Raw genomic sequence first — 71,648 nt, 5'->3', positions numbered from 1 at the left:
AGAAGGAACGGTAGGCACGAGGAAGAGGTTGAGATTTGCTAGTCTCTGAAACCCTAGAAGCATTAGAAGTCTCCTTCTTCGGTTGTAAGTCCAAGAACGCCAATGTAAGTGTTACTCACCTGCAGTAAGAGTAGTTCCGAGATTAGATTTCTTTCTTTTGTTTCCATTGTAGCATGTTTGAAGATTTTGATGCTCTATGAAAACCCTAGGATCGGTGGGTATAAAGAAGGGTGTTTTGTGTACAGAATTAGGATTTGTTAGAGGTTAAGAGTAGCATGCGTGCTTTGATTTCTTTCTTCTTATTTCAGTTTTAGCATCTTAGCTGTAGCATCTCATTGTTACTGATATGTATATGTAATCGGCATTCCGAATTCTCAGTTTTAGATCCGCAACATCTCAGTTGTAGCATCTCAGTTGTAGCATCTTATTGTTACTGTAATTGGCCTTGTAGTTTTGGTTTAAATTTGGAGCATGAAATGGTTTAATTCGGAACATGCAGTTTAGTTGCATTGTGTTTGTTTCACTGCCGTGAGTCTCAAAGAAGGAGAACGTAGGGGTTGAGCATGATGAGCATTCTGTTCCTTATGGTTTCCCATTAGCTATTAGTTGAGCATGTGTAATTTCCTTTGTTGTAGATGTGCACAAGCAGATATACATGATGAAGTAGTTCCTCTTTGTTTGTGAGCACGTGCAGCTTTCAATTGCCATGAGTTGAGCATGACCAATTTTCCTTGCTATTAGATATACATGAGCAGATGCTCTAGTTTCCATTTGCTATTAGATAAGCAGATTTTTCATGTTGCTATTAGTACAGCACGAGCAGTATTTTTCTAGCTTTCCCTATTGCTGTTATTTGAGCATGAGCAGATTTTTAGTTTGCATTTAGTTTCTAGATTTCTTTATGTAGCAGTAGGCGTGCACAACAAAAGAAAGAATGCAGTTTTATTTAGCATCTCAGCGCAGTTTTATTAAGCATTTTAGTGCAGATTTTTGTTAAGTGTAATAGCGCAGATTTTGTTAAGTAATATAGTGCAGATCTTGTTAAGTATTACAGTATCTTGAGTTTAAGAAAAGTATAATAAATATAAAGAAAATAAAGAAAAAAAAAGGCCAAGGCCTTAAGTAGATCCCAAAGTCAAGACTTTAGGGATTTTGGCACACAAGGTGTTTGTTAAAATGCCGAGACATTATATATTAGAAGTAATAAAAGATAATAAGTATTTTATGTTTTAGGAGGCTAGTACCCGACTTCCGAGATTGTCGTTAAACAAATCCAGGTGACCAATTCCGAGGTCTTGGCCCTGTTAAGACCGAGGTCTTTACCCTCGTAGGACTGGTGGGTCGCTACCCCAGTTTCTATTAGGGAGCGCGCTTTGGTACTAAGCCTGGGCCCAAGAAGAAAGTTTATTATTATTATTTTGAAGTATTAAAGTATAAGTTTTTAAACAAGTAAAAGAAATAAGCTTCACATAAGTTTAAAATTCAGCAAGTTTAGTTTTCTTGTATGCTGACATGTTGTTTAGATTTGCTTACATGTTTAGTATTTCAGTATGCTATGTTTCTTTTGCTGTTAGACGAGCATGAGTAGTATCTTCTTTTGAGCATTCAGTTCCTAGATTTCTTCCAGTCACATGCATATTCGAGTTTTGTGAGTTAGATAGCGCTTACTAAGCAATTTTGCTTATAGTTGCATTTTCCTCTTACTGCAAATAAAGGAAAGGAAAAGCTATAGCAAAGGAAGGCGACAAGGAGGTGCAGATGGATGTGTGATGCCTGGACTATAGAAGCCTTGGGAATTAGCTTAAAGTTCATTAAGATTTTGTAATGAAGATTTTATGTTTTAGAACACTTCATTTTATTTGTTATGAACATTAGTTTCATTATTTGAGTGGTATGATTGTTGCACGCATGATCAGATTTATATATATTTTGTTTAGCATGTTCAGATTGATGTATAGATTTAGTTGTGAACATAAGTCTGAGTAGTATGTATAGATGAGTCATTTAGTCTTCCGCTGCCAGTTAATTGCATGTTTTGAGTGTTTAGAGAGTTTTAAGTATAGATATTTTCATGTGAGCAACATTAGTTAAGATAAGTTAGTAGTCCAGTAGTGCTCCGCCCTCTCAGACTAGTAGCGAGGAGGGTGGTCGTTACAAAGACCTAATGCCTCGCCACGTTTTACCTGGAAGCCGATCTTTGAAATAAATATTTAATCAACTTTGTAACATGGGTAGATTTGGATTAATAATGTTAAGCATCGTTTGCGATCCAAGTCTAAACCTCTAAGAACAGATAAATTGAATTTGGAATCAATAATGTTAAGTTCTGTTTGCGATTCCAAATTTAATTTCTAAAGAACACAATAGGTTGTTAAGAATGGTTTGGGACTTGTACAAAATTTTTATACAAGGAAACTAGTACAATATTCCGAGTAGCAACCAACAATTGGTATCAGAGCTAGGGTTTGCCTCTGTGTATTTGGTTTTCAGTTTAATTATGCACATGTCATACATAATTTAGGCAAGATAATAGTAGGATATGCTAACTCTGTGATTGCAGGCTCCAACTATTATGGCTTATTGTGATTATGTGTGATTGGACCCTTGGACATGTCAAGGGCATTTTATGATGTGTGCATGATTGTATTTATTAAATACAGCAGGAGCTGTATTAGCCCTAGGATTTTACTTTTTGTTCGATCTAGACTTCATGTACATTCCCTTGTAGAATATAGGATCGATATATGTAAAATTCTATTTTTGTCATGGATCGTATCCTTTCAAGGCGTGGTACTATTGGAGGACTAGAGGCGCAGTAGAAAAGGAAGCTCGATGGACCCGACGACATGAACCCTAGGGTTGGCAGCACACGGAGAACAGTGATGGAAGAAGTCATAATAGTTGGAAAATTAATTTTCATATTTATTGATTTTATTTACTGCGATGTGTGTGTGCATGTGATGTGTGTTTGCATAGTTAAAATTCCTCATCTTAAATAACTAAGTGGGAGAGGGATTTATAAATAAATTCCACGGTCTCCATTACTGGTTTGAAAGTGATGCAAACAAACTTGTGTATTGGCTCTGAGTGCCTTCCTCCATAACGGATGAGCTTGTTTGCGGGTCACTAGATCAAACTTCCTTTTATGGATGATTATAGGAAATTATTTAGGAATGTGTGATCTTCTCCAACTGAAGGGGCACAATCCTATTTAATGGACTAAGTATCAAGTAATGGTATACACTTAAACGCATTCAATAGTATCCTCCCCAATGGAGTCACTGCTATTTTTTTCGTGACTGAAGAAAAACCAACTATTAATTTGTCATAAAGTTAGGTTGACAAGATAATAAAATTAAATGGGTAAAACCCTCCTCTTACATATGTTTGAATTTGTATACGTCCACACTAACATGACATACATAATTCACGGTGTTTGAGATAATTTTATTTGTCATAATGTTAGGTTGACAAGATAATTAATGGGTAAGACCCTCCTCTTACAAATATTTGAATTTGTATACGTCCACACTAACGTGGCATACAAAATTCACGGTGTTTGAGGTGTTGGTGAATTTAAATGATATTGTTTTGAGGAATCAATATTATTTTAAATTCTAAAGTTTCGACCAAATATTTAATCGAAGACAGATCAACTATTAATTTTATTTGTCATAAAGATAGGTTGGCGAGACGATAAAATTAATGGATAAAATCTCCTCTTACAAATGTTTGAATTTGTATACGTCCACACTAACATGGCATACAAAATTAACGGGGATTTTGAGGTGTTGGTCTTGACCAAATATTTTTGTGATTCTTAGGATTTCAAATATTTTTTCAATCCCCTAGATGTTAGAGAATACATTTACTAGTCTTAATTATAATGATTGGAAACAAAATTTGGACACTAAGGTGGACTGTCCTCTCATAAATGAGAACAATAAAGGTGTATTTTATTCATTAGTTGTTGAAACATGTTTAGTGGTATTATCTACTGGTACCTGGTGTGTAGATATGGGAGCCACTGATCATGTCTGCAATTCATTGCAGGGGTTCCAGGAAACCCGACAACTATATGAAGGGGAAAACACCGTCTACATGGACACTGTTGCAAAAGTAGCAGCTGTTGTTGCAGTAGGAGATGTTTATCCTTTGACAGGAATAAAACATTGATTGTCTTTATGTACAAAGTTTTAGAAAGAACTCAATTTCAGTTTCTAAAACTATTTAAGGATGGATATTCTCTCTCTTTTGATGACAAAGTTGTTATCAAGAAAAAGAGAGAAGTTATCTGTTCTGGAATGCAATACTCCCACGATGCAACAAATGAAAATTAATAATACATCTTCTAATTCTAATAAGAGAAAGCAACATTTGGAAATGAACCAATCATATCTTTGGCATCTAAGACTAGGTCATATTAACTTGAGTAGGATTTAAAGGATAATAGTTGATGGACTTTAGGGTTCATTGGTAGTGGAAAACTTTCCAACCTACGAGTCTTGCTTGGAAGGAAAAATGACCAAGAGACCTTTTAAGGGGTATAGAGCCAAAGATATGTTGGAATTGGTTCATAATGATTTGTGTAGACCTATGACTATCCAAGCAAGAGGTGGTTTCGAATATTTCATTTCTTTTAGACGACTATTCTAGATACGGGTACATTTACATGATGTGCCGCAAGTCTGAGTGCTTTGATAAGTTCAAAGAGTACAAGGCTGATGTGGAGAAACGTCATGATAAAAGTATCAAAAGACTATGGTCTGATCGTAGTGGCGAGTACCTCTTAGGAGAGTTTAGGAGTTACTTATGAGAAGTCGGGATTTAATCCCAACTGTCTGCACCTAGTACACCCCAACAGAATGGTGTGAAAGAACGAAGGTATAGGACTCTTATGGAAATGGTTAGATCAATGATGAGTTATTCAGAATTACCAAAATTATTTTAGGGATATGCTCTGGAAACGACAGTAAACATTCTAAACATGGTACCTTCTAAATCAGTACCCTCTACTCCCATAGAATTGTGGAATGGGTGTAAGCCTAGTTTGAAGCATATTCGGATTTGGGATAGTCCAGCACATGTGCTGAAGGGAGACACTGATAAGTTGGAATCACAAACAGAAGTTTGCTTGTGGGCTATCCTAAAGGAACGAAAGGTGGTTTATAATCCTAAAGATCAGAAGGTCATTATTGGCACCAATGCTCGATTTTTAGAAGAGAACTATGTAATGAACCATAAGCTCATAAGAAAAATTATTCTTAAGGAAATAAGAGAAGACACGTTTAAACTAGTACCAACTGTGCAAGATGTGATACCACAAGAAACTGCAACACGTGTCACAAATAATGCACAATTACATACAGTGTCTTGTCGTAGTGGGAGGGTTGTTAGACAACCTAAAAGATTCATGTTTTGGGAGAGTCTTTGGACTTGATCCCTGGTGAACATGAACCTAATCCCCGGACATATGACGAAGCGCTCCAAGATAAAGATGCATCATTTTGGCAAAGAGCAATGAATACAAAAATAGAATCTATGTATTCTAATAAAGTCTGGGAGCTTGTAGAACCACCAAATTGTGTAAAAGTCATTGGGTGTAAATAGGTCTACAATAGAAAAAGAGGGACAGACGGGAAGGTGGAAACTTTCAAAGCAAGGCATGTTGAAAAAGGGTATCCATTATGTGGAAACCTTTTCACCGGTAGTCATGCTTAAGTCTATCCAGATTATTTTATCTATTGCTGCTCATATGGATTATGAGATTTGGAAAATGGATATCAAGACAGCTTTCCTTAATGGAAGTCTTGAAGAAAATATCCATATGAAGCAACCAGAGAGATTCATTGCGAAGGGCAAAGAGCATCTTGTATGTAAGTTCAATCAATCTATTTATGGACTGAATCAAGCTTCAAGATCTTGGAATATCTGGTTTCATCTAGTCTTATGGATTTATACAATGTCCGGATAAGTCTTGTGTATATAAAAAAATGTGATGGAAACATTGTGGTATTTCTTGTACTATATGTAGATGACATTTCAATAGTTGGAAACAATATCAAAGTGTTGTCGGAAGTAAGAGTATGGTTGTCCAAGCAAATTCGATATAAAGGACTTGGGAGAATGCGCACATATTCTAGGGATCAAAGTAATGTTGTGTTTATCCCAAGCTTCATATATCGATACAATCCTAGCTCGTTTTAGCATGCATGACTCCAAGGAAGGTTTTCTACCTTTTCGGCATAAAGTATCTTTATCTAAAGAGATGTCTCCCAAGACATCAAAAGAGATAGAAGAAATGAAGGCAGTTCCTTATGCTTCAGCTGTAGGAAGTCTAATGTATGTTATGCACAAGACCGGATATCTATTTTACCGTGGGCATGGTTAGCAAATATCAAAGTAATCCAGGACCGGGACACTGGACTGCCGTAAAGCATATATTAAAGTACCTAAGAGAAACTAGAGATTATATGCTAGCTTACAAGGTAGATGATTTGCTCCCTGTGGGTTACACGGATTCGGACTTCCAATCTTATAGGGACAATAATAAGTAAACCTCGAGGTTTTGTGTTTACTTTAGGAGGTGAAGTCATAACTATGGAGGAGTGTTAAGCATAGATGCTTTTTCGGTCTCCACCATGGAAGCTGAGTATGTGGCAGCCTCTGAGGCAGCCATAGAAGCTGAATGGCTCAGTAACTTCATGATGGACTTATATGTGATTCCTGGTTTGCCCAAAATTATTTGGTGCAGTAGCAATCTCGAAGGAACCACAAGCTCATAAGGTAAGTAAACACATAGAGTGCAAGTACCACCCAATACGAGATATCGTATAAACGAGGAGAAGTTGTTGTCACCTAGATTGCATCAGATGATAACCTGGAAGATCATTTCACTAAGGCCCTTAAGGCAAGAGCTTTTGATGGGCATGTTGAGGGGTTGGGAATCAGATGTATGGTAGGGTATATGGCAACATAGTCTTTTAGTATAAGTGGGAGATTGTTGGAATGTATACTAAAAGCCTAGCTTTATGTATAAATATTTATTTAGAAATAAGAACCACATTGGTTAAATGTCTACATTTATGCTAAGTGTAGATATCCATTTAATTTATATTGTTGATAACATGGTGTGAGGAGACACACAGAAGATCATGTTATCAGATCTTTATAAATTATAAATAGTAGCTCACAACCAAGATGGAATGGACAAACCATTGGAGTGGTTGTAGTGTAATTTGGTATTAGTTTATCTAAACTATAAAATTACACTAGTACACTATGAGTGTATTGAGCAGGACCATTTGAGGTAGTTTCTTTTTATACTGACTATATAAAAGAACAAACCTCTGTTATTATGGAAGTGCGTACTCTTAATCATGATATAATAGCAAGCACGTATATTTAATATTTATTTCTTTAATTTATCAAAGGGTGTGATTTAGCTCGTTAAATCAATAGACCCGATAAGTTGGGAAATTATATTATTTATATGGTATGTTGTTGATTATAGAATGAAACTGTGTCCTAGTAATCTAGGTTGATGATGTCCCCAAGAGGAGCTCATAAGGATTGTCATGTAAACCCTGCAGGTGGACTTAGTCCGACATGACAATAAGGTTGAGTGGTACTACTTTTGGAGCAAGATATTAATTATGTGAGTTGTCAGTAACTCATTTAATTAGTGGGCATTCAATATCTTAAACATAGGGAGATTAACGCACTCATGATAAGAAGGAGCCCATATAGTAATATGGGATTGGTGCGGTAGTTCAATAATAACTCTTTAGTGGTATGAGTTATTATTGATGAACTCGAGTTGAGTGTTCGGGGCGAACACGGGAAGCTCAAGTTCATCGGGAGACCAAAACCAATTCCTCCTCTCGGTCCCTGTCGTAGCCTCTTATTAATAAAGTCTTATATCCACCTAAACTCAACTTCTTACCCACCTTAAGGTGGTCGGCCAAGCCTAGCTTGGACCCCAAGCTAGGGCCGACCAAACCAAGATTAGATGGGATCAAGTGGTGGTCGGCCCTAGCTTAGAACCCAAGCTTAGGTGGCCGGCCACAATAAAAATAAAAGGGATTTTAATTTTAAAATCTTTCCTTATGTGGAAGCCATGGTTTTAAAAAAGAGTTTTTAAAAATTGTAAATCTTTCCTTTTATAGCTTTCTACACAGGATTAAGAGAAAGGTTTGATATCTTTCCTTATTTGTAGTTAAAAGGAAGATTTTAATTTTTTATAAAACTTTCTTTTTTTGTAACCATTCTCATGGTTTTAAAAGAGAGTTTTAAAAATTATAAATCTTTCCTTTTATAGCTTTCTACAAAAATTAAAAGAAAGGTTTGATATCTTTCCTTATTTATAGTTAAAAGGAAGATTTAAATTTTTGATAAAACTTTCCTTTTTTGTAACCATCCTCATGGTTTTAAAAGAGAGTTTTAAAAATTATAAATCTTTCTTTTTATAGCTTTCTACAAAAGATTTAAAAAAAAGATTTGATATCTTTCCTTATTTGTAGTTAAAAGAAAAATTTTAATTTTGGAGAAAACTTTCCATTTTTGTAATCATCCACATGTTTTAAAAGAGAGATTTTAATTTATAAAAGTTTCTTTTTATAATCAATCATGAAGGGAATTTTAAAAAAGAAATTTTTATTTTAAAAATTTCCGGAAACAAATAAGGAAGTTTTAATTTTGTGTTTAAAACTTTCCTTATTTGGAGGACTTGTAGTGGTCGGCCACAAGATGGGTTAAGAGGAAATTTTAATTAAATTTTCCTTTCATTGGCAAGGAAAACAAGGAAGTTTTAATTAAAACTTTCCTTATTTGCCAAGACCAAGGAATATAAAAGAGATGGTAGAGGTGCCTCACCTCACAACAACACATCTATTATTCCTCTCTTCTCTTCCTTGGTGGTGGTTGGTTCTCATCCTTCCTCTCCTCCTTTTCTTCTTCTTTGGTGGTCGGTTCTCATCCTTCCTCTCCTCCTTTTCTTCTTCTTTGGTGGCTGGCGGCATCAACTCTTGGGGAGATTTTGGTGGCCGGATTTAGCTTGAAGAAGAAATAGAGAAAGGAGGCTTTGTTTCTTAGCATCCCTTGGAGCTTGGTTGGTGGCCGAAGTTCTTCATCTCTAGAAATTGTTGGTGGCCAAAACTTGCAAGGAGAAGAAGGAGGCTTAGGTGGATTCTTGTCTCGGTAGGCTTAGGTGGATTCTCGTCTCGGTAGATCGTCACCCACAGGACGTCTGATATAAGAAGAGGAATACGGCAGAAGATCGTGAGATTTATAAGCTACAAAAGGTATAACTAGTTATTAGTTTCCGCATCATAATTAGTTCATCCTTTTGTTTCGATCTTGAAATACCAAACACAAGAGACTAATGATTTTAGGCTATCGAATTTATGTTTTGATTTTGTGTTTCGTTTGTTTTTCGATCTTGTGATTCGATTGTTCTTAATGGTTAAACTTAGGGTTTCTATAAGGAGATTAAATATTGAATTTCGTTGAAAGGCTTTGTCTAGGTAGTGGTGGATGATCTCATACCCAAGAAGGTCTAGTGTCTCACCACGTTTGACCTGGAAGCCGATCTTTGAAATAATATTTAATCAACTTTGTAACATGGGTAGATTTAGATTAATAATGTTAAGCATCGTTTGCGATCCAAGTCTAAACCTCTAAAAACAGATAAATTGAATTTGGAATCAATAATGTTAAGTTCTATTTGCGATTCCAAATTTAATTTCTAAAGAACACAATAGATTGTTAGGAACGGTTCGGGACTTGTACAAAATTTTTGTACAGGAGAACCAGTACGATATTCCGAGTAGCAACCAACAAAAGACCGAGCGTCCGCCTCGCTCGGTTGAACAGTGGACACAATCCCGACCAAGCAAGCACGGCTCCCTCGCTCGATAGGACGGAGCCGGGCAGCAGATCACTGGCCGAGCGGACACTCGGCCCGGCCATGGTATCACCCGATCGACAGACTAGCCGAGCGGCCCTCCCGCTCGACCCAATAACGGACAAAATGAGCAGTTGAGAATATCTTTCTTGGGACCAGTGTCGCCGACAGTCGGCATGGTTAGCGGTAGGGTCAGATAGAGAATCGTACGGTGAAAGATTCCACTGTCATGTCTGGAATATACTCGAGCTATTACGGTATGGCGCTAGACACGCTTTCCTGATACATCCTTTCCATGTATGCTCTGAGAAGCGTGCATGACTTGGGAAGCATGCACGCGCCCCTCAGGGGCCCTATATAAGGATTCCCAGACTTCGACAGAGGTATGCTCACAACTACTATAGCTACAGTTACGCCGCTCTTCTCTTTTCTACTTCATTCGCTTGTCGCCGGTAACTGACTTGAGCGTCGGAAGGCCATCATCGGGAAACCCCTCCCTGGCTCAGCACTAACAACTTGTGGTTACAGGTCTAGCTCGTCGGAGGCCCACGTCATCTTTAGTCTACATCCAGTCAACGCGAGCGCCACCTCCCAGCGTCCGTCGACTCGACTCTCGGACAGAATCAAGATATATTATACTTTATTTGAGATATATGTCTTGATATTCACCTTTGTTTTGTTGTTGGATTGAATTTGATACTTGATTATTGGATTTGATTGTATCATTTTTATGAATGTAAAATGTGGATTGTATCATTTGTGCAATGTTATAAAGTGTAATGTGAATGTTATGTTTGAGAATGTGTTATGTTGTTTGTGAATATGTAATGTGTGTTTGTGAATGTATAATGTGAATGTGTTTGAAAGTCATCCTTTGTGATTGTGATATATCGTTTGTAAATAGGGAAAATTTTGAATATGGGGAGATGACGTTGGATTTTTCACGACATATTAAAAATCTATTGCTAATTAACGATGACATATTAAAAATCCATCGCTATGATCGTTAATAAATTTAGTGATGAAATTAAATATTCTAATATCTATTTCTAATTTTAACGACGGATATTAAATTTTTCTCTAATTTTAATGACATAATATTTAATCTCACCACTAATTTAGAGACTATTAACGAATAAATAAACCCATTGTATAGTAATGACATTAAACGACGAGAGCAAGGAGGTTCCGCCTCTGCAGGTGGGTCATGGGTGCAGTTAGTATTTATCTCATTATGGTAAAAAGAGAATACGTTTGTCCCTCAGCATCTTCGTCAATTCATCTTAGAGTCAATAAGAAGGAAGTAAATCATTGATGATTACTAACTTTTGAAATAATAACTAATATATAAAAATCTCATTATGTACTAGCCACTAGATTCATTCAAGAAAACTCTTAGTATTTATGTCATGCCAAGTGCTCATATAGATTTTGGGAGCGGATGTAAAATATCTTCTCAGTCAAACTCCGTACACAATATGTTTATATTTTGTAAATATATATAAATGATTTTATGCAATAGAGAAACAAAATGTTTTTTTTGCAAAAGAGGATATTAAAATAAACGTCGTGGTCGGCAGGATTCGAATCTGCCCGGACAAAGCCCACATGATTTTTAATCATGCCCGATAACCACTCCTGCACGACCACTCGATCTTTACATGACTAACCATTATAATTTATTGTGAATATTGTTTTTAAATTCTTAAAAGATGAAAATTAACGGGCTTATTTTTTGAGTGAAAGCTAAGTGCTAAGAGATTAGGGGAGCTATAACTTAAAATGTTCTAAATAAATAAATATTGCATCTTTTTTTTATACTATTTATGTTTTTTTTTTTTTTGCACTATTTATGTTTTACAAATTGTCTTTTCTTTTTCGAGTTATGTTTTACTTAACTTTAAATTTTGTTATCATAATAAAAAAAAAAAAAAAGATTGTTAGTGCAGGAAGCATCAGACGATCGAACCTGGGTTTTGATAATGGCAAAAAGTTCAAAGTTAAAGTTATTTGTGATCTAACAAGTTTAAATAAGCTTACAGGAAAAGTCCTAAGTGCTCTTAGGCAAAAGTCCTAGTGGATTCTAGACAGGTGGAAAACCCTAAGGAGTGGTAATCCTAGGTCCTATGGGGCGGTAACCTTAGGTGGTGGAAAGTCCTAACTACGGTTAGGCAGGTGAAAAACCCTAGGGGGTGGTAAGCCTAGGTCCTAGGGGTGGTAACCTTAGGCAGAAAGTCCAGTCGATCTGGAGGACCGATCTGGCAACAGGTAAACTCTCCTGAGATGAGTAGGTGAGGACGTGTTCCCCGGTGAGGGAACAGTAGGCGTCGGTTCGACCTAAGGTTTTCGGAGAAAATCTGAAGTCAGAAACGGACAGTCCGATGACTGTCAAATACTTATATTTATCTTATTTTATTGTGCTAACTTTGTTTTGCAAGGTATACTTTATTTGTGGACTAATATGTCTTGTAGGAAGAGAGTTGCACAAGAGAAGTCTCGGATGAATAGTGCCTGAGGCACCCACCATGGAGCTTGGAGGCGCCTCGTGTTGGAAATGGGGATAGTGGGGAACGTGGTCCATGTTCCCCACTACACATAATGGAAAAGTCCATTATGCCCCTAGTATATTTCCCTATATAAAGGGGGTCCACCCAAGGCTCAGGGTGTGTGAAATTGGGTGTTGGAGACGAGAGTAAGAGGAGAACATCCAAGGCGGCGGGATTTGGTTTGTGGAATTGCGGAGGGCTTTCCGATCTTGTGATCGCTCTTCCGATAGCGAGTTTCGCCATTGCCGATTGCGGATCTGCGGGAGATCGCTGTAAGTTTTTATCGCATTTAATTAATTCGTCTATCATGCATTTAGAACATATTTTGAAATTGCGATTTGAATGTTTCCTCGTTTTGTCATTTCCCGGCGCTGTTTTGCACGACTAATGTGTCGTAGCATACACGTTGTGTCAAATTTACAAAATCAAGACCGCTGGATTTATCGACGACGACAGTCTGTGGTCGATCTCGTCAGGCCTGAAAGGACCAGCTGCCACCGGCAGAAGGCTGGCATGGCCGACGATTGTGTTTGTCACAGTTGCGGTGTGGGCAGCGTGATCGAACTGGGCGGCTTGGTGGCGTGCACAACATACACGGCGTGCACAGTGTGCGTGGCGTGCATGCATGGGATCGTGGTGGCGAATAAAACGGAAAAAGCTAAACATGAAGTTTTCTGTTTTGAATTTTTCTCAAAACAAAAGCGAAAATAATTGCTGCATGTTTTAAAAAAAATGAAACTTTTGTGTTTCGGATTTTTTTTTTACAGAAACGTGTTTAATAAAAAAAAATTGCATGCGTACTCTGCATGTTAATGTATGCCTACCGTAACAGTATTTTTAATTTTGGTGCATGCAATAATTAATTGAATATTAGTTTCAATTAATTCCCATTTATAATAAATGGTCTAGAGTAATTTTGGTCCATTTAGATCCGGTTCAGGTTTAAATCATTAGTTGGTTTAATTGAACCAATTTGATCCAAACCCGAAATTAATTTGGGTTAAGTAATTGGACTTGGACCAAATATGATCAAATGACTAGATTTGTTCTAATGGGTCAAATTTGATCAAAACAATTAGATTTGTTCTAATTAGTCGGACTTAAACCAATGGGCATTGGTTTGATCAAACGGATTTGAGTTTGATCAATAAGTCTGAAATTGATAGAAATGGACTTAGAGAAAAAGTAACAGAACATAGGCACAAAATCCCTGTCCAATTAGATTAGTTCTAATTAAGGACAATAGATTGAGCTTAGGATCTGGATCCCTAATCAACCGATCTGATGGATCTAACCAATTAGATTAGTTCTAATTGTCGACTTAACTCCTAAAATCGAGAAGATTTGTTTTTCTCGATTTATTATGTTGGTACTATGCCTGTATAAATTGAAATAAGTCGGTTTTGTACTGGTTAGTCGGTTTTGTACTGACTTATTTTATTTTCAATTTTTCAGATGGCTAGTCGTGATTTACGACAACATGAGCTTTAGGAGGAGATTAAGGAGCTTGATTTCGACCCTGTTCAAGGACTCGGATGGCTTATTGGTCGGCTCGATCGGTTGTTCTGGAAACTCGAGCGAGAAGAATTTCCAGTCGAAGACACACACAGAAGATTCGCTCTAGTCTATTCACTGCCAGTAAGACAGATAGCATTCCAACTTTGGGATGATTATGATGGACACATCTCGTACTCGAGATGTGCGGGCATTCTTCATCTCTATTGGGGTCACGAAGACCCGGAGGAGGATCGAGATGAATCAAGAGGATTGAAGATCACGAAGATCCTCGAGAGGAGGATCGAAGAATCAAGAGCATTGAAGAGCACGAAGATCGGATGAATCAAGAGGATGCAGGAGAGTGTGTGAGATCCAATTGAAAATCTTGAAGCTATCTTGCGGGATTACCCCAAATGAGTCCAGAGGGATTATATTAGCCACTGCACTAGTGTCTGTCCTAGTGGGAGTGGTAGTTGCCTATCTAGTTTATTAGAGTTCTGTTATTTTTATTGTCATTTTGTATGAACAATAGTTAGTCTATTTCATTCATGTCAGTTGGTTATATGTTAACAATTTGCAACATAATTTTATATTAATGATATGTTCATTTATTTATGGTGTTTGCTTGACATGATGCATGATTAGTTCATGATATATTAAATGATTAGTTCATTTAATTAAAAAAAAACATGATATATTAAATGATTAGTTCATTTAATTAATGAATTCATGATATTATAAATGATTAGTTCATTTGTTGGGATGTATGTAATAGAATTGATTAATATTAATTTGATTGGTCATACGGATGATGAGTGAAAACATAGTTTTCACTTGATTTTGTAAACCAATTCAAAGTAATATTAAGTCAATCAAAAATTGCATACATATGATTTACACTGAATACTAAATAATGTGTTTATTTATGATAGATTATGGCAACCAAAAACATAATAGCTGAACTCAACAAAGGTGAGAAACTTAATGGGGATAACTACAAGATCTGGCACCTCAAGATACAATATGTACTTGAGGAACAAGAAATTCTAGAGGCTATAAATCAGGTTATGGAAGTACCTGTAGATGGTCCCACTGCACAACACAGACGAGATCTTGATGCCTATAAGGCATGGAAGAAAAAGGACTTCACTGCAAAGGGTATATTGATTAGTTCAATGGTAGACGACCTAGCTTTTGAATATAAGTCATATCTTACGGCTCATGAAGTCTGGGTTGCCCTTAAAGAAAAATAAAGTGGAGTAAGTCTGAGCAAGCTTCGACAGCTGACAATTAAATTTGACAGCTACAAAAAGCGTCCGAACGTATCAATGGTTCAACACCTCAGGGAGATGTCGAACATGATTCGGGAGCTTAAAACTGCTGGTCATGAGTTGACTGATGAACAACAGGTTCAAGCAGTTATACGTTCACTTCCAGATTCTTGGGAAACCATGAAGCAGACCTTAACTCACAGTGAGGGTATCAAGACTTTCACTGACGTCTCACGCCATGTAGAATTGGAGGCGGAGAGAGTTGAATCCGCAAGGATTTCTGGACAAGCTTATGTGGCTGTAGGTTTTGCAGGATCATATGGATCTAAGAAGAAATGGTTCAAGAAAGGGAAGGGAAAGAAGAGGGAAGCAGCTGTTGTGGGACAAGGCCCAATCAAGAAGATAGTCAAGAAGACTGAAAAGAAACCTAAAAACAAGTTGACTTGTTTTAACTGTGGCAAAAAGGGCCACTTTGCTCGGGAGTGCACTGAGCAGAAAAAGGTAAATCCAAGTGTGTCTTCTTTTCAAGAGTATTTTGTTGCTAGTTCAGTGTTGTTAGCTGATTCTTATCCTTTGTGGATTATAGATTCGGGAGCAACCAACCATGTAGCTCGGGAACGAGTTACATTTGTTGAGTACCGTCGGGTACCAGCTGGCAACAAGTGGATCTATGTGAAAATAATGCAAGAGTTGAAGTCAAAGGAGTCGGCACTTGCAAACTCAACCTACGTGGTGGTAGAGTTTTATTTCTACATGATGTCCTGTATGCTCCTGAAATTCGACGGAATCTTGTTTCCGTTACGTGTCTTCTTGATTTAGGGTATTGTATTAATTTGTACAGTCGGTCTGTTGAACTTAAGATTGACTCAATGTCAATCGGATATGGTTTTTTAACAAATGGTTTTATGGTTCTTGACGTAGAACCAGATGTCAATTATGCTATTGATGGTTGTTTTTCAAACATTGCTTTAACTAGTGATGCAGATATAACTGATGAAGTTTGGCATGCTAGATTAGGGCACATAGGACAAGAACGTATGAATCAGTTAGCTAGAGAGGGTCTATTGGGCACTCGAGCTAAGATTCAATTGTCTATATGTGAGCATTGTCTTGCTGGAAAAGCAACTAGGAAACCATTTGGTAAGGCTATTAGATCTAAATCAACATTGCAGTTAATTCATTCGGACATTTGTGGTCCAATGAATGTGAAGGCTAGACATGGAGCTTCTTATTTCATTACATTTATTGATGATTTCTCTAGGTTCGGTCATGTGTATTTGATTTCTCACAAATCCGAAGCATTAGATTGCTTCATTCGTTATATGAACGAAGTTGAAAATCAAACGGAACGTAAAGTTAAGACTTTACGCACTGACCGTGGAGGGGAGTATTTGTCTGATATGTATGTAATGATAGAGGGATTATTAGACAGCTGACAATCCCTGGAACTCCACAACAAAATGGGGTAGCTGAAAGAAGAAATAGGACTCTTCTTGAAATGGTTAGGTCTATGATGGCGCAAGCTAATTTGTCAATCTCCTATTGGGGAGATGCATTATTAACTGCAGCCTATATACTTAACAAAGTGCCTTCAAAGTCAGTTCCATCTACCCCATATGAACGTTGGACAGGCAGAAAACCAGATTTGAGTAATCTGAGACCTTGGGGGTCAGCTGCTTATGTTCATGATAGTTCTCACAAGTATGGAAAACTAGGGCCTAGAGGTAAGAAATGTATCTTTATAAGATATCATGAGACCTCCAAAGGTTATGTTTTCATAGGTGAGCAACTAGATGGAACCATCTCCGAAATAGACTCGAGAGATGCGACTTTTCTCGAAACAGAGTTCCCAATCAGAGGTGATGTTGATAAAAATGTTCCTCTATTTGAGGAGGATGAGATATTATCAACAAGAGAGGTGTCAAAAGGGATACCTGAGTCTAGTCAACCGAGTGAGAGTGATATGCTGAGTCATGAGTTGACTTCTCAACAGTCCAACTTACGGAGAAGTGTTCGTAAGATCAAACCTAAGAAGAGGTTTGATATTGAGAATGAGGCATTGGTTATACTTCCAATTGACGACGACGAGCCTCAATCCATTGAGGAAGCATTGGGATGTAGAGTTAGAGAAAAATGGAAAGCTGCAATGGTTGAAGAGATGGAGTCCATGATTCAAAATCATGTTTGGGACTTAGTCGATCTTCCTCCGGGCCGAAGGGCTATTGGGAATAAATGGATTCTCAAAATAAAGAGGAAAGCAGATGGATCGATTAACAGATACAAAGCTCGTTTAGTTGCAAAAGGATATACCCAAATGGAGGGTATTGACTTTGAAGAGACATTTTCTCCCGTAGTGAAATTTGTATCAATAAGAGTTATTTTGGCCTTTGTGGCACATTATGGCTTAGAATTACATCAAATGGATGTAAAAACCGCTTTCCTTAACGGTGATCTTGACGAAGAAATCTATATGGTTCAACCAGAAGGTTTCATTACTGAAGGCCAAAAGCAAAAAGTATGTAGACTTGGAAAGTCTATATATGGGCTAAAGCAAACGTCAAGACAATGGAACATAAGATTTAACGAAGTCGTTTTATCTTATGGTTTTGAAATGATCAATGAGGATCATTGTGTTTTCCTGAAACAGGAAAAAGGAAAGTATGTCATTTTATCATTATATGTTGATGATATCTTGAGAAGGAAATGACATAGGATATGTGAATGAAGTCAAGAAGTGGTCATCACAATTTGATACAATAGATATGGAAGGAATACATCCTAGGGGTGAAGATCATAAGAGATCGTCCTAAAAGACTTTTGGGTCTATCACAAGAGTCTTATATAAATAAGATGTTACATCATTTGATGTCTAATTGTAACATAGAACATACACCTATTGTGAAAGTATTGTGTTGAGCAAGAGTATGTGTCCTAAAACTCCGGAGGAAATAGCTGAGATGAATAAAAACCATATGCGGTGCTATTGGTAGTTTGATGTACACTATGTTATGTAACGTCCCGATATCGGCTATGTTGTGGGCTTGGTCAGCTTCCAGTCAAACCCAGGACCGAGACACTGGAAGGCGGTAAAAGGATATTCGGATATCTGAAGGCGGCAGATTATTGTCTCGTTTTCAGGATCGATATGAATCGAAAGGTTATTCGAGATCTGATTGGGAGACACGGATGATAGAAAATCCACATCGGGCTATGCATTCTTGTTGAATGGTGGCGTCATCTCCTGGAACAGCAAAACAAGCTTGTAGCTTTGTCGACTATGGAAGAATATGTGGCATGTTCAGTGCAAGCGATCTGGTTGAGAAGATTTCAAGCATCCGAAAATTCTTGAGGATAGTGGGAGTTCGATGGCATCTCTTGTGATGATCAAGTAATAGCTTTTTCCAAGGATCCCAAATATCATAGCAAAGGCAAGCATATAGAAATTAAATATAATTTTGTAAGGGATATTGTGGCTAAAAGAAAAGTCATTCTTGAGTATGTCCCTACACGTGTTATGCTTGCAGATCCTTTTACTGAGCCAATGACTAAAGAGTCATTTAAAGAACATGTAAAGTCTTTGGGACTTCGTACAATGTAACAATATTGAAATAACAATCAAACTTTGTGTTATGATTGTGTAATTTGTCATAATTTATTCAGTGTATATGTTGTATTTGTTACATTCATGTAAGATCTCGGTGAGCATGTTGGCAGGTGGAGATTGGTCCACTCACATGGACAATCATCTCTGTTTGTTAAGTACAAATAGAGGTAAAACCGTTACTTATGAAACAGCTTACGTAGCTGAAATTATGAAATTAGAGACAGATTCATAAGTTGAGGTCGCCTTGATAATTGTGTCAAGATGAGATCATTTATGTGTAAATAATGATCGAAGTAAATGAACCCACCATTTACTGAACCTGTTGAAAGCCAGATTAGAATTCATATGTTGAATTCAGGATTAGACGTTAGGTATGTCTAGATCAAAATCTGTACGATGTTAAATTTGAAGACAACATGCACTCTTTTTAGTAAAGAGAATAACATCGTAGCATGTGATTCATACCACATGTGCTATTGCGACAATAAAGGTAGTAGGAGAATGAATCCCTGTTTCTCTACTATGTGAGACCTTTGAGATTATATGTTAATCTCAATTTTTGCCTTAGTAACTATTTAGCTGTTTACTTGAAGTTTTAATCAGTGTCTGCTACTTTAGCGTGTATCCTATGGCTATGGTTGATTCGGTCTATGGAGCATAACTAGGAAAGCGACTGATTAAAATGAATTGATTCTAGCTAAAAAGAAAGATTAAATGTATTTACATCTTTTGTTGTTATTCACTGGTCGACCCATTTCTGTTATGTACGGAAATGAATGTGAATATTGGATATGGAACATGCTCATGACATAATGGTCATTATAAGGGATTAGAGATGTTCATATCGATGTAAATGAAAATTATTTAATCTGAGTAAATAGCAAGACATGGATATCTTCAAGATAATGATTGTGTGTCATTTGAAGATTGGATGGATCCTGGATAAAGGCTATGTGCCACTAGGAAAGTGGCTATGTGCCATGAAGAGTGTGTCTCTAATTTATTTGAGCAGCTAAGCAAAGTGTAACAACTTTATTAGCATTAATTGCTCAACGAGCGGCTAAGTCAAGGTGTAACAATATTCTTAGCAACTATCGCTCAGTGTGCTTGCTGTCGCACGAACCATTTTCTCTAAGTATGGATTGGATGTTTTCATATGGTCTATGTGACCAAACTCTCTAATAGTCTATGTGACTTATTAAGTCTTTGTGACTTACCTGAATGAACTAGTCTTTGTGACTTACCTGAATGAACTAGTCTTAGTGACTTACCTTGGACGAGTGGGAGATGTTGGAAATGGGGATAGTGGGGAATGTGGCCCATGTTCCCCACTACACATAATGGAAGAGTCCATTATGCCCCTAGTATATTTCCCTATATAAAAGGGGTCCGTCCAAGGCTCAGGGTGTGTGAAATTGGGCGTTGGAGACGAGAGTAAGAGGAGAACATCCAAGGTGGCGGGATTTGGTTTGTGGAATTGCGGAGGGCTTTCCGATCTTGTGATCGCTCTTCCGATAGCGAGTTTCGCCATTGCCGATTGCGGATCTGCGGGAGATCGCTATAAGTTTTTATCGCATTTAATTAATTCGTCTATCATGCATTTAGAACATATTTTCTACACCTCGGGTGCATTAGTCGAAACCACGCGCAGCAAGGCGCGAAAGCACCTTTCGAGGAGATGGAAGGCGCCTTGAACACTGATGGAGGGCGCCCTCCATGGAGTTTGGAGGCACCTTCGGGTGGATAAGCAGCGAAGACACAAGAGCTTATTGATGCTGCGGATTCGACGAGCTAGAGGCGCCTCCTATGGCTACTGGAGGCACCCTCAACAGCCTATTTAAGGCCGGTTCGTGCAGCAGCTAACAACAATAAAAGACTTGCAATGCTTTCTTCCGTGTGCTGTTAACAAATCGATCCGACAAAGTCCTAACTCTGCTCCGACGACCAGAAGCTTTCAAATTCAGATTTCCTTGTTGTCGGTATAACATTTGGTAGTGCTTTAATTGTTGTATTCTTTTGTAATATTTTGAACCTATAGTGATTGCCCATCGAAAGCACTCTTACGTGCGCGTCTTGGAGTAGGAGTCGTCACAGGCTCCGAACCAAGTAAATCCTTGGTGTTTGTGTTTTGTTTATCTCTCTTTTATTTTTGCTTCGTATTTACTTTGAGTTTACTCGAAACGAAAGTGAAAGTTACGAGCGTTATTCACCCCCACCCCCCCTAGCGCTTTTCGAACCTACAGTATGTACCAAAGGATATTTGAGATGCATGGTGAGTCATTTGGACTACAAAGAGATAGAAGGTAAATTGAATGACAGCTCAAGCCAACAGAAACACTGAGCTAGTTGGCCTTAGTATCATATCCACAAAGCATACAACTAAATCTCGATCAATCATCGAGCATGCTATAGACTTGGTGAGTTTATAATTAATAAATTTATATAAGAGTTCTTTAATTATCAATGAATTTATTTTGATTTAATTGCATTATTTAATATTCGATGAACTACAACGACCTCCTACTTGTTGGGAGGTATTTAGCAAGACATACAAGTCAAAGGATGACACATTTGTTGATCATCAATCGAAGGCAATAGACGTAAGAATATAAACTTGAATATAAAATACTTTTATTATTAATGATTAGCTATTCTAATTGTATATCTACTAGAGTTGCAAAGATGTCTCAACATACTAAAGAGGGAAATGAGCCACAGACTCTATCCATCGACTAGTTAAATGAGATTTATTATAATATGGTCATTGGAAGGAAAAACACCTTCATCCTCTACAATCTTGGATCTCAGGCAAGAGTCGTATATGATCGTGTGATGACTCCTAGGGCCAGGATTATCCCTACGAATCATCTACTCAAGTACAAACCTAGGGAAGAAAATCAAAATTTAAAGAATCAACTATTGACATTATAGCAATAATTTGAAGAGTCTCGGCAAGCTCCGTTGATATATGAGAAAATTTGATGGAAAATGCAGGAATTCATGGTTCAGGTAAGTCAAATAATGCATGGCCGAGTTTGCCTCTCAAGAGATTCAAGACCCTTAGAATTCTCACAATACTAATTAGTAGTTGACTGAAAGATGTGTTGACCTTTTACTTTTCTTTTTTTATTTATCATTCATGAAACGTACAAAATAAATCTATGTATTTGATATATTCTATATATCATCATCAGCAGATATTGAAACTAGCATTCAGTTATTTTTTTTAAAAAAATTATCTAGTTACATTTTTTTTATTATACCTTATTTAGTTTAAATTCAATTCCTTAGTTATAATTCTAATGATGTTTTATACTTCTGTAGGATTTGATACTACTAGTTAGTTTTGGAGTGAGTTTGATTGTCTTCACTAGGAAGTGGATTAAGATATATTATACTTTATTTGAGATGTCTGGATATTCATCTTTGCTTTGTTGTTGGATTGAATTTGATACTTGATTATATTGGGATTGATTGTATCATTTTTGTGAATGTGAAATGTGGATTGTATCGTTTGTGCAATGTTATAAAGTGTAATGTGAATGTTACATTTGAGAATGTGTTATGTTGTTTGTAAATATGTAATGTGTGTTTGTGAATGTATCATGTGAATGTGTTTGAAAATCATCATTTGTGGTTGTGATATATCGTTTGTAAACGGGGAAAATTTTGAATACGGAGAGGTGATGTTAGATTTTTCACGATAATTAGCGATGAAATATTAAAAATCTGTCGCTAATTAGCGACGATATATTAAAAATCCGTGGCTAATTAGAGATGAAATTTTAATATTTCGTCTCTAATTACTGATGGATTATTAATATTTCGTCTCTAACAGGAGATAACATTTTAAAATTTTATCTCTAAACCTAGCGATGAATTTTTAATATTCCGTCTCTAATTAGCGACGGAATTTTAATATTTCATCGTAAAATTTGGCTAAAACTATAATCGTTAATAAATTTAGTGATGAAATTAAATATTCTAATACCTATTTCTAAATTTAGCAACAGAATTAAATATCCGTCTCTAATTGTAATGACATTGTAATGATGAATATTAAATTTTTCTTTAATTTTAATGACGTAATATTTAATTTCACCACTAATTTAGAGACTATTAACGAATAAATATTTAATTACATTATTAAATAATGTCAACGACCCATTGTATAGTAATGATATTAAACGACGAGAGTAAGGAGGTTCTACCTCCATAGGTGGGTCATGGGTGCAGTTAGTATTTGTCTCATGCCAAGTGCTTATATAGACTTTGGGAGCGGATGTAAAATATCTCTCTCAGGTAAAATCCGTACACAATCTGTTTATATTTTGTAAATATATATAAATGATTTTATGCCCAAGAGAAACAAAATGTTTTTTTGAAAAGAGGAAATTAAAAATAAAACGTCGTGGTCGGCAGGATTCGAACCTGCGCGGGCAGAGCCCACATGATTTCTAGTCATGCCCGATAACCACTCCGGCACGACCACTTGATGCTTATGCAACTAACAATAATATCTTACTGTAAATATTGTTTTTAAATTCGCGAAAATTAACGGGCTGATTTTTACAGTTTGCAGACGTGTAGCTATTCTTAATACGCGTAAAACACTCGTTAAATTTATATTAATTATTAGAGAATAATGGACGAGAAGTGGCAACATAAGAATGGAAGAATTACATTCGAACTAATCGTTGTCAATCACCGGCTGAAAATTACATAAGCGAAAAAGTAGTAACATATCTTTGAAAGCAAGCGCATGAACTTACAGCATCCATAACTTTTCATTCCACAAAATTTATACTCTTATCAGATAAGATTCACACCGGATCGGAGTTACGTTCAAGCTCAGGATACATAATTATACTACAAGTCAAATCAACTCAAGCTTTGTAATTATATCTAGTTTTTTTTTCCCTTTAATTTTCACAACAGTGTAAAAAATATCATGAAACATATTCTTCTCAGTAAGATCAGCAACCCTGTCATAGAAAAACATGAAAAGGGAGAAGACTTTCCTCATATATCTATCGCCGACGGCGACCAAAGATATGATCGACGATACCAATTCACGTGCCCTTCTTCCACTCGCATTGCCTTAATATTTTAAAGGGTTCAATGCCCTGAATGAGTGAGTTCAAAGGTCAATGGTCAAACATTTCAAAGCAGATCGACACGGAAGACCATGGGAATTAAGTGAGATTAACAGTTGATAGTTAGACTCCGAGTGGAATTTTACTTGACAGAATTTACTGATCCATCGCTAGCTTCGGGAGTTGGGATCGAACTTCCGTAGATAGCTCTGCAGGAGAACAACTTGCTCCCTCGGCCCGATGACCAATGAGAGATGAATCTTACCTTACGCATCCTTCTCCGGAACTTTTTCTAACTCTTAGGGTGCGTTTGGTTGGAGGTTATCCTTGATAACCTTGATTATCCATCCAAGGTTATTAACAAAAATCATGTTTGGTTTAGGTAATCTATGATTCCCGAGTAATGTCTCATGCCCGACACGTCAGCAAAAGGGGCATGCAACCAGGAATCGGAAAACCTCGGAAAACTGAGGTTTTTCTTGATTCCGGGGTTATTGATTTTTTTTACCCAAAATACCCTTGGATAAAAGAAAAATGTGAAAAAAAGTAAAATGTAAAGGAAAAAATGAAAAAAAATTAAAAATGGTAAAAAAACTTTTTAAAAATTTAAAAAATAGAAAAAACATTAAATTTTTTTTAAAAAAAATAGAAAACCCATTAAATTTTTTTTTTAAAATACAAAAAAAACATAAAAAAAATTAAAAAATAGAAAATAGAAAAAAACATTAAAAATTAAAAAAATACAAAAAAAACATTAAAAAATAGGAAAAAAACATTAAAAAATTTTAAAACAAAAACAAAAAAACATAAAAAAAAAAAAGAAAAAACGTAAAAAAATTAAAAAGCAAAAAATAATAAAAAAATTAAAAAATTAAAAAAATTAAAAAATAGAAAAATGTAAAAAATCCTAAAAAAATTAAAAAATAAAAAGTAAAAAAATAAAAAAACTTAAAAAAATATAAAAAACTTTATAAAATAAATAAAATTAAAAAACATAAAAAAAAACAAAATAAAAAAAATAAATATAGATATATATAAATTAAAAAAACATGAAAATATAATAATATAGAATAGAGTTTAAATAATAATAATAATAATAATAATAAATATTATTATTATTATTATTATTATTATTATAGTTGGTTTTGTAATTAAGGGTAATCTAGTAAAATACTAAATTAGGTTGTTCATTAAAACCTTCAAACAAACATGTTTTTGTTACATTACCTAGATTGAACCAAACAAGATTTGGTTATGTTTTATTCCCCATAACCTTGATTATGTGATTATCTGGTAATCACATAACCAAGGTTATACATGATAACTTGAACCAAACGCACCCTTAATCGTCAAGTAAGCCTTTGCCCGAAACGGAAACCATACAAGCTCTGCACCTTGACTTGGGGCGAGATGGACATGATTAGCTTCTAGTTGTAGACTCGGAGAAGTTATCGTTTCGTACGTAGAAGTGCACATATACGCACGAATTTATACAGGAAAAGACAGGTAAAATTAAGCCCTTTTAAAAAAATTAAAAAAAAAAACAAAAAAAAAAACAATACGAGGGAGGGCTATAAATTAAAGCTAGAGACGACGGTGCGGGAGGTAATTACAAAAGCAGCAGGAGAAGTTGAGTGGTAGGAGGCGATGGATCCGGGCGAGGCCTTCTCGGAGAACGTTTACAAGTGGGACCCGCGCGGCGCGCCGCCGCACCCATGCCGCCTCGTCGAGCCCCTCCCTCTGCCACCGCTGCCGCCGCCGCAGCCGATGGTTCCGCAGCCGGCTGCCGAGGCAGAGGATCAGCGACCTAGGGAGCTGGGCGAGGTGTTCTCGGGATACGGCGTACGGTACGCGACGGTGGCGCGGATCGGTGAGTTGGGATTCACTGCGTCGACGCTGGTGGGCATGACGGAGGCGGAAGTCGACGATATGATGGCCACCCTCGCTCACCTCTTCCGGTGGGACCTCCTCCTCGGCGAGCGCTACGGCATCAAGGCCGCTCTCCGCGCAGAGCGCCGCCGCCTGGTAAACTCCCGCCTTATGCTCCAGAACCGCGGCCACCAACGACTGGACGACGAAGGTCGCCGTCTCCTTTTACTGAACGACCATCAACTCCAAGGCAATAGCATCGCCCTCGACGCTCTTTCTCAAGAAGGTCAACTTATACCAGTCCAATCGATTAATTGTCTTCACTCCGCTTCTAATATCAACTTCCTTATTAATGGCGACCCTGCTTTTGGCAGGACTATCAGAGGAGCCGGTGCAGCTCGAGAAAGAAGCAGCAGGGAGCGGAGGAGACACCGCCACGGCCGTTGCCAAGAAGGACGTCAAGGGCAAGGACAAGAAGAGAAGTAGTGGACGAAAGAAAATTAAGAAAAAGAGATCCTTTCAAGAAGGGGAGGAAGAAGAGGAAGAGGAGGTGGAGGAGGAAGAAGAAGAGGAGGAGTGGGGATCGGGGTCGGAGACGTCGGGTAAGAGCCTGCGAGCGGAGCGACAGAGGGAGCACCCGTTCATCGTGACGGAGCCGGGGGAGGTTGCTCGGGCGAAGAAGAACGGCCTCGACTATCTTTTCCACCTCTACGACCAGTGCCGCCACTTCCTCCTCCAAGTGCAGGCCCTCGCCCGCCAGCACGGCCACAAGTGCCCCACCAAGGTCTGTACTTCCCTTCTCTCTCTCTCTCTCGCTCTATAGCCTCTAGTCTACCCCTGCCTCCACGTAGCAATGTAGCAGAGCTGTGGCCCGAGCTGTGGCCCGCTCTCGGCTCCCCAACCGTACCAGTGTCAGGAGCACCTTGGTTGTTATGAATAGCGAGAGGAGTTGTCTTGTCGAGAGTGGCGCGGGACGATTTGACCACTTTATGAAACCGCGCCGACTGACACCAAACATCAAACGGGAACCCTGCTTTCGTGACACGTCACGTACTAGCCCACCTCATAAACGCCGCAAGTACGGAAACCTCTTTAGCTCGTCGACATTCGTGCTTAAAGCTTCGAGTCGTAATAACACATCTTAATTAAGCCTGTCATTGGCGTTAAGTGTCAGATCACTTTTCCTGAAATATCATTATTTGAACACAGAATTCGTATTCGTATTTTGTTTGGTGAATCGAAGAGCATGAACTAACTATATATATACGTACGATTGTAATAAATGCAGGTTACAAACCAAGTGTTCCGATACGCGAAGAAGGTGGGGGCGAGCTACATCAACAAGCCCAAGATGCGGCACTACGTGCACTGCTACGCGCTGCACTGCCTGGACGAGGAGGCGTCGAACGCGCTGCGGCGGTCGTTCAAGGAGCGGGGGGAGAACGTGGGGGCGTGGCGGCAGGCGTGTTACAAGCCGCTGGTGGCGATTTCGGCGAGGCACGGCTGGGATATCGACGCCGTCTTCAGCGCCCACCCTCGCCTCTCCGTCTGGTACGTCCCCACCAAGCTCCGCCAGCTCTGCCATCTCGCCCGCAGCAACGCCGACGCCTCCACCAGCTCCGTCAACGGGCTTCCTGCGCCGCCACCGATCATGTTCTAGGTCCCTTGGATTGTATTCAACATCCTTGGATTTGTTTATCGTATTCGACATCCATATGGCCTTTGATCTATCCGACTCGACCAACTCACTTGAATTGAACGACTCGTTTGGATCGATCCTAACGTATGCATCTAGCTCGTCCAACCAAACCAACTAACACAGCTTGTTTTAAAAAAAAAAACTCAATAGAACATTGAGTTCAAAATTCATGCCAAAAGTTTAGGCACAGAGAGTATAACTCAAGATGTCTAGCCAGGCACAGTTTGTCAAGACCCAAATCTATGGAAGTGCCTCAAAATGAACAAAATCCAGAGAAGAGAAAGGCCTTGAACCACAATCAGATTACAGCATCCTGTCAAACTGGAGCTTGTGTGCATTGTTGTATTTCTCTTATAGTCAGCCAAACTCTTTAAGCTCTTCCTGCGCCTACGCCTTTTTCTGGGTTTTGTGGCACAAAACTAGTTGGTGAACATTGGCAAACTACCAAAATGGAGAAATCAAAGCTGCGGATTTTCTGTTTAAAATCAAGTCTTGTAACATGTCTGCTCGCACGTCTCAGAGTTAGTCGGCCAATCTGATGGAGAAGAGCCAGCAGCTGCGTCAGGAGAAGCTTCCACATTTGCAAAGGTAGTAGGACTACCATGATGTTGCTCTTCGATACCATTTACAGTTCTTGACCTGCTCGACCGGGACCTGATAGCAAGCCCCATAGGAAAGGGTTCCTGTATACAAAAATCCACTTAATGTCTCAAAGGCTGTCTCACAAAATTCTCCAGTTTGAAGGAAGAATAATGAGCAGGGTATAAACAGTGGATGTTTATAGTAGGAGGAATTAAGCAAAACAAGAACCTACTGGACAAATCATAACTTTGAAGTATGTATGTCAAACAATTCCATAAGCAGTGGTTAATTCAGAATATATATGCCTCAAGTACTTCACCTTACAAAACAAATATATCTATTGAAAGATGGGAAAACTTTGTTGAACAAAGGTGAAATATAAAATTTGAAGTGCTGTGAATAACCCAAAAGAAATTCTTGTGGGAAAATTTGAAATTAGCAGGACACATTGATACTCAATTCACTATAAGCAGAAGCCTTGGAAAAGTGAAATTTGAACAAAATGGGGAATAAAAATTCAATATCACAGTACCTGATCCCCTGCATTTGGACCATCTGAATGGAAAATGATAGGACGACAACGTTTATCTTCATTCATTAGACTAGAATTCTGGAAATGAGTAATAAGAGCAGATTTCCCTTGAATTCTGGCGTATGCAAGTGAAGCGACTTTTTCACTGTTAAATTTTTCCCATTTCTTGCCATTGAATGACTGCACAGAGTGAAATACCTTTCTTTAACATATTTTCATATGATAAAGGAAAACAATTTTGACCAACTGATCTTTCATTAGCTGAGACACTCAACCATATCTCTTTTTTCCCCCCTAGGAAAAGACTAATGCAAAAATTAAATTCATTTCAATAGAAAGTACTCGACCAACCTGATAAAATGGAATGATGTGCTGAGGTTTGGTCATGTTTATAAATGCATATCCAACATTGCACTTGTTCTGACAAGATAATTGGAACATTACAAATTTGATAACTAAATCATTGAGAGCCAAGTGCATCAAGGTTGTGTACTTTACCTTAAAATCAATTGGTAAATAGAAAAAGTCATAAGTGCCGCGATGATTTTCATCAATTGCAGCCAACAGCATCTTGGAAGTATACCTGCAAAACAGTTTATAACACTTCATTTTAGTTATGGATTCCTATTGGCAATGAAAACAAATGGTTAGGGAAATTTTGAAGTGAAATACAAGAATATATACTTATTAGGAATGTTTTTTAGCATAAGTGTTGTACGGGAGTCTTCACCACGTATAATAAGTTCAATATCAAGTTCATACTGCTTTTTGCTATCAGCCTGATTAGAATTTGCATCATTTCTTCGACTCTTAATACGATCAATTGGACCATCAAGTGAACTAGGTGTAAGAATCATAGCACTCCTACCATGGAAGATCTGGCCCCTTTGTTGAGATGAAGAGATCCCCACAAGTGAAGGGTTAGGATCGATACAATTTCCAATAGCATGAACGGGGAGGCCACAAGAAGCAATGTCCATTGGATGCAGCTTAGGCATGTCAGAAAACCTCATGTTTCCAAGAGATCCAGGAAGCAAAGCATGTGAATCAGTGGCAGCCCCGCCATAGCCATGTCGTCTGTCCCAAAGTGGAGTGACTTGAGGTGCTGAACCAGCATGGTGCAAATGTGGAACTGTATTCAGCATATGAGATGACCTTGGATCCCCATGCATCTGAGATTGATCATGAGTGGGGGGGACGTTGTTCGCAAATGATGATAAATTTGACCATGATATGGGGTTAGGGGGTTGGTGATGATATGCATTTGAATTATCCCAAACATATGGTCGCCCATTAAGAGGGAAACTTCCAATTCCAGAAACTCCAATAGCTGTTGAAAAATCGTCGAATGAACAAGGAAATAGATGACGAAAAAAGTAAGATAAGGAAATCACATTGATAAAACTCAATATACTTCACATTTGCAACTGAGGAAAATAAGGAGTACATAAAGTTTAAGTGCTCACCATTATTGTATTGATTAAGGGTACCAGAGCCCACTTTCTGGAGAAATCTGTTGTTGGTTTCTTCAGCAGATCTCATGTTGACATTAAAGCTCATAGGTGACATCAGGTTTGAGGATTCACATGGAGTGCCATTTGTTGTTCCATTATGAAAATCTGGAAGTGAATGAGGATGGAAACTAGTTATGCCTTGCCCTTGAACTCCAAAATTGAACTGGTTTAATGAATGGCTAAGATCTGCATGAGCAGCTTGATTGTATTGACCACTCATGGATGCAAATCTCAAAGTAGTTGATAAATTCTGGGATACAGTGGAAGACATAGCATGAGATGTGGCGTCTGTGAATGGGCTAATTGGTGCACAAACTGTAGAGTGAAGTCTATCGAAAGATCCATTTTCAAGACCATTAGATGCAATTATTCCATGAGGCACAGATCCTGAAAACCCAATAGAACATAAATAAAATTTTGGCATTCAATGAACATAAACTATCCTGAAAAATGCATATGATGGATCTTCATAGGTAATAAAAGGCATTATAAGGGTACCAAAGCATCCTGATTTAGAGTGGTCATCACTACCCGACTTCCATCCATTTGATGCTTCCTGCTCCAACTCTGGAGATTGCATCAAGCTGCTCATTCAAGAAATAGGTCACTCATGCATGATCCATAAGGGAGGAAATAAACAACAAATGAGAATAACAAGGAAAGTGCCTGACATGGAAAAGAATTAATAGCATAAAAATGGAAAACACAGATATGTGATCTGTGTATAATAATAGTTATTGAGAAAGATTTTACAAAAAAGAAATTATATGTTATATATCACTGTGATTGGTCAAACCAAGATAAAAATCACATATGAAAACCAACAAAATCAACCAGACAGAGAAAAAAACTAAATTTAAACCTAAAAAATACTAAACCAACTCGAATATCAAGCCAAGTTCACTTTGATTGCCACAAGACAAACAATATAATATTCCAGGAAACTTGTCCTCCAAGTGAACATGCAAATATTGAAGTTTCAAGACATTGAGTTCCAAGAATGCATAACCAACGTGAAATTTCACATTTGATAGAATGCACACACTTAATTTACACATCAGAAAAGGAATATGTTAACTCATCTTTGTGTATTCTTTTTTTAACACTGTATACCGACATACGATAAGTTAACAAAAATCTTTTAACAGCTAGAGGAGGTATATTTTCTTCTTCAGTGAGAAAAAATATGTATCAACTAGCTTACTTAAGGGACACTTTGTCTATATTTACTCTCTTCTCTTCTTTCTTCTACTTTTATCTATTATTCTGAAAGCTCTTCTGTAGTTAACTTTTCCTCTCTAATTTTGGTTGAAGATCCATATGCATGGTAAAATATTTATTTAAAACTTCGTAAATCAATCGGTGCCTGCCAAAGAAAATCTGAGGGTGGCCTCTTCATCAATGGTCTTGCTATCAATAACCCCACTTCTCATCTAATAGTGGCTGAGGTAGCAAAACATCTTATCCATGGTCATGATCTATGATTGACTAGATCTCAGACAATCCTTATCCTAGTTTTCTATCAACAAAGTAATCACTCCCTTTGTTGTCTTGCATGCATGTCAATTGGGCATAAGGATAGAATCATCTTCAAGCATCACAATATCAAACTACTAAGACTCTTTTTTCTTAACATATACCACAATGTATATTCCTCTATCTCACCCATCGAATGCCTCACAACTTTTCTCACTCTACTTATCTCTTTTCAACTTCAAAACATCATCCTCCAAAAATCTTGTCACTCAGGGCATCTCACCTAGCAGCCTCTAGTTCATCAACGCCACTTACAAGGTCATGTCACTGTGGTTTTTGTTTCTCATTGTCTTCCTCTATATGACCTACTTGGGCCCTCCTCAAGTTAAATCTGTGGATGGATTCATAATTGCAAGACTTATATGATTCATAATTTGTATTGCCAACTAAAATTTAAACTCAAACACTCAAAAATTAGACATAACCCATTTTAAAAATGGGGATGATTTTATTGTTACATAACATAGATGAAGAGTTAAGGAAGGGAGGAAACTGATTTGGGAAAAGAAATCATGACGCATAGAGCCTCAAGGTCAATAGCAAGGATGATATCACTCTTATCGTGTCTTGTCAAGTAGAGACTCAAGATTGATAGCGAGGGTGATGTCATTCCTTGATGCAGGAGGATCCGAGATTTTGTCTTTTCTGTTAGGATTATTTTAGTTTTTTGCACCTTAGGGTTTTAAGTACAATTCTTGTCATTGTGTTAGAGTTGCCTCTTAGGGTTTTGGATCTATTTAAACAATTGGTTAGTTGATGTTAGGGATTATCTTTTTATTTTGAATCAATTTTTCGGCTAAACCTAGAGACGGCGGCGATTTCTTGTCTTCTCTTAAATTCCTCTCTGAAATTCCACCTCCAAAATAATCGCTATTCTACCCGTGTCACTCTTGTTATCTCCTCTTATTGCAAAGATCTCTTTGGTTGTGCCTTCATGAAAAATTAATGAGCTAAATTTGGCCCACATTCTTCTAAGATTGTCTGACGATATACTTGTATACAACTCCTTAATATCCTTGCCTAATTAGGACAAATAAGTACAATGAGGCTTAGATGAGCAAAGATGATCACGACCACCACAATTAATCAAGAACTTAAGAAAGCTATTTTTAATTGGCCAATCCATTCAAGTTTTACTTGGTTGTCATATGAAGCTTGCCGGTGCTTCTTTGGCTATTCATCTTTTATTTTCCTACCTTTCTTCTTTGGGTCCTTGGGAACATGCCATAAATGTAAACCTATTTCAAACATTTATATAGATGGGGATTTAGCCTTCCTTTTCCCTCAACAAAACAACTTGCTGAATCAGCGACTCCAACTGCAATTAAATTAACATAAATGGTCTAGCCGTCTAGGAATAAAAAATATTCAAAAACAAGAAAGCCTATGGCATGCTAGTAAACTGGAAGGAGAAAGGGTACAACAATGAGTGGCATGCATCAAAGTGTTCAAAGGACTCCAGTTAAGATACCAATATATCTTACTCCAATCCTGGATCACAAAAATGAATCATCTTTCATAAATAGAATACAAACTATAGGCAAGCGCATAATTCAATATTTGCCCATCGTCCTTTGAACACTCAACTAATGATGAAACACAAAATCTATTGCGCATTGGTCAATATTGATGTCAACAACATTCTCTTAAAAACACATCCTGCATAGGGAATACAATGTTAGCTATTCTCTATGCTAAGCAGTTAGTTCTTAGTAGTTTATCAGGTGTTCGTTCTCAACATTCAGCATGTTGTAGCAAAGGTCTTAAAAGCTTATGTGAATAATTTCACATTAGTGTGACACATAGGCCTAGTTTCTATGAGGGAAGGTACACCTAGAGAAAGAGAGAAGGTAGAGGAAATAATTAATAAAAAAGGTTAAGAACTTTTTTTTTAGATTTGGTGATAGAAGCAAAGAATTAGAGTTTCCCTTCTAACCATTTTTTTTGGAGGCGAGAAAAGATGGAGGGAAACTTAAATTTGAAAATTTTAGAAAAATTTGGGACAAACTAAGAAAAATTTTGCCTAGTTCTTTTCTTCCCTCTCCATTTTCACCAAAATAAATAAGGAGACAGGTTGTGAGTGAAATTTTTTTGCTACCATATTTCCTTATCTTGTAAGAAACGTGGTCTTAAGGTTTAGACACTGGGACATTAGTGATCTCAACTAATTTTCAACCAAAACGATGGAGCACAATCTTCCACAACTTCACCATCCAGATCAAATAGATGAATCTGACCCACAAATAGCAACAAAGATTCCTCACCCTTCTTGATTGTTCAGAAGAAAAGCCATCTATATATCAACCTTGAACTCCCTATGATGGACTAAAAAGCTTTAAATCATTCAACAATTAGCATGTGTTCACAATTGAGTTATACATTAGACATTTTGGTATTGTTTCCCTTCTTTCCTCTGTACAATTAGATGATGTCAGATCAATTTAGAATCATACATCTTCCACTTGCTTTAAAACACCACCAATTAGAAAGGAAAACATAGATATAGTTTCAATACAAGGAACTATCTAACTCAAGTTATTGTGATTGCTAGATATATTTTATGAGTCTTTGAGTTCTACATAAATATCATTTTCAGTAATTAATACATTAAGTCAACTTTAACATTCCATGAAGAAAATCATATTATAAATAGTAGATAAAATTAGAAATATGTCCTAAAATCCTAATTTAGTTTTATATTGATTATTGACAAAGAATAGAAAATTAAGGGGGAAATGCATGGTTTGAAATCTCATACTATGATAGGTGAAACAATAGAAATGTATCATTTTAATAAATTAATGAAACTTGATATTGCCCAGCATCAAGACAATGTCTCCTAAGTCATTATATCAATCATGTCCACGAGTTCATGTCAACATTAGTCACCTCTGGTATGCTAAAATTGACATAATGTATTCATTTATTTTATTTTGTAGTTTGACTATAATTTCAAAATAGTAGCATTCCAAATAGAAAGCAAATATGAATTATCTTTTTCTTTATCTCTTTCCTCCTTCCACCTCCAATTTACTGCACCATATATCGGAATGTCAATACGATACCGAAATAGTATGGTTTCAATCAAAGACTAACATGGCAAGGCTTAAGTTTCCTAACCTTGATCTATCCATTTTATTTCTGACGGACTAAGTAGTTCTTAAAAGGTAAGAGTCCAACATAAATTGTCAATTTTTTATTATGCAAAGAATAATATTTATTGTCATCCCATGAATTACTGTGATAACATTGATCTTCAACCGAATGAACGAAATAGATAAAACCCTTGGCAAAAAACATAAACGGCGAGCTCTGACCAAGGTATACTGTGCAAGTTCTGAGAGCCTAATAATTCAGGGTGGTTTATGCATCAAACATAGAACTTAGATTCAGTTCAACTCTTTGCTCAAGACAAATTAACAATGATAATGAAACATAAACACATTATTATGTTGCCACCAGATAAGCATGATAGTCATTGGCCATCATTAGATTTCAAAATTCAGAATATAATAGGAAACGATAGTCCATTATTATTATTATTCACTACAAGATATTATATAAAATGAACTGCTATAGATGAATTGTAAAAATATCAATATATGACTGAGTTCGTTTGGATAATACTACCATCTTGCACCTCCAGGACGGCTAGACTCAAGTTTGATTTTCTTGCCTGCAATATCACTCCTGTTTAAAGAATGAAGTGCAGCTTCGGCAGCTCTCACATCATAAAATTCTATAAATTTATGATTATGCTTATGAGGTGTTTCCCGTATCTGGAGGCCAAATTTCTATTTTCAGCATCCATACCATTTCTGTATATGAGCAAAAATTAAAAGCAACAATCAGAATACTTATCACCTCTTTGATTTCGCCATAAGCCCCAAATATGTGACGAAGATCATCATTTGAAACAGATGCATCAAGGTTGAATACCACAAGTGTTCCCTGGTTAATGTCTTTCTCTGATGGATTGTCCTGACAATTAGAAATGAATTAACAAACAACGAGGTAAAAGTCTCTGGATACATTACCCACAATGGATGAACAACTTTCTATGAAATAAGGAACCAGCATGAAGGAATCAGTATGATAGGATATTTCACAGTTTAGGCCTAACCAGAGAAATCCAGCTTACATTTACCCAATTACCCTAGATACCATTTCATTTTAATGAAAGTCACAAAGCATGTTGAATTATTTCAGAAGGCTATAATAGACTCTGAACCATGGTTTAAAGTGCCGTGCCGAAACGGTCGAAACGTCTCATTCCGCTCGGCAACCGGCACCGGCACGCCTCCGGCACCAGACCCATGGCAAGTGCGACGTGTTGCGTGACCCCGTGGTTATAGCAGAGGGGTCACTCGACCTTGCAACAGTAGCGGAGAGGTCGCATAACCCTTCCACTGTCGTCGTAGAGGCATCGTGCGACCCTGCGATCACTGCAGAGGGGTCGCACGACCAACGTGGTAGCCCCGAAGGAGTCATGCAATCCCCGCAGCCATGGCTAGTTGCGCAACCTTGCGACAAAGTCGTGCAGGCTCGCGAGTAGTGTCGGATTTCAGATTTTTTTTAATTAAACTTAGGTTAATTTTTTTAATCAACTCCTAGTTATGGTGGAAATAATCTAAAGAGACTTTATTAAATCCTAACAAAATTATCTAATTAATTTTATATTTCATTTATTTTAATTTAAAAATTATAATAAATTTTTATTTATTTATTTATCTATTTTCATATCTTTTCCATTTTTAAAAGATTATTTTTTATCTTGTTTATTTTTTTAAATATTTATGTTAAATATTTTAGTTTTTAATTAATATATTTTATATTTTAAAAATATCGAAACTATATCGGCACGGCACGATACGGTACCGAAACCGTATCGTTCCGGTCCAGGACCGAAACCGTATCGTTCCGGTCGAGGACCGAAACCGTATCGTTCCGGTCGAGGACCAAAACCTCGGCACGGGTCAAAATTTTAAACCTTGCTATGAACTTTTAATTAATACCAGTTCCACTAAAACAAATAGAGTAGCATGTCTGAACATGTGATGTAGTTTACCTTTGGAATTGAAAAATGGATATCAAGCCTCCTCCGCCTCAATGGCTTACTTTGAAGTGATTTCATTGCATTTCGGGCTGCTCTTATGTCATAGTAAGAAATCATAACAAAACCTCGATGTTTACAGGCAGTATAGATTGTCCGTATCTCACCATATTGCTGCAAAATTTCAGTATATCCAATCAATACTAGCTAACTCTGTGGCATCTAATATTCAACCCTAACAAACAGCTGTTGTGCAACAATATAAGGAAAATAACAATGACAAAAAAAACCAACAGTTGAGTACCTCAGTAATGTCAGCGAAAAACAAAAACATTATTACAAGAATAAGTACCTCAAAAAGAGATTTTAACTCAGCATCTTCAACATTGCTATTAATGTTTCGAACAAAAAGAGTTCTTGAAGGGTGTTCACCGAAAGGGTGTTCACCAGAAAATAAGCCATTTAGTCCACTTAGCTGCTCATTAGCTGCTTCTACAACAAGTTCAGAGGCTTTATTGGCATCAATGGTATCATCAATTTCTAGTTCGATACCTCCACCACTGTAGAATATGTCATCATCAATATCACCTCTATTATTGACCCGACCAACAAATCCAATATCATCATTAACACCAGAAAGTAAATCATCATCATCAGGAAGAAGGTTTCCTATTGTTCGAGCTTCTAGTTCTTCCATTGATTGAAAAGGCTCGTCTTCATCTAAGTTATTTTCATCTCTGGACTGACAGAAAGTGACATTGCTTGATGACAATTGCACTGCCTCATCAAAATGATAGAGATGATAGTCAAGATTACATTTGGAAATCTACTAAAGCATGTAATAGACCATTGTAAAAGGAAACAATCATAGCAGAACATTGTCAAAAAAAATAACAGCATATTAACTCCACAAAGATGAAAAGGAACATACATTTTTTTACAAATATATCTGATAAAGAACTTGAGAAAAATCTGTCATAAAGGGGTCCACTCTGATGTTTGGGTTCCCTGATCGCAGAAGTAGTAGATAGACTGGAAAGATCAGATTGGAGAGATGAATACTGATCAACATCTTTCCAGGAATTTGATATGCCAACCATCTGCTCCCTGAGCATACAAAGTCCACTCTGCCCTAGATTTCTCTGGGGGTGAGCTCCTGCCATAGGAAATTTAATTAGTGGAGATGAAACTGACTAATTTCTAGACGTCAATGTCACTTCTTGTACTCCTGCAGTAGACAATCACTAACACACTTGAAGACATGGTAGTGCAGGAAGAAAAAGTAGAGAAAACAAAAGCCTCCAATAAGGATTCACAAAATTCAGAAACAATAAACTAATCTATAGGCAACATACCAAAATTCAGTTACTTTTCAAGCCCCTGCCAACCTCATCGAAATCTACTTCATCTTATGCCCTTACTCAATTTGAAAAACTTACTAAATGAGTTGCAAGACAGACTAGACAGAACCCAAACTTAAATCCCACTAATAGTTCTCACATCAATCTTTGAAATGGAAGGTTTTAAAAACTTCCCATTTATGTCTCACACAGCGATCTTTAAAATGGAAGGTAGTAAAACCTCCCATTGATAGTTAACACAACAATCTTAAAATGGAAGGCTGCAAAAATCTTCCAAATGATAACGCTCAGAAAAAATATTTTAAATGGAAAGCTGTAGACTTTCCAAAATGAACGACCATATGTGCATATCTTCAATGAGCTGTGCAGGAGATTGGTGCATTCCCAAAGGAGTTATTTAAAAATAGCCCTTGAACGCGAAGAAATAACACTTCAGACTTTCTTTTGCAGTATCTCTTAACAAGTTCCCATAATTAATTTATCATTGGAGCCAGTAAAGTGGAACATGAGACCCATTCGCATAGGGTTACAGATAGATCCCAATATTCAGAAAGGTAAGCATCATTAACAGTTAATACAAACGTTAAAGAAAGTTGTATTGCTCACCATGATGATCAATCTCTGAGCCTGATTTCTTCAATCCAACTTGCCTCTGCAATAATAGATATTTCAAAAAGGCAAACACAGAAAATTAAGGTGTCGTGTGATAAAAATAATATCAATGTTTCTCAATGAAAAAAAAAAAGAGAGGGAGAGAAGAAAGCCGAACAACTAGAGGGAGATGTAATCAGGAAAGAGAGCACATGGCCACTTATTTATTCTTGTAAACCTAGGTAATTACCTCTGTCAGAAAGACTAGCTCCTCGAAGAAGAGGGAAGAGTCCTCAGAATTCCGAACAAATGGAGACAGGCCATTATGTTCCATGATTCTAGTCGGCATCTCGTGGCAACAGAGGAGAAATGAGGCCAATATCCTTTTTGGATAATGTCAGTTGTCCTCAGTCAAAGGTCACTCTCTGCCGCAGATCCAAGCGAAAAGACAGAATCAGATCAAGCAACCACTATATCCTCATCAATGAAACAGTCGAGAAGACGATTAATCTCTTTAAACGAGCCGAAAGGAGGAGGAGAAGCAAAGATAGAAGGAACAAACTGCTTGACAAGAAAATGGCGAGGCTTCAAATTTTTTCCCAAAAAAAAAAAATGAGTAACATTTGGTCTCAAAAATTGCTTCTTTTGTCAGCGAAAGAAACGGAACCAACAATTGAAAATGCCTCCACCAGAGCTCTGACCGATCTGACAAGACAAAAACAAAAGCAAGCAGAAAGATTAGAGGAATTCGATTTTTTTAAGCACAGGAAAATCATGCCTCCATCAGAGCTCTGACTTCAAAACCCAATCTTTCCTCGCTTAAATTATGTATTGCAGATAAAACCAGAAGTCCCATCCAGTAAAATAAATCGGAGAAGAAAAAAAAACTCACCGGATTGCTCTCTCTTCCATCAAACCACAGACTGCGTGAAAAAATACGAACGGAGCTGAAGCGGGCGGTAATTTAAAACAAGTTACTCGCGGAAATATAGATTACAACGACTCAACGAGCTAGGAAGGTAATTCCACGGATGGTTCGTCTGGCATTCATGCCGTGCCGGAACGTCCAAACCACGTCCTTCAAAGTCACTTCCTTCTTTTCCCCTCCAACGCTATCAGGACGAGAGCCCCGCCTCACCTCCGCCGCATTCCAATATCAATTTTGATTATTTTTTTTTTTGCCCCTACTCCCACACTTCCTTCCTCTTCTTAGTATTTGTCGTTTTCTCGAGATTTGGTCCGGCGACACAGAGTCCGGCGAGAAGCTCAACGCCACCAAACCTTAAACGGTTCACAGCATGAATCACGGCGCGCAGTCCACCTCTGCCGAAAAGAAGCAGAGAAGAGCAGAGCTAGGATAGAAGGGGAGGCTGGAGGCGAAGATCGAGGAAGGCAGAAAGCGCGCGGAGGACCAGACCACCGCGGCAGTGGCAAACGGGGGGATTGGGAGCTGGAGGGAGTTAAAAAATTGATTATATTGCGACAAACGGGGGGAGGAAGAGGAAGACGAAGAGGAAGAGGAAGACGGAAAGTGCCGTTATGTTGGCTATGTTCTGTTGCGGAGTTACATAACGCTTCGGGACACCATCGGCCACGTTCCGTTCCGATCTAAAGTAGAGTCCCAACGTTCGAATCACGCAACAGAATCTCTCACTCACTGTGAGTAAATATCTCAGTCGTCCATTGACACTATCACCCTCGACATTTCCTACTATTTACTCGCATTTATTCCATTTAGTTTCAGCAGACTCAATTCTTAGTCGATAAATCTGTGACAATATTTACATTTTAATTTTGCCTAAGTCTTCTCTACCAACAAATTACTCTTTCTTAAAATGCTTGTTTCTTAAATAGATGGATGTTTTTAAATAAGACATTATATAAAAATTCTAATATTATAATTATAAATCACATCTTTAATCAAGACTCATTAGTCTCCGCTCCTATTTAAATTTGCTCTTCGTATTATTTTTAAAGTATATTCTCTTCATTTCAACTTCAATATTTATTAAATTTATATTAAAATAAATTGGATAGAAGAGTCCGCCAACAATCGGAAGTGACACGTTACACTTGCGAATGGGAGAGGAGGCTTCGCGCCTTTCCACTTTTGCACGCATGCTGCCACGTGTCTACATCGCGCATGGTAACTCGAAGAGATTGGAATCCCGTCGCGTTTTCCAGTTTTCCCCACGCAGCCACCCGCGGTACCGCGCTACGGTGGGACCAACGGAAGCCTGTCCAATGATGTCCCGGTAAGAAATGCTTCAATTGTAGGGCGAATTCGATTCGAATTAACTATCATGATCAGGATCAGATTTAAATCACCTTCACGAAACAGTCGGGTCCCACTCTGAGCGCGGATTACGTCATGGCGCGGACGCGAATCCTGAATTATACGCAATCAAATTATGTCACGGAGACGGGGTGGGGCCCAGGTGCGGTCCCAGCGGTTGATCTGCTGGCTACTGTCCGCGAAGAACAGCAGAAGGGCATGGCCGTGCGCCGTCCAAGGGAGGGAGGAAAATTGAATTGTTGACAAATTACTAAACCGTTGTGGAATAGCTAAGTCACGTTATATATGAATTTTGAAACTATCCTATTACATATTCAATTCTATGTTTTTTTCCCTCCGATTATTCTAGTGTAGCAAACAATTCACACCATTATAACCTCTGAATCGATTAATTGCTATAATATAATCATCAATTAAAAAATTTAACTTATGTCCATAAAATTACTATTAATATGATATATAAAAATAATATTTGAGATATGAATATAATTAAAAAAATTAAAATGAACACATAGAATTTGGTTTCATATCATTTTAATTTTTTTTTAGATTCAGCCAACTTAGATTAGTCACAATTGACAATAGACTTATAGAGCTCGAAGTGACAAGGAACTATATCATATGTATTAGCTCTCAAATATATCAACGTTATTTTCATACTCATATATAAGACATAATTCCATATCATTTCGAACTCTTTATGTTCATTTATCGATTTATTGATCTCTTGATTATATTTATGACCTAAAATATTATTTATTTACATTAACAGTAATTTTTTAACACAAATTGAATATTATAACAATCAATTTAGAATATTACTATAATAAATAGTGTCATTACTATAATTTACACTATAACAATCGATTGGAATAGGCATGGAAGGATAAAACAAAATTAGGTAGGTGATTTATGATAATTTAGATATTAGATATTTTAATTACATGATTAAGTAATTTCTCGAATTGAATTTTTTTCAATATTTGCTGCAATTAACTAACTTTTACCTTTAACAGGTAGCGAGTAATGAATTCCGCCCGGTCACAAATGTTACTGACGTCACTTGCCATTTTAAGAGGCATATATATATATAATACTATAATTTAACTTCTAAATCTTGATTAAGATAAAATTATATACTCATAAATTAAAAGAAATAAAAAATATAAAAGAGGATTGGGACGCTGCCCTAAATTGAACGAACCCTGTCCCAGATGTTGCCGTGGTCGAGATATGCAAGCCTTAAATACCTGTTCTCTGGTTTGGTTTGCGTGCACAATTTTTTTCTTTTTTTTTTTTAAAAAAAAACTATATCACTCATGATTTTCCCTTTTTCATTAATACTGAAAAGACATTGGTTTAAGAGTAGTTGCTCAATCACTATTCTTCACTTCTCTGTTGTCACATGTGGATGTTTCTTTGTTGTTCTACACTCTTTCTCAGTTAACCAATAACAATTTTCTTCTTCGGCTAAACCTTGCTAAAGATTTCAGGTAACAAGAGCTTTCATCACAAAGACACATGCATCCAAACAGTTCTCATTAAGAATCAATCTCCATTTACTTTTTTTTTTTTTCTCTTCTAAAGTCTCTCCTTTCCCTTGCATGTGTTTGAACAATAAACAATGTTGATGGGCAGGGACAAGATTCCTTCACCATCATAATCCTGCTTTCAGTAATCATTTAAGGCACCCAAAAACCAAGTTTCTCACTTAAATCCAAGCACCTACACCTGCACAGTACCTACCCTATCTTCCCCTGTGATGTCAGAAAAAAAAAACTTACAGCAGAATGATCGAGGAACTAGTTGGCCATCAGGCATGAATGTTTTGCTGAAGTAATGAGTTTTGGATTATCTGTCACAGAGTGGTCCAGAGTGGGGGCGGAGCCAACTGAAGAACAGCAAGAACAGTGGCTGTGATTTATTACCATCAGGCACGAATGCTACAATTGTAACCGAGCGTCAGATTGGCCTTGCATGAACTGCAGCATCCAAGTGATTGCTAGAATCATGCGTGGCTCTGGTGAACTGCTACTGTTCATCATGTCAGATTTTGTACCGGTTGACAACGAGGTGATCTTAGAGAGCCAAATTACTTCAGAAAATTAAAAGAAAATTGAGTTTGCAAACTAAGAGATGAACTGAGAGGAGCCTTTTGCCAACAAGAGGGACCCAGATACCCAATGCAGAGAATATGATAGTAAACAAAACAAAGGAAAGGGAGGGAGGCAAGGAAATGCGGTTGGACACTGAAAATCCTTCTTATCCACTCTAGGAAGTGTAACATCAAATCACATCGAGATTGCCACTGTCCTCCCTTTGCTGTCAATTATATCATCCAACAGGAAACTGCAACTTCTGTCAATTTCTGCTCATGTACTATTTACTCTTCTTTTTCTTCTACCTTCATGAACTTGGTTCGAGCACTTGACGAAACATGGGCCAATAGAAGAACAATCTTTTGAATTGATGGGCAAAAAAACAAAAAAACTCTGAAGGCAAGCAAGGACCAGCGTAAAACTCTCTTCTTCCTTTTTTATGTAGAGTTCTTAATGGCTCGACCTACACTGGGTGTAGCGTGTAGGCCAGGCAGATACAAATAATATAAGATAGTGTGAAATGCTTTGAGCCCTGAAAACCCAAGTTCCTTTATGATTTTCATTATCAACTGACAGCCTAAAGCATCCACTGGCACCAGTAGTTTAGTCCTTAAACAATGATTGATTCGTTGCAGATTGATTGGTGGCGTGGTTTTGTCATGATAACAGGAATCTCCCTATAGAAATTAGCTGTTCTTCACATTTCAAGCGTCTTTGTGCAATCAAGAATAAGCAAAAATAAAAGAAGACTTTTTTATTTTAAAAAAAAACTAACAAGATCATATTTTTTTTCTGAAGTCCGAAAAAAAGTATTCTATTCAAAGTGTTCTGCCAACACTATCACATTCTTTTTTTGTTGCTTCCTTATAAACACATGAATTTTTATAGAAAGATATGTGAACAAAGTTCAACTTGAGCCCACAATAGTTCCTAACCCAAAATCACCAGTCAAAGCCTTTGGATTGGATTCCAAGCAAATAAAATTGCTGAGTGTTGCTGTTGGAGTTGATTGGAACTAGATCAAATCGATATATAAGTTGTTTTAGTCATGGCAAAAACTAGCCTCATAGTCATTAAAGTAGAAGTAGACTAGATTATATCTGGTCAGTTGAACATTTCAGTAGTCTAGCTAGCGCAAATGTTTGTAGTAGAAACTATATATTGGAAGGCAAATGATGAATTTGTAGCAAATCAATCATGAAATTCATGATAGAAGCTATTCATTCTTACCTAGATACTAGTTTACTGGTGTTATTCTTTGACAAAAGCTTACACTAGTGACTAAATCTTATGGATATTGACATTCGATTCCTCCTACGATTTCCAATCAACTCGTCGGATGTAAATTTATCTAGCTAGCATTTCTAACCAACTAAAGATTTGCCTAAACTTTTGGATGCATGATCTGTATAAGAAGATTAAGTACCTTGTCTTCCATCTATGTTTAAAGTGGTTGATATGGTTCTCTCTTAAAGTCGAAAGAGATCCTCAAAGAAATCAATAAGTCATTGTCCATCAAGATTACAATGGGGTGCTAGCTTGACCCACCCCCAACCATCCCTTGCACATTTGACACCTTGGCACCATTAGCAAGGCATATTGGCACCATAGGAGATAATCTCCACTGACTTTTGCAAGATTTTCTGTCAAAAAATTGTTTTCCAAAGAATCATATCTTTTAGGTTATTGCTTGTAGCACAGATGGCATTTGTAGGAGTGTGTTGAGAACAATGGCTTGTCCCCACTCATGCTCCTGTCCAGTGATGAAGCACGCCAAAAGGTCAACCACTCCTTTAAGGGAAATCTTAAGCAATCTACCTTAATTATAATTATAATTATATATATATATATATATATATATATATATATATATATATATATATATATATATATATATATATATATATATATATATATATATATATATATATATATATATATATTTTGATGTAACAATAAAATTATTATCGTGTGTCTTGAAGATCATGAATTTGAGTCATGAATATAGTCTCTTGAATATAAGATATATAAAAATTGGACATGACATAATGTACATAGCAGATTAAACGGGCAAACAATCAGTGGTGTTGGGGCAATGAACAAGGCAAGAATATTAGGCAGTAAATGACCTAGGAATTCTTAAAAGACAGCACTTAATTTTTAAATTTTCTAAAGGACATATTTGTTTCCATTTTATCCCTTCCACCTAGGGATGCCAATTTAGATGGGTTCGGATTAGATTTAAGCAAGAATTTTATATATAAAAAAAATCCAATCCGAACTTATCATAATCCGACCACAATCTGAACATCCTAAACTTGAATTCAGATAACTCAATCAATCCGAATATCCCGATTAATCTTTTTTTTTTTACTTTCCCTCTAATTTTCTACTTTTCTCTCAATAATTTATCATTATCATACTAATCTTGATATTATATGCATAAAAGCATCTTAATTTTTAAAATAAAATTTAATTTAACCCTAAAAAATCTACTAAACCTTAAATTCAGGTCAACCCGATCAACATGAACCCAACCTGATCCGAACACAACCTGAAAACCCCCAACCTGAATCCGATATTTTTTATGTTGACTCGAGTCGGGTTGACGCACGAGTTAGGTTTATTTTTGACACACTTACTTCCACCAACTACAGTGATAATGATACTGGATTTTAAAGAACAACACTACTGTGGTGCTATATTTCAAAAATCAACATCATGATGATGCTAATTTGTGAAATGCAACACCAAAGTGGATGCAACATCATTGTGGTGCTGATTTTTAAAAAATCAACATCAAGTGATGATAATCTTTGAAATCAAACATCACAATGATATTATTTTTCGAATACAATAATACAATGGTTGACGAAAGAAGTAAAATGAGAAACTAGTATGTTCTTTAATAAATCTAAAAGTTAAATGTGCTTTTATAAGAATTTTACAAAAGGTCATCCATTGACCTCGGTCATCCCATGTGATTGGCTCCACAACCATCTATATATAGAGAGGTAAATAAAAAAACCAAGCAAGCCACTACGCGGGAGGATATTTTTTTTCAGACTTTATCGGGAATCAACTGTTATCTATTTTTACAAATCTATCACGTAGTGACTAGCTCGGCTATGTCCTGATGCAACCAATTGAGTTAATATTTCTGTAAAAAAATGTCATACGCTGACCCCGAGCACCGTACACGGTTGCCCTCACAGTTATCTACAAAGATATAAATCAGGAAATCGAGCAGGTCACCACATGGGAGGGTATTTTCCGTCGATTTCATTGGGAATCGACCCTTAACTATTTCTACAAAACTAGCATGTGATTACTAACTCAGCTATGTCTTTAGAGTAAAAAATAATAATAGAAGGTATGTATAGTTGGCCAAATGATTTTGATGGACAAAAGAATCAAATAGATTTGAAATAGTCAATTGAGCTTAGAGAAATTGGATGGACCAAATCAAGTCGGAGAAATAGTATTCTCTCGAAGGGTAGTGGTCCTAGGGCGGCGAAAGAAGCAACTTAAATTGGGCACTTAGGTCACACCCTACATTAAACTATGCAACATAAGCCAAGTTCTAATTAAGCCAACTAATGAATTAAATTAATCCCACACATGTATGCACACATCAGTGACACAATACCTACAACTTGTCACATTGCAATTATATAAATTCGGATACTTAAACAAACCACAAAAGAAATTAAAAAAGAGGAAATAATGTGTTGAAGAAAGGCACAAGCAATCCACTTGTACTTTTTAATCACATATATGTAATCTTAAAATTATTCCACCCCCTTAATCAATCACCTCGTGGATAGGCAAGGGAACAAGATAGATAGCATTGGCAATGGCATTGACATCGACTAAGGCTCCATCTCACCTTCCAGTGGCCGAAAGGGGCAGCTCCATAGATCCTCTCCATTACCCAAATCGACTTGAAAACTAAGTATAATGGATGGATTTCGACGTTAACGGGCCACGTGTTGGCACATGGTGCCTTCTGTTTGTAGGGTCCATGCTATTTCAGTTTGCCCCCACAACTTTGCTAGGAGAAGATTTTGTGGTGGCTTTAGTTGTGTTGTGGATCGTTAGCCCTTTCCCAACCTCCAAGAGGCATGTCCACTTGATCATTATATTTGGTGTAGGAAATTAAATTAGGAAAGAACTTTTTTTAATTTGCTTTTAGAGTTGATTTGGTATTGACATAATAAATAAGAATTATCAGTTCAATTTCAATAAGGAAAAAAAAAACAGTTTTGGTAGAAAGATTCTTATGTTTTGATCATATTATGAATGCAAAAAAATAATAATAATCAAGGGAAATAATCAAAATGATATATGGATGCGAAACTTATTTATATAGCAAAAGTTTTGGATATCAAAATTCACCATAATTGATTGAAAACTAAAGAAGAGTAATCATATAAAGAAAAATAGAAGTTGAAATTTTAATAACTCTTGTTTTTATATATAATAAGAAGAAAAAAAAAGGCAAAAAAAAACTCCAATTAGGACGGGAACAAATCACAGCTGATCTCTCTATATATAAAAGATAAAGATAAAGACAAAGACAAGGAGGGGGATTGAATTAGAGGGTGGTAGTGCCTTATCAACTCCCAAACTAAGAAAGGGATGCCCCCTTGGCTTTCTCACATTCAATGGTTTTCCTCAATCGCCATGGTATCTTTACCACGCCATGTTAACGTCAAGATACGACTTTATAGTGTAGAATTATACGCCCATGGATTTTTAAAAAATACTTTTCTAGAAAAAGAAGATTGATAATTAAAGATGGAATTAATAAGGGAAAGAAGGATAATTAGGGCTTAATGAAAGGCCTCTCCTCCTCCTTTGTTTTGCCCTCATTTCTTTGTTATTTCTTCTCTCTCTCTCCCTCTCTCTCTTAATTGCCTTTGAGGAGGCTGTGCATGGGGAGCTCCGTTTCAGTTAGATCGCCGATTAGGATTTACGTGGGATCGACGACGAAGCCGTGAAATGGCAAACGCCGTCGAGGCAGGGGGGTCCAACGGCCACTACGGCGGCGGCGGCGGCGGCCCGGGAGTGGGGCGGCTACCGCGGTTGCCTCGGTGGACGAGGCAGGAGATACTGGTGTTGATACAGGGGAAGCGGGTGGTGGAGAGCCGCGGGAGAGTGCGCGGGAGGGGCGGCGGCGGGGTGGGGCGAAGCGGGGAGGAGGGAGCGGCGGCGGCAGTGGTCGCGGCGGGTCCGGTGGAACCCAAGTGGGTGTCGGTGTCGTCTTACTGCGGCCGGCGCGGAGTGAATCGGGGCCCGGTGCAGTGCCGGAAGAGGTGGAGCAACCTCGCCGGCGACTTCAAGAAGATCAAGGAGTGGGAGGGGAAGGGGAAGGAGTCGTTCTGGACGATGAGGAACGATGTCAGGAGGGAGCGGAGGCTGCCGGGGTTCTTTGACCGGGAAGTATATGACATCCTCGACGGGGCGGCCTTGCCGGAACCGGAAGCAGAGACAGCAGAAGAGGACGAGGGGAAGAAAAAGGGCGACCGTCGGACGCCGTCGTCGGCCGCGGATGAGGAAGAGGCCGTATTTGACAGCGGGCGGACCGCAGCGGGCGACGGACTGTTCTCGGACTTGGAGGAAGACAAAGAGGCGGAGGAAGAGGAAGAGGAGGATCCGGCGCCTCCACCGCAACCAGTGGCGGCCGTGCCAATCTCAGGTAAATGGATGCTGATCCTCTACCTCCCTTCATGATCGATAATCATTCGATTAATTTTTGCAAATTTCTATTCAAAACTACAATTTTCTCATGCGTTTCTAAATCTTTTGAGCATCTCATGCGATTGATGTTTCTTTTCCATGCGTATCTTCCACCGAGTAGAAAAGGAGTGGGAATCAACTGAGCAAGGGAGGTCAGATTCTGGTCAAGGTAATGCCTTGGTATTTTATAGCATTAACAATCATAATTAATTCAATAGATTTCAATAAATCTGCTCTCTTGTGGCATAAATTCCAGTCTCCTGAATTCAAAGTTGAGGGAAGGGATTATTAATTAGTGGATATATGCCCAGTCCATGATCTTGCTTCTTTGATCGAGATGAATAATTAACTAGATTCTTCCACCTCTTTAAAATGCCATTTACTGTTGTGTGATTGTGTTCCTCAAGTTTTCTGCTCAACTAGTGAATATATATATATGATGAAACTCAATATGCAGCTACGAATCATTGCACATTCATTGTAATTGGTTATCACATCTAAAGATTATGGGAACCTTTTTAACTAATAATATGTTAATCTATTTGAAAGGAGGATACCTAAACCCTAAAGTTCTATTTATTTATTAATCTCTCGAGCTCTCTCAATCTTTCTCTTAGCTTCTGTGGTGTGGGTTTCTAATAAGTTAGTAGTACAAGCAAACTCTGGTGGCATATAGCTATAACCAGAATCAAATGATGGATTTATTGAATGATTCTTGTTGCTGTAGCATTCGAGAGGCAAAGTAGAATGCTGTCAATTCATTCAATCAATCAACAGTTTAGTATAATTATCTGATACATAATTGGATTTATGTAGCAACGCCTAAAAACAACCAAGAAGAAGAAGAAGAAGAAGATGAGGATGATAATGATGGTGATGACGATGACATCCCTGAGAAGGGCTCCCCTTCGCACTCGCACCAGGGACAGAAGCGGAGACGGACATCGCCAGAAGCAGCAGCAGAAGACAGCGACCTGCAGCTGCAGGGCAGACTGATTGAGGTCCTAGAAAGGAACAGCAGAATGCTGACAGCGCAATTAGAAGCACAAAACCTCAACTGCCAATTGGACAGAGATCTAAGGAAGGACCAAGCTAAGAGCTTGCTTGATGTTCTAGGCAAACTCGCAGACGCTCTAGGCAAAATAGCTGACAAGTTATAGCAAAGCTCGAGCACTTTGAGACATTCAAGGTGGATTTACTGGTGTTTTTTACGGAGAAGCATGTGAATTGGCTATTAAAATCACTAGTTCATTTCTGTTTTTTTTTTTTTGACATTTTTTTTCTTTGAATGATCTATCTCAAATAGTGTAATAGTGAGCTCACATAGAGTTTTGGCAGTAGGATTTAGCAGAAATTGCAGAGCAACAACGGGTTAAAGCAGCTAAACTTTTACTGTCTAGCTAGTTTTATAGCATGGATTTTTTCCCCCCAAAAAATATGATCTTATAATTTAATTTGTTATTTATAACGGACAAAAATTAAAAAGACCCTCCGAATTAACAGAAGGATCATATTGAAGTGCTCCTCCAAATAAATAAATATCCCCTATTTTAAAAATATCTTTATATTTAGCGCTGTTAATTTTTACAGTATATAGAAGTTAGCCAGTGGTTACTATATATTGTAAAAATTATATGTTAACTTTTACATTGAATTGTAAATTAAACTAGGTTCATTTAAATGTATTAAGTGTTAATATATAAAATTAAGCTAACAATCTAACTTCTACCTGAATCAAATAATATATTATAGAAATTAGCATGATCAGAAAATATAAGGATATTTTAGATAAATTATTTAAAAAAAAGTGGAGAGGGATGCTTAATAAAAATCTATTTAATTTTTCGCTATTTAAAAATTGTGTATAAGGTAATTTTGTTATTCAGAAGCGAATCACTGAGCAGTGCCATCTGCCTCCCACCGTTCTTTGCCAATTCCCCAACCTCGACTCAACACTTCGCTCACTCGGTTCAATACTCGCATTCTGCTCGCGGTTACCATTGGTGGATCGCTAGGGCCCATTCGGGTAAATGTGTATCCAGAGTTATCGTTAGTCGTCGATTCCCACACTTGGCCGTCCCCACTCTCCACTACGAGGCCTGCTTGGCTTCTCGTTCCCTTCCCACGCTGCCTGATTCCGCAATCGCCCCCACGGTCACAAACTCACAATGGACTCGACAGTCGCAGTGTCCTCCGACGAGAACGCCGAAGTAGCTAGGTCGATCGTGCCGGTGGTGGCCCCTGTGCCGCCTCCGGTTGTCGAGAAAGATCCTCCGATCACCCCGGCCGCTGGTGGCGCCGACGACGGAAGCAAGGTAGTGCGCTCCGTGGTGCGAAGGTGGAAGAGGGAGGACCTCTTGGAGAAGGCCGGGTTAGTGCTCCGCGCGCTGGCTTGGGTCTTCTCGCTCGTCGCCGTCGCCTTGCTGGCCTCCAACAAGCAAGGCGGATGGATGAACTTCGACCGCTACCAGGAGTACCGGTGCGCTCGATCGGTTGTTGATGTTCGAGTTGATGCCTTTGGATGCGTTTGGCTTTGGGATTGAAGTGGCGGTGGGAAATTTTTGCCTTGTAGGTACTTGTTGTCTGTCGCGGCGATAGCCATGGTGTACTCGATGGTGCAGTTGCTCAGGCAGGCGCACCGGTTCATGACCGGCAAGGATTTAGCGCCGTTGACGTACTCCTGGACATTCGATTTCGCCGGAGATCAGGTTGGTTGGAATCTTATTATAGCTTTTGAGAGCATCTGCGATTTACTAGCCCTAGATCTTTGTTTCTTTCTTTCTTTTTCCTTTTTCCTTTTTCCTTTTTTTTTTTGAGCAGTCCTGACAGTCTGCAACTAAGATCGTTTACATTGGCAAAATAAATACATTTTCTTGACCAAATAAAAGCAAATAAATTTTAAATGTTCTATATTGTAACTAAGATATTTGATTTTGAGTTTTTTACATTTTACTTAATTTACAAGAAATCTGTGGCTCTTGCTACAGTCACTAATTGAACATAAAGTTCATTTCTAAGAATTTTTCGTCTTTATTTTAAATCTATTCAATATCTAATGATAAAGATTATGATAATCTTCTTGACATTTAATTTATTCAGGAGCCATGTTAAAAATTTGTTATGTTTTCTATTCTTACGACCTTTTAATTTATGAAATAAATATTTTCATATTTCGATCTTTTGCTCATATTGTATGTTTCATGTTTTAATATTATCTTAAATGCCTCTCATGTAATGCCTCAGATATTAATCTCAATTAGAGAACGTATTTGCAGCCTTTAGATTGAACTGTGAATAGACTTTCAACTCAAGCAATTTGCAGACAATCAACAATTTTGACAATCTATTTGTTGTAATTGGTACATCTAGTCGTCTATTGGTATTCCTTTGTATATACTTGGAGGAAAATAAGATCAAGAAGTAGGAGAGAAATGAATTAGTGAAGGAAAATGATAAGAAAATCCCTATCTAACAATAGAATGACTGACTTACTATCAGATAAGCAAAGTAACTCGTGCATCTTTCCTCCTTGCATGAGTAGAATGTTACAGCCCTTGTTTACTACTGATGGTAGGAAAAAGAAGGTATAGATAGATAGGTGGAGAGGAAGAAAGAATTAAAAAAATCTTCCCTCTTGTTTACATGCCGGGCAAGATACCGATTATCCTGCGAGCAGATGAGAAGGAGGAATTGAGGAAAAGACAAGAAGAGAAATCACTAAAAAGGAAAACTTTATTAAGAATAAAGCATCCTTCTTCATCTGGACCCTAAGACTTAACAAGGACATCTGAACCCTAAGACTTAACAAGGAAAGAAATCCTAAATTTTAGACCTCAATTCTAATCTTGTAAGGAAAGGAAAGAAACCTTACCAAAAAAAAAATTTGTAATAGACATAAATTAATAAAACATAACGTTGATATAGAAAATTCCTAACCTCTAAATATCAGAAATACCAAAACTTACTCTAAATACCATAAAAATGAAAATTATTAAAACTAGTATAAAGACTTTTAAAAGAGTCTAAACGGTGGAATTTGGGCAGAAAATTGGCAGTTCATAACAAATGTAGATTTTTGAATTCTGCACGTGTGACCACATTTCGAGTCTCAAATTAAATGTTATGTCCTCCGGAAAATTGGGTCCTCCAATGTTGATCCTGCATCAGTCGCCTCGGGTTGAAAAGAACTGATCCTCGAGTTCATAGTAGCTTCATCAGTGTCTGTAAGGAGTCGAGTGTTTCATATAGAAGACATTAGAAGTCTTCAAATGACTAGGAAGGTGCAATCTGTAGGCATTATCGTTTATATTCTACAGTATCCCACATGGTCCAATCTTTTGATCCCTCAGCTTGTTATACTCACCAACAGGAAAATGATCGCGAGTTAATAAGCCCAGACAAAATCTCCGACCTCAAAAAGTACCAAATGACTATCAACCCGAGTCTTGTATTTGATATTGTTATCATGAATTGCCAGTTTCACTTATTCATGAATGTTCCAAAGATGCTCTGTCATCTCATCGGCTTTAGGACTAAATCATCCTATACGTGGGATAGGGGCTAAATCCAAAACCCCGGATGAGTTCTGCCCATAGACAATCTCAAAAGGACTTAATCCTGTGGTTTTGTTTCTTTATTTGTTGTAGGCAAACTATGTTTGAGGTAACGCTAAGTCTTACTGATTCAGCTTAGTCCTGGTGAGACATCTCATAAGGTTGCTTAGGCTCCGATTCACCACCTCGATTTGTCCATTTGTCTGAGGGTGGTAGGCATTGCTAAAGTTCAACTACGTACCTAATTTTCCTCGTAAGTTTTTCCATAAATGACGAAGGAACTTGGTATCTTGATCTGAAATCATGGACCGAGAAATGTCATGTAAACACACGATCTCCTTGAAGTAAAGATGGGCAATTTGTGTAGCATCCATAGTCTTCCTACAAGTTATGAAATGTGTCATCTTTGAGAATTTGTCAACTACAACAAGAATCTAATTTGAGATTTGTTGGGTGCGGGGTAATCCTAACATAAAATCCATGCTAACATTGAATCAAGGAGCTTTAGAGACTGGTAAGAAAGTGTACAAACTTGCATTGGTGAGAACATCGGTCTATAAAATGGGTCGCATCGCTCGTCAACTTTGGCAATAAAAATCGAAGAAATGAGGGCTAACATTTTATCATGCCTGAAGTACCTCTCGTTATGAAGCTCGCTCATGATCTTTTACCTTAAAGAGTAATATATTCTTCTGAATGATGGGTCAGTTGTGTACATATCTGGAAAACCTCAAACCTGCAACGCTAGTACTCAAGGTGGTGAGTAATGAAGAATATCGATTCAAGGCATCCGTGACGTGATTTAGACTTCCAGCTTGGTGCCTCATTGTAAAAGTGAACTACGATGGTTCTTGTAAAAAACCTAACCGCATGGATTCTAAGAACCACATAAGAATTCAAATATAGGGAATACAAGAACATATGAGCATGAATTTTCGTTTCATCGAGAACATGACATCATAACATAAAGCATAAACAAATATGACAAAGAACATGATTGAAGAGTGATCCTTGTCTTTAGCGTCGTCCAGAAATAATCTCTGTGAAAGAAGATGCAGCGGAAAGAAAAGGAAGGTCTTCCAAGAGGCTTAGGGGTGACGACTCCGAAAAGCTTTAGGTCAATGGAGAACTAAAGGCTCTGTCAAGATTAAACCCTAAACCCTTGGGACAAACCCTATATATAGTGGACATCTATTATCAACCCATAGATGATAATAGATGCGGGACTATAGGTTCTACACATACAAGGTCTACATCTAATAACCGAAACCCAATAAGCCTAAGTTAGATCACTTTAATGAGTTCAATTTGTACTCATATGCACAACTTACAATTAAGTCTACCAATTATAGATAATAACCAACAATCTCCCACTTGGGATATTTGCGAGTTGTATATGAAATATAAGTAAAACTTTAGTTGATATTAAACTTTATGGGTATAGAATACCCTTGTAAACAATCTGGTCTATTAACTTCATTGGTATAGGACTAAAAAGGTCATAGCTATTGTATATGATCGTAACAAGCCCCAACAGTAATCACAATACCAATGTCATTAATGACCTATATTAAGATGTAGATGTGTAGAGTGAAAATTACATGAAATGCAATCAGTACATGCCAATTTTTAACTGGTCCTAAGATAACCTTAAAAGATAGATCATATTTACAAAATACTTTATGCTAAACTGTAATAGCAAATCATGATCATTCTTATGATTCCAAAAGGTCTATATCATATTTACAAACACCAAATGCTAAATAGTAGTAGTAAATGATGATATCATATTCAGAGTGTCAAACAAACATATAAATTCCCATTAATGTTTTGAACTTTAAGTATGTACAATAATCAAAACAAAATATTTGTCTTTATTATCAAATATAGAGCAATAAAATAAATACAGACTCCCATTAGATGAGTTCTTCTTCCATAAGAAGGACTCCCATATCCACAACATGCGCATGAAATATCTTAGGCACCCTTTGGTGAGTGGATCGACCAACATAGAATCTGTGCTGATGTGCTCTATCAAAATTTGACTAACTCCTTTAACCACTAGAAATTTGATGTCGATGTGCTTAGACTTTGATGAATTGCGATTGTTCTTAGCATAAAGTTCTACGACTTTATTATCACAGTAGATCCTCAGCAACCTAACATTAATGTTGTGATAAAGTTCTGCAGTCAAATCTCGTGATTGGATGCTTCGTAGCATGCTACCAACTCAGCTTCCATAGTAGAAGTGACTACTAGCATCTGCTTGACGCTCTTCTAAGATATAGCCCTCCAACAAGCGTGAAAATATAGCCCGAAGTGGATCTCCTGCTATCTAAGCATCTAGCAAAATCGGAGTCTGAATATCCAATCACCTCCAGATGCTCTGATCTATGATATGTGAGCATATGTCATTTAGTTTTTTGCAAATACCATATCACTCTCTTAATCGCTTTCTAGTGTAACGATCCTGGGTTATTAACATATCTGCCTAACATTCCTACTATAAACGCTATATCTAGTTGAGTACAAACTTATGCATATATGAGACTTCCCATTGCTGACGCATATGAGAATTGTTCCATCTCCTTTATTTCAAGTTCAAGTGGTGGACACTGTTGCAGGCTGAACTTGTCACCTCTTAACACAAGTGTGTCACCAGGTGTACAGTTTTGCATACCATATCTTATAAGCACCTTTTCAATATAAAGCCCGTTGTAAAAGTCCAAGAATATCTCTTGAACCATCACGATAGATCCGTATGCCTAAAACAAAGAATGTTTCACTAAGATCTTTCATTTCAAAATTATCAGATAGCAATGACTTGGTTTGATGTAGCAGACCCTTATTATTGCTAGCAAGCAATATAGGGGTGTCAAAAATGAACCCGACCCGACGACCCAACCCGAGGTTCGGGTTGACCCGGGTTGACTTAAATATAGGGTTTTGTGGGGTTTTTTTTTTGGGTTAAATCAAATTTTATTTTAAAAATTTAGATGTTTTTATGTATATTAATATCATGTTTGTATGATAATGATGGAGTATTGAGATAAAAGTGAAGAATTATAAGGAAAATAGCCCAAAAAAGTCGTTTTGAATCGGATTTTCGAGTTATATGGGTCGGGTTCGAATTGATCGGGTTGGTCGGGTTCGGGTTCAGGTTGAGGTGTTTTGGGTTGAACTCGGGTTCGGGTTGGGTTAAAAAAAAAAAAAACTCAACCCGACCCAACTCGACCCGACCCGACCCACCCGAATTGACACCCCTAAAGCAATATATCATCCACGTATAAAATAAGCATAACAAACTTGCTCCCACTGAACTTGACATATATACACTAATCAACGAAATTTCTTTAAAACCATATGAGGTAACCACTTGATCAAATTTTTGATACCACTGACGGGACGTTTGTTCTAAACCATAAATGGATTTCTTTAATCTATATACTAGGTGCTTTGAGTCCTTAGACTCAAAGTTCTCTGGTTGCACCATATATATAGATTCTTCTATGTCTCCATTGAGGAATGCAGTTTTTACGTCTATTCGATGTAGCTCCAAATCATAATGAACTACCCTAAGGGAGTCTTTCGTCGACACAAGTGAGAAAGTCTCATTGTAATTATAGTTTTCTTGGAGATAAACATAATCACGAGAATTAGTGGTTCTCCGTTCCCTTGTGGATTGCCTTAAAGACACTTGTATTTGAGGTGGTTGAGGTACTTGCTCATCAGTATGAGACAATACTTCAATTTTAGTGGTAGACCCCTCCAATTGCATTGGAGATGTCATATGGAAATATCTTGGTTCACTGGATGTGTGATACCCATAATATGTAGTATGGTAATCATACCTCTACTGATCGCACTACTAGTTACCACAAGAGGATTGCCAATGCTTTTCTCAAAAGGTACTTCCCTGATTTTATCACTCCCACTGTCCTTAATGAATTTGACGTTTCTTTTCGAAGAAGGATCTCATCATAAAATTTATACCTCTTTGATTTCTCAGAGTAACCTACAAAATTGTAGCTAACTGTTCTTGAGTCCAATTTTCTTTCGTTAGGCTTGTAAGGCCTAGCTTCAGCTGGACAACCCTAGACGTGTAAATGCCTAATACTAAGCTTCCTATTCGTCCACATCTCGAATGGGGTTTTAGTTACTACCTTACTTGGTACTCTATTATGTAGGTAAATTACAGTCTGCTTCACCCTACAAAGACTCTGGTAGAGAAGTGAAAGGATCATACTTCTTACCATGTCTTTTAGGGTTCGATTACGATGCTCAGCTACACCATTCTGACTGGGTGTACCAGACGTGGTATATTAAGGCAAATCCTACACTTAACAATATAGTTCACAAAAGGTCCTAGACGTTGTTCACCTGATCCATTATATCGACCGTAATATTCACCTCCACGGTTGGATCAGACGAATTTAATTTTTTTACCTAGTTGAAGTTCAACTTCGGCTTTCAAAATTTTGAACATGTCCAAAGATTGCGATTTCTCATGAATAAGGTACAGATAGCCAAATCTAGAATAGTCGTCTATGAAGATAATAAAATATGTATGTCTATTCCAAGATGCCTTAGGGAATGATCTACAAATATCCGTATGTATTAGCTCCAAAACATCACTACAACGGCTAGCCCTCTTGTTCCTTTTGTTAGTGGTCTTCCCCTTAACACACTCTATGTAGATATCAAAGTCTGACATGTCAAGGGAATCTAGAATTCCATGTGATATTAACCTTTCTAGACGTTGTTTGGATATTTGTCCTAAACGTGAAGAATTCTCGTCGGTTAATTTGTGTTTCGTACATATACTATGTATTATTACGTTGTCAACTGTAGGAGTAAAAATATTCAATTTATAAAGCATATCAACCAAGGAACCATTACCAATCAAAACTGCATTAAAGAAAATACTAAATATTCCATTTCCAAATGAACAAGAATATCTGATTTGTCCAAAAAAGAAATTGAAATTAAGTTCTGTCTTAAAGACGATACAATAAAAGTATTTTCTAAATTTAAATAGACATTGGTTCTTAAATAAAGTCTAAAAACACTAATAGACTCGACTACAGTCTTCTTTCCATTTCCCGTATAAATGTATCTTTCACCATTAAGCGGAAGTCGGCTCTTGAGACAACCCTGCATAGTGACACTTATGTAAGTAGTAGCACCAGTATCTATCCACCAGTGTCAGTGGGTACAATAGTTAAATTGACTTCCGAACTAACAAAGTTGAGAAGTTTACCTTTCTTTACACGCCAGTTGGCGTACTTAAGGTAGTCTTTCTTCGTATGACCTTTTTTCTTGCAAAAGAAACAAGTGGATTCCTTATCCTGCTTCTTGTGCTCCTTATGGCCATGCCTCCAGAATCTACAGTTTATTTTCCTTTTCCTTTGTTATTGATTCTCTTTTGCTTCTTGCTCGCACTTTGAGAACCATATGCTAAGTGAGCATTCTCAGATGTCTCAATCTTTAGTTTTTCCTCCTCTTGCACAACAATAAGCTCATTTAATGTCCACTATTCCTTTTGAGTATTATACGATATCTTAAAAGGAGTGAACCGTGCAAGCAGAGACATCAAAACGAAATACACTAACAAACCCTCAGTCATATCGAGTTTTAGTGCTTTCAGACTTGTCGCTATATTGGACATCTCCATAATGTATTCCTTTATGTTTCCTTTACCATTATACCGCATGATTACCAACTTCATAAGAAGTGTGGTACTCTCGACCTTTTCATTTGAGGTGAATCGATCTGCCAATTGGTCCAGGAAACTCCTAGCATCTCCTCCCGCTGTTATTGAACCCTTTATTGGTGACGATATGGAAAGTCTCATGATACTCAGACACATGCGATTTGATTTCTTCCACACAGCTAAAATTCAGCCCTCTGCTCTATAGTGCTAGCACTTATCAGAGGTGCGGGGCGATCATTCCTTAATGCATAGTCTAAGTCCATGCAGCCTAAGACTACGATCACATATTCTTTTATTCAGTAAAATTCGAACCTGTTAGTGTTGAGATTATTAATGCTGACAATTACAGATTATACTGAAATTAAAGAGAGAATTTATTTAAACTTACGATTTAACTAAAGCCAAAAACATATAAGCAACATAAAATTATACAAATAAAATAAAATTTTAAATGTACATAAATAGGCTATTTATGAGATATCAAGTATAACATAATATACATTCCTTTGGGCCGACACATTATTTGTTAGCGATACTCTCTGATATAACTCAAATTTTAATTGGTCACACAATGTGTTTTTCTTTGCGCCGGCCCATTGTGCGCATAATATGATACTTTATATGAGTTATATTTTGGTCCATAGCTCACAACAACCTTAATCAGCCACATAATATGTTTTCCTTTGAGCCGATATATTTTGTGCATAATCTGAACAAAATAACATTTTGTTTCATAGTTATAAGCTACTTTGTGCATATATCTGACATAAAAGTAACCTTTCTTTGGGCTGATTACTTTTAGCATAGATATACGTTTACCAATATAAAATGCACTAAACCTACCTAAGGTACTTTCCTTTGGGTTGACACATTAGTTCAACTTAGTAGCACATTGTGTAGATAAACTCAAGAAAATTCTAGGAATTTAATTTGAATAAAAATTACTTAATCAGCCTTAACAATATAAAAGTAGGCTTATTAATCAATTGATATTTTATGGTAATTGATTGGTATGATCCAATCGATTATCCCAATCGATCCAAAAGCCTACTGAATGCGACTACATGAATATATATAGAACCCTCCCTTAAGAAGTTAAAACTTCCTTTAAGTTCTATAATTAAATAGTATTATTTAATACTATTTAATCTCTTAATTATTAAGGCATAAAAAGAATATTTAATGTAATTATTTTTTTATTGCATGAAACAATTAAAGTTTTTTTTTTTCTGTTTCAACGAAACAGTATGTTTCATATTTTTTTTCTCCTTTTAGTGTTTCAACAAAACAGTTATTTATTTATTTAATTTTTCTTTTGAATTAGTAATAATAGTGTTTATGAATAAAAGAATTTTTTCGATTAAGAAAAGAATCTCAATCGAAAAAAATAATCAAAACAAAATCAATCTCAATCGAATAAAAATAATTTTAATCGATTGATAATTGATGTAGTTGCGAGTTTAAGGCTGTAAATCGATTGAATTTCAATCATTTCTGTTCAAAATTTTAGACTCGGCAATCGATTGCTCGATCAAAGCAATTGATTGAACCATCACAATTTTATCTAAAATTAGGTTAAATAGTGACGGTTTTCGTCGTTCTTCGTATTCTTCACAGAAACATGAAAAATTCAAAAAATAAGTCTATCATAGTTTTCTCTTATATGATTTTCAACGATAAAAAATTTATATTAACTAGGAAAAACTTGATCTAGCATACAACCAACAAATCGACGAAAAACTTAAACTTTATTGCCAATGAAAACGACGAAACAAAACATGTGACTCTGATACCAATTAATGGTTCTTGTAAAAAACCTAACCGTATGGATTCTAAGAATCGTATAAGAATTCACATATAGGAAATACAAGAACATATGAGCATGGATCTTCGTTTCATCGAGAACATAGCATAATAACATAAAGCATAAACAAATATGACAAAGAACCTAATTGAAGAGTCATCCTTATCTTTAGTATCGTCTAAAAATAATGCTTGTAAAAGAAGATGCAGCGGAAAGAAAAGGAAGGTCTTCCAAGGGGCTTAGGGGTGACAGTGCCGAAAAGCTTTAGGTCAATGAGAATCAAAAGTTCTGTCAAGATTAAACCCTAAACCCTTGGGGGCCAACCCTATATATAGTGGATATCTATTATCATCCCATAAATGATAGTAGATGCAGGACTATAAATTCTACATATACAAGGTCTATATCAAATAACCGAAACTCAATAAACCTAAGTTAGATCACTTTAATGGGTTCGGTTTATACTCATATACACAACTTACAATTAAGCCCGCCAATTAGAGATAATAACTAACAAACTCCTGTAAGTAATTCACCCACTTGGCATGCGCATACCGCCTGCTCAACTTGTGTTGATCATTAATGTACTTCAATGCTTCATGATTAAGTACTAGGTAGTGTCGCCAATGCTTCAAGGACTAAACAATGACATAGAACTCCAAGTCATATGTAGAATAATTCCTATTAGATCCGGACAGCTTCTCATTGAAGAAAGTAATTAGACGCCCGAATTGACTCAGAATATCTCCTATACCGATGCCAAATGCATCACAATTGAACTCAAACACTTGGTTAAAATCAGGAAGTGTCATAATGGGTGTCTCAGTCATCTTCTGCTTGACCAGTTGAAAGCTAGTCTCTGCTTCTTCAGGCCATTTGAAATCTCGTGCCTTGAGACACTCAGTGATGAGAGTAATCAAAGTGCTCTGATGAATCGACGGTAAAAAGAAGTCAAGCCATGGAAACTTCTGACATTGTGCAAGGTCTTCAGTTGGGGTCACTCCAAGACTGCGTCTATCTTTGCTTGAGGTGCATACACAGTAGACATAATAAAGCCAAAGGAAAGTTACCGATGTAGTAAAGAAAGAACACTTTTTCGTATTGATAAATAAGTACTTTGACTTCAGTTTTTCAAAAACAGCATGGAGGCAATCAAAGTGTGATACTCATGTTGGACTGTAGGCGAGAATGTCATCAAACTAAACCACCACAAACTTTCTCATGAAAAGCCGCAAGATATGATGCATAAACCTCATGAAGGTGCTAGTCGCATTAGGCAATTCAAAAGGCATGACCATCGACTTATACAACCCATGTTGTATCTTGAATACAGTCTTCCATTGGCCAGGGGTCGATTCTCAGGAACTGACGACCTGGGGTTTACCCCGCCATGCGCCTATGGCCTGTGTACCTGCATGAACCTCCCTCCATATCCGTGGGGCCGGCACTAGGGGGGCCGCTAAGGTAGCGGATCTACCTTTTTTTGAATACAGTCTTCCATCATCTCTAGGCCTTTTTCTAAGCTGATAGTTTCTGTTTTTAAGATCAATTTTTGAGAACATCTTAGAACTAGATAGTTGATCCAATATGTCATCCAAGCGGGGAATCAAAAATCTGTACTTCACTATAATCTTATTGATGTCTGTCAACGCACATACGCCACGAACCATCTTTCTTCAATACTAGTAGGGCTGGAACTGCACATGGGATCATGCTATCACGGATATAGCCCTTCTATAGTAACTCCACCACATGTCGCTGCAATTCTTCAACCTCCCAGGGATTGAGACGATATGTTGGTCGATTAGGCAAACTCGATCCCAGAATAAGGTCAATCTAATGCTGGATATCACGCATTGGTGGTAGCTCAGAAGGAAGATCTTCTAGCATCAGCTCATCGAAATCCGCTAGCAGCTGTTGTACTTCTATAGGTAACTCAGCGTCCATGGCTAGGATATCGCTCTGTCATGGTAGCAAAGCAAAGACAACGCCTCCATACTCCATCTCATCTAGGATCCTGGATATAAAAAGCAGATTAATAGTTTTGGTTATCGGAATTTGAATGGTTTCTTGCCTCTGTGGCACCAACACAATCTTCTTTCCCTTAATGTGAAGAGTGCACCAACACAAACTTTATCCGCGATAGCGCATGTAGTGTGAAAAATATTGGTTCTCAACCACTCATCCCTTGAATCGCTTTTGGGAGTCAGCAGACTCTTGTGCACGACCAAAGTCTCATGGCTGTCACCATAAAGCATATCATCAGCTTCATATCGTCACCTCATACACTTGGTTTGCCAATTGTTGTTGTATCTTCTATCACGTCTTCCTCAATCAGTAAATTTTTGTCCTTTGAATCAGCATCAGTTGGTTTCCTGCATTGGTTCACCCTATGCCCCTATTCACCACATTGATAACATCTGATAGGGGTCTTAGAGTAAACCTGTGGTGATTGCTGTGGCTACTGTTGTGAGGACGAGAATTCTGAGGGCAAGCTGGCCGACTGTTTTGGTCGCTTCTCCCTACCGATTTTTTATTTTGTTGTTTTTCAACAGCCTATGCACGTTAGTAGGCCTCTGAAACCGTCGACAATGAATGAAGGCTGAGGACATCTTGTAAGGCCAGGTTCAACCCCCCTAAGTATCGTGTCACCATCTACTCCTCTATCTCGGATAAGTCGTTTCAAGCAATCAACTAGAAGAACTTTTCTATATAATTATCCATCGAGCTCGCGCCATGGCTCGACGAGTGAAGTCACTAAAATAAAGCTTGGGTGTAGCCGAAAGGAAGTGCTCCCTCTTCTTCTTCTTCATCTCTTCCAGTTAGTTATTTGGGATTTGCCCTGTTTATCGTGAGCGCTGCATCTGCTTCCACCACGTTGATGCTCGCCCCTTGAGTCTGATGACAATCAACTTTATCTTCGTCCAATTCGACACTTGCTTATAGTTGAAAATCTACTCCACTTCGTTGATTCAATCAACGAAGCCCTCTACTTGCCACAAACTTGAAAATTCGGGCAGTTCAATATGAAAACTGAGGTCTCCATAGGGCTCCTCCCGACGACCACGACGCTCCTAGTATGTAGTCTGTTGGTGGAAAGGGTTCTCGAAGGAAGACTCAGATCCACAATTTGAGATCCCATAATTTGATATTCCATAGGCCTCAATAATTTGCGTCGCCTCATCTAGACGCTAAGTTAAGTCTGTGACTTACCTCTGTAAATCCTCCATCGTCATTATGTCATGAATGCTATTACCATGGTGTGAGGCTTCCTCAGTCGGAACTTGCTTGGTGTTCTGATCGCACCACAACCATGATGACCTTCCATTTAATCTGATGATGACCTTCCATTTAATCTGATGATGACCTTCACTTTGATACCAACTAACGTCGGACAAATAATGATTATCCTACGAGAAGATGAGAAAGGAGAATTGAAGAGAAGACAAGAAGGGAAACCACCAAAAAGGAAAACTATTATTAAGAATAGAGCATCCTTCTTCATAATAGGTATTATATAAACCCTGGACTTAAAAGGAAAGAAATCCTAAATTTTAGATCTCAATTTTAATCTTGTAAAAAAAAATAAACCTTACCAGAAAAGAAAATTTCATAATAGACAGAAATTAATAAAACAGAACGTTGATATAGAAAATTCCTAACCTCTAATTACCAGAAATATCAAAACTTATCCTAAATATCATAAAATGGAAATTATTAAAAATAATAAAAAGGCTATGAAAATGGTCTAAACGGTAGAATTTGGGCTGAAAATTGCGGTCCCTAACAAATATAGATTTTTAAATTCTGCATGTGTGGCCGCTGATAGGGTTTGATTCTGAATCCCGAGTCAAAAGTTATGCCCTCTAGAAGATTGGGTCCTCCAATGTTAATCCTGCATCAGAAAGGTATAAAGGTAGAAAGATGAAAAAGATTTTTGTAGTTCTTATTTTCTTATTTGTTATTATACCTTTTTGTCTACTCTTGTTATCTAACTTCTTCACATTTTCCTCTTCCTCTTCCAATATTTTCTCTCTTCTTAGTTTCTCTTCTTCTACCCTAACCTCCTTATGTCCTAAACCAAACGACAATACTAATTAAAAAGGAAGAGAGTGGGATAGTGGGGTGGTTGGGTAAAAGTAGATGAGGAAGAGGATGGGTAAGGAGAAAAAGAAAGGAGAGGAGGCTAGGGTAGAAGAAGAAGAAGGATGTTGAAGAAGTTGAATAATGGAGCTTTTTCTGGAAAACTTCTTTGAAGAAATTGCTATCGTGTGACCTTGAGGTCACAGGTTCTAGTCGTGGGAACAACCTTTTGTAATGTAGGATAAGGCTGTGTACAATAGATCCAATGTGGTCCGCCTCCTCCCAAGACTCTACATTGGCGGGAGCTTCGTGCACTAGACTGCTCTTTTTCCTTCTCAAATTTTCACTCTTCTCACTTTTTCTCTCCAAGTAAATTGGGCTTATAAGTTTACTATAACCAGATTTTGTTAACTTGGTTGATCGTGCTAATAGTAGGGTCGACACATGGATCTTATTGTTTCCATTGCCAATTTGTTGAGGGCTATTATCTTAAGAAAGTCAATAATATCAGCCAATCATCACTGCTATTCTGGTGTGAATGTCCTGTGTTCCAAGCGTGTTCTATCTGAGTAACGAGTATTTCTTATGATCTGAGAATAAAACTTTCAGTCAATCAACAGATAACTTGATTATCCTTTCTAAGAAAAGTTGCAGGAGACTTTACCTATAAAAGATTGTAGACTCTTATTTGCACGAAACAGAACACATTAATTTCGTTCAACGTAGCTCTTTAACGTTTGAAACATGTACTGACCATTTTTGTTAGATTGCAAGCTTAATTTCAGATCCTAAAATACCAACTGCCATCAGAAGATATCAATTGTCTGATAACCATACTACTCGCATTACTTGCTTCCCTTCATGTAGTGCTGATGATCTATCACCGTGAAAAATTGTTGGGCCTTGGCATATGTGATGTTGAGCTATATATATGGTACACAAGGGGCACTCAACTTCCTACTTTCCTCTGAATGAAATATATGAACACAACTTGAATGAGGTTAACCGATATGCCTTACACCGAAGGATGGTGTAAGATTCTTTGTAATTAATATTATGGCTGCTGGTGTTTCAAAATATAGTTTATTGACTTGTAATCTTCTTCCCCCTCTGGATTTCATCATGGCAGACTAAGTGTGATACTCTGATGAATTTGCATAACTATTTCTAGATGTTTGAACTCCAGTGATGCAAAGCTTTTCTCCTTTTTGTTTTTAGGTGATGGCATACTTGCTGATTTCTGCTTCATCTGCAGCCATCCCAATTACAGATCGCATGCGACGGGAAGTAGTGAATAGCTTCACTGATATATCAGTAGTCGCAATCAGTATGACTCTCTTGTCATTTGTAGCACTGGGCTCATGTTCTCTTATCTCTGGCTTCAAAGTTGCTAGGCGGAGTTACTTTTAGTTGTGTATCCCTCAACTCCGCTCTGCACGTCTGTATTATAAGTTTCCCACTATATGTGTACTGGTACACCCTTGTTGTACTTTGTTGAGTATAAACGGACTTTTTTTTTCCTTCCACGTCAGCTATCAAAATTGAAAACATTGGATTCATTTTGAGTTATGTACTCCTTTCTTGGCTACAGGAAGAGTTGATACATCGCAATACACACAGCTTGTTGTCTGTCCTCTACTTGGACAAGACTATTATATGAGCTAGAGTGTTCTTGACAGTTTCATTAATTAAATCTACCTTCGCTACTTATTGAAGTAATAATATCATTGACATGACTAAAGTAGTAGTAAGAATGAATGGTTTCATTGTCTCTCTTATATACATATGTATATATCATGGCCTCTTTTTCTGAAATTTATTTGGTCGTGAAGGGTAATGAAACTTATGGAAGCCCTAAACAATGTTATTTATGGTGTATTTAGTTACACAAGAATTAGTATCACTTAGTTTGATTCATAGGATAGAACAGTTGTAGAAAAATGTAACTAATTTCCTTGAATTCCGTATTTGCATGATCCAATAATTTCTTTTAATTTCTTGCCGCATGAATTTCCAGCTTTCCTTTTCTCTCTTTATGTGCTGTCATTGAGATCATAACAACATTTATCATTAGCAAAATTATGTGATTTCTTACCCAGAAATGGAGATAGTAAGTGCCACATATTAGCAACCCAGTTATCATTAATGGGTAATTTTCAGTATTTCAGTATATTCATATAATTGGCTAAATCTGATTGTTGTTCAGGTGACCATGATTTATCCACTGACATCCTGGCAATTTCTTTTTTGAATTCCAGTGAGAATGTTACTACCATAGACAATATCAGATTAACACACTGAAAATACTAGACAAAATTTTCTTTTATTCTCTTTTGGAATTGTATTCAATCACATTACATTGATCATGTCTATGTAAATTGCATTTGTAGCAAGCTTATGTGAAAGGGATAAACCAGGGATCAATTTATAGTCAATCGTCAAGTGACTAAAGGGTGAGAGGAGTTGATTCTTTCTTTATTATAGTAAATTTATCATCCTCTAATTTACTTGTGAGGATAAGTTGAAATGATAACAAGAGAGAAGGAGAGGGAGGGGGTGATGAATATTTAGAGATTCATCACACAAAATAAATTGTGATAATAGTGGTTAATTACAGGTCTACGTAACATTACGAGCATAAATCCGCTTGTTGTTGAGCTTTTGCTCAAGTAGTGCTTCTGCCGCAACAGTTCTGAGGTGCTTTACAAGTTGCAGGAAACACATCTTCTTATGAATCTTTGTCCCTTTTTCTGCTTCCTCAACAAGTTAAATGTTCAGTAAGTTGGCAGCCACTTTTTCACTTGTTTTTTTTGTTTCCTCATATTTTTCAATAAAGTTGTTTTGAAACTAAAGCAAAAAAGTCGCAAGCGGCCAACTGTTAAAGTTTGGATTCCTGACGTGATCAGAATGAAACGACCACTGACGAGAGTGGCATGAACACTGACTGAAGGCGGTGGCAAGAGACTCTGGATATCTGGTGGAAAGCATATCCTTTCATCTCTCTTTTTTTTTTCCAAAACAAACGCCATCTCTTTCGACTTTTTCTATTCAGAAAAATTGACGATCACGAGAATCAATTGATTTTCAACTCATAATTCTTCCAAATTTAGCTCAGTTGTTCGTCATTAGAAAGAAAAATCGTCCTCCAATCCACGTCGTCATCTTGAGCAGTGGTAAGAAATCCGACACGTCGTATCCTGACCCAACTACTTATTCAATTCCCTTCCCTGATCTACACGGTATAATAAATGGTGTCGCTAGTTCATTGTTTGATTTGGTCTACACAATTATTGTTGTGTTCATTCAATTATGAATCTCTAAATCATATTATTACGCGAATTGATTTTAAAGCAAGCACACAAGCATCTTTTATTCAATATATAAGAGAACGATAAACACACATGAGCATCATCATCATCAGCTACTGAAGGAGGAAGGAAGGATGACATGATTCCTCTACGCTTCTCCTTCATCTTAATTACCTATTAAAACTATGATAATTAAAGCAAACCACAGACTTAACTCTTAATTAGGACTCGAATGACAGTGACCTTATCAGCCCATATATTGATTAAGCCTTCACCTCGGCGATTAAGATTGATTAATTTAGGCTTAATTAATGATTCGGATTACTTATGTTTAGATCGCCAGGACGAGTCCGGGAAAGGACTTGCGGCCGCGGCTCTGCCACACGGGCAGGCAGTGAGTCGGCCTGGGCGAGTCCTTGGGCGAAACCGAGGGCTTGGGCGGCGAGTCAGCGGCGACTCGGGTGACGGTGACGGAGGTGTTGAAGTACTCCCGGACCTGGGTGATTATCCCATCCGGGGAGACGGTCCAGGCGTGGACCCAGGAGGTGGCGGCGCCGGGGCCGGTGCCCTCGGCGACGACGGTGGAGCCGAAGGCGGCGACTCGTTCGGGGAAGAATCGGAACTCGGCGGCGGTGTCGTCGTCAGCGCCGGTGAGCATGCGCATCATGTGCTGGTGCTCCGGCGGGCCATGGAACCACCACTCGATGTCGGGGGCGAGCAGCTGCTGCACCCGGTCCGCGTCGCGACCGTTCAGGGCTTCATAGAGGGCGAGCACTCGCCACTTGTTGCGGTCCTCCAGGCTCTCTCCTGCGCTATGGTTAGCCAGCTCCGGACGAGCCCCCTCGGCTCTCTCGCGACCTCCCTCTCTCTTTCCCTCTCGCTGCGTAAGCGGTGCGCTCGGTGGGTGGGCTCGGTGAGCGACGAGTGGAGGAGATCACGAAGGCGTGGGATTGGGTGGGCTTTTATAGAAAAAAAACTAAACACCTACCTGTTGTTTTTCACCAACCGTCAGATGACAGGATACGAAGCAAGAAGAGAAGGGGTGCCAGGTCGTTCTATCCGCGTCTGGAGGATGAATTAGAAAATACGCATCGTCGGTGGTTCAATAGTCCAATGTCTCTTAATTACCCATTCTTTTTGATAAAAAAATTTCTATAAATATATTATACTGAGAATTAAATCAGAAACATCGGAGTGATAACTAAATGCCCTCCTACTTTACTTTACTTTACTTTACCATCGTCTGGGTCCAGGGGTGAGCATGCCAAGTCCAATACGCAAGTGGTGGTGGGGTGATGCGTCGGTGGCTGCGTGTGCATAATTTGTGGGTCCTGTCGCGTTAAAATGCCGAACCCAATTGAACGATGGGATCGGGCGTGGACTGCATTGAGTGAAATGGTATATAAAAACAAAAAATAAGTTAAAGTTAAAGTTAAAGTTGTTTTTTATTATTTTTTTTTGTTAAATCGTCAAAGAGCCTATCGTTTTAATTTTTTAATAAAAAAAAGTAACTTGTTTCACTTTGCGCTAGGTACCGGTCAGTATTATAATCCACCGTCTAAATTTTAAATCGGTTAGCTACGTTATTATTTTATAATTATTATATATATTACAATAATTATGATTTTATAATTTTTACTATACAGAATTAATTTATTTAAAAGTATTCATGTGATAGTAATTTTGAACTTTAGTAGTGATCAATATTATAACAATTATAAAATCATATCTATTTGCTCATTTAATATTTATATTATACGTTCAACCTATCTAGAAATTAAGAGATATATTTAGTGAGAGATAATAATATTGAATATTACTGGAGGGAGGGAAGTGGGATGAGATGATAAAACTATTTCTACGCCTTGCAAAAGTTACTACTAATTTCCATTATAATTAAATAATATTTATTTAAAATATAATGAATGTCATATAATTTTCATCATTTAATTTACTCATTAAAATATTATTTTAATTCAATTATCATTCAAAAAATTAAAATACTATAAAATCATCATTATAAAATTTAGATACTAAGAGACTGCTTATTTGAGGGTTTGGAATGAGAATAGAATGAAACTTGTGCTTGGTTTGGGGAAATAAAAATGGGACTCACGGATTCATTCCTGTAAATAGAAGAATGAGTCATTCAATAATATGAGGAATATGAGTAGTATTCTTAGGGGGTGCTTGTTTGGGGGGTTTGGAATGGGAATGGAATGAAACATGGTGCTTGGTTTGGGGAAATGATGGTGGGTCCCACGGATTGATTCCTCTAAACATAGGAATGGGCCATTACCCATAGGAATGGGTGGTATGAGAATCATTCCCATTTCATTATTATTGATAATCATTCCTATTCTCATTCCATTTCCCTTACCCAAACCAAACACCCCCTTATTTCATTAATATTTATAATCATTCCCATATCCTTTCTTATTTCCTTATCCGCCCCCTAATTTTTACAGCATGCAACTAACTTCTATACTATATAGCTAATTTTTTATAGGATTGAATGATCATATAATATATTATAAAAATTAGTTGTTAATTTCTATATAATTGAATTAATCATCAGATAAGGTAAATGATGAGTCCAATTAAAAAAACAAAAAAAAATATAGACTAATGATATGAGAGATTAAAATGCATTAAATATTGGCAGGGAACGGTGGAATATGGCCCGGGGGTGGAGATACATGGGGGAGGCGGTTTCGAAGCCAGCCACGTGAATTCGTGATATCGATCACTTCGATTCACGATTATTCATGAATGCTACTTCCTACGAACGGATACAGGTGGGGCCCGCCGCCCAGCCCAGAGGCAGCTGGCACAGCCACGGCGACTCGTGCAGTCGTGCTGTCATGGCTTTCCGCGCAATCATGCAATATAAACGATATGATTTATATAAGTAATTAGTCATGGCTTCTATCCAGGAGCACGTATCGCGCACGTGAATGAACTTTGATTGATATTATCTATCTTCTCTATTGCTCTACACTCTTTTTAGTGGTCAACATTCGATTAATTCAATTTATAAATCAATCGAATTAATTAAAAATTGATTTAGTATTAACTAATCGAATCAAATTATAATTTTAATAAAATTGAATTAATCAAATTAATTATTTCAATTAATACCGAATTAATTAAATTTATTTAAAATAACAATAAAAAAAATTTATATAAAATTAATATCAAATTAATCAAATTAAGCGAATACTCACCTTACACTCCTTTACCAATGGAACTTGCTCAGCCTCAGGCCTCAGCCTCATAATTAAGGCTTTAATTCCTTCCATTGCTTAAGGAAGGAAATTAAAGAAATTAACATCACCATCAACGCCATTAATTGGTATGCTTGCTAGCTAGATGTCGCGACGAGCATGCAGCTA

The 71,648-nt window shown here is 37.4% G+C and overlaps 5 protein-coding genes and 1 non-coding gene across 9 annotated transcripts; 3 read left to right on the top strand and 3 right to left on the bottom strand.

Annotated features, from left to right (window-relative positions):
- Positions 1-23,232: 23,232 nt before the first annotated feature.
- TRNAS-AGA lies at positions 23,233-23,314 on the bottom strand. The gene has a single exon. It is a non-coding gene; the product is annotated as a tRNA-Ser (tRNA).
- A 2,190-nt stretch (positions 23,315-25,504) lies between these two features.
- Positions 25,505-27,517, top strand: LOC122024240 (floricaula/leafy homolog). The gene is made up of 3 exons (XM_042582811.1): positions 25,505-26,073; positions 26,162-26,571; positions 27,076-27,517. The coding sequence occupies exons 1-3, from the start codon at positions 25,566-25,568 to the stop codon at positions 27,445-27,447; spliced, it is 1,290 nt and encodes a 429-aa protein (XP_042438745.1). The 5' UTR covers positions 25,505-25,565; the 3' UTR covers positions 27,448-27,517.
- A 112-nt stretch (positions 27,518-27,629) lies between these two features.
- On the bottom strand, positions 27,630-40,245 carry LOC122024239 (protein MEI2-like 4). Of its 3 annotated transcripts, none has more exons than XM_042582808.1 (15): positions 39,548-40,241; positions 38,906-39,360; positions 38,671-38,716; positions 37,635-37,859; positions 37,056-37,480; positions 36,719-36,877; positions 35,515-35,631; positions 35,281-35,429; positions 30,613-30,698; positions 30,067-30,501; positions 29,285-29,930; positions 29,099-29,183; positions 28,952-29,020; positions 28,601-28,780; positions 27,630-28,169 (listed from the first exon to the last, which is right to left on the bottom strand). In XM_042582808.1, exons 2-15 carry the CDS (start codon positions 39,002-39,004, stop codon positions 27,972-27,974), a joined length of 2,919 nt encoding a protein of 972 aa, XP_042438742.1. In that variant the 5' UTR covers positions 39,005-39,360; positions 39,548-40,241; the 3' UTR covers positions 27,630-27,971. The 3 variants fall into 3 exon arrangements, with proteins under 3 accessions (XP_042438742.1, XP_042438743.1, XP_042438744.1); XM_042582809.1 differs by having other exon boundaries at positions 38,906-39,080; XM_042582810.1 differs by lacking the exon at positions 27,630-28,169 and having other exon boundaries at positions 28,639-28,780; positions 29,469-29,930; positions 39,548-40,245.
- Positions 40,246-47,879: 7,634 nt separating this feature from the next.
- Positions 47,880-50,053, top strand: LOC122024890 (trihelix transcription factor ASR3-like). The gene is made up of 3 exons (XM_042583614.1): positions 47,880-48,751; positions 48,914-48,961; positions 49,609-50,053. The coding sequence occupies exons 1-3, from the start codon at positions 48,055-48,057 to the stop codon at positions 49,950-49,952; spliced, it is 1,089 nt and encodes a 362-aa protein (XP_042439548.1). The 5' UTR covers positions 47,880-48,054; the 3' UTR covers positions 49,953-50,053.
- Positions 50,054-50,867: 814 nt separating this feature from the next.
- LOC122025225 (CASP-like protein 4B2) lies at positions 50,868-66,471 on the top strand. 2 transcript variants are annotated; one of them, XM_042583994.1, is made up of 3 exons: positions 50,868-51,271; positions 51,365-51,500; positions 66,201-66,471. In XM_042583994.1, the coding sequence occupies exons 1-3, from the start codon at positions 50,961-50,963 to the stop codon at positions 66,234-66,236; spliced, it is 483 nt and encodes a 160-aa protein (XP_042439928.1). In that variant the 5' UTR covers positions 50,868-50,960; the 3' UTR covers positions 66,237-66,471. The 2 variants fall into 2 exon arrangements, with proteins under 2 accessions (XP_042439928.1, XP_042439927.1); XM_042583993.1 differs by having other exon boundaries at positions 50,869-51,271; positions 66,164-66,471.
- A 1,817-nt stretch (positions 66,472-68,288) lies between these two features.
- LOC122025054 (senescence associated gene 20-like) lies at positions 68,289-69,184 on the bottom strand. Its single transcript, XM_042583808.1, has one exon. It carries the CDS (start codon positions 68,918-68,920, stop codon positions 68,585-68,587), a length of 336 nt encoding a protein of 111 aa, XP_042439742.1. The 5' UTR covers positions 68,921-69,184; the 3' UTR covers positions 68,289-68,584.
- Positions 69,185-71,648: the final 2,464 nt, after the last annotated feature.

Source organism: Zingiber officinale, chromosome 9B (assembly GCF_018446385.1).
Source record: "Zingiber officinale cultivar Zhangliang chromosome 9B, Zo_v1.1, whole genome shotgun sequence".
Classification (NCBI taxonomy): domain Eukaryota; kingdom Viridiplantae; phylum Streptophyta; class Magnoliopsida; order Zingiberales; family Zingiberaceae; genus Zingiber; species Zingiber officinale.
Note: the sequence above shows the minus strand (reverse complement) of the source record. Positions and strands in the feature narration are given on the sequence as shown.

Excerpts from the sequence above, each read along its gene's own strand:
- LOC122024890 (XM_042583614.1), top strand. The coding sequence starts at position 48,055 with ATGGCAAACGCCGTCGAGGCAGGGGGGTCCAACGGCCACTACGGCGGC. Across the intron at positions 48,752-48,913 it reads GGCGGCCGTGCCAATCTCAG|AAAAGGAGTGGGAATCAACT; the intron begins GTAAATGGATGC and ends TCCACCGAGTAG. Across the intron at positions 48,962-49,608 it reads GAGGTCAGATTCTGGTCAAG|CAACGCCTAAAAACAACCAA; the intron begins GTAATGCCTTGG and ends GGATTTATGTAG.
- LOC122024240 (XM_042582811.1), top strand. The coding sequence starts at position 25,566 with ATGGATCCGGGCGAGGCCTTCTCGGAGAACGTTTACAAGTGGGACCCG. Across the intron at positions 26,074-26,161 it reads CGACGCTCTTTCTCAAGAAG|GACTATCAGAGGAGCCGGTG; the intron begins GTCAACTTATAC and ends TGCTTTTGGCAG. Across the intron at positions 26,572-27,075 it reads GCCACAAGTGCCCCACCAAG|GTTACAAACCAAGTGTTCCG; the intron begins GTCTGTACTTCC and ends TAATAAATGCAG.
- LOC122025054 (XM_042583808.1), bottom strand. The coding sequence starts at position 68,920 with ATGATGCGCATGCTCACCGGCGCTGACGACGACACCGCCGCCGAGTTC.
- LOC122025225 (XM_042583993.1), top strand. The coding sequence starts at position 50,961 with ATGGACTCGACAGTCGCAGTGTCCTCCGACGAGAACGCCGAAGTAGCT. Across the intron at positions 51,272-51,364 it reads GACCGCTACCAGGAGTACCG|GTACTTGTTGTCTGTCGCGG; the intron begins GTGCGCTCGATC and ends TTTGCCTTGTAG. Across the intron at positions 51,501-66,163 it reads TCGATTTCGCCGGAGATCAG|GTGATGGCATACTTGCTGAT; the intron begins GTTGGTTGGAAT and ends TTTTGTTTTTAG.
- LOC122024239 (XM_042582808.1), bottom strand. The coding sequence starts at position 39,004 with ATGCCGACTAGAATCATGGAACATAATGGCCTGTCTCCATTTGTTCGG. Across the intron at positions 29,184-29,284 it reads CTAAAAAACATTCCTAATAA|GTATACTTCCAAGATGCTGT; the intron begins GTATATATTCTT and ends ACTGTTTTGCAG. Across the intron at positions 28,781-28,951 it reads ACATCATTCCATTTTATCAG|TCATTCAATGGCAAGAAATG; the intron begins GTTGGTCGAGTA and ends CACTCTGTGCAG.